Below are 59,427 nucleotides of genomic sequence, written 5' to 3'. Positions count from 1 at the left end.
CAAGAATCTATTTAATATATCAGTCACCTTGATGCAAAATTATTATGGTTGAGGATTATTTTAATCCATTAGAGAAGTTAACAATTGTATATGTTCTGAACAATTGACGCGAATCTGTCTTCTGTCACTGTATCTTGGTTATTCTGTCGTCCAGAGAAGGATCCGCATAACAATTAATTTACTTATTATTATTACTATTATTATTATTATTATTATTATTATCCCAGTAATAGGTTGACCACTTCGTCAGGAATACTATCCCAAGGCCACCGTACAATCAAACGGTTTTGGTTATCATTTAATCTTGAGAAAATGAATATAATAAACACGAAAAGAAAGAAAACACACACAGGCGAACACATGCATTTTGTCACGCAATCTCTTTAGATACACAATTTTCACACATAAATACACGTATACATCGACTAGGTGACACAGACTTTGTAATATTAGGGTATTTTTTTCCTGTTTACCATCAATTCAGGCCCAGATAAATATAACGAATTGCAAAACAAATAAACAAAACAAAAGATTGGAATCATTCATGAGTTACATATTCATAATGGGGTCCATTTTTGAAGAAATTGGTCCTCCTATTTTATTTACCTCAGCAGTATATTTTTCAACGTTCTTCTAAGTCAAAACTATTTGCTTTGCATGTTGAATATGTAAGTATAAATGTAATATTTAGCCAAAATAGAGAAAAGAGTTACATAAAATATCAAATTGTTCAATATTTGGGCGACAAAGTGCAAAATGTTTAATGAAACTTTATTATATGCTCATTTTTTCCCCGTTAACTTTACATTGTCAGAATCGTTCAGTATTACCCGATACTGAACTCGCGCGACAATACACATATAGCATTCACGTGCATAAAGGAACTACTTTCTATTGTAAACAAACAGTGGACTCAGATGAAACTGTACCATAACTTGAAAGTAATATTGCAGCCATAGATGAGATGTTCAATACTTTCCTTCTCACTCTGACAGAAAGTTCATTTTATCGTCATCTAATATCATCTGTTACTTCTTATCTAAAAATTATAAGTGACAATTATTCTTTTAAAAAATTTAAAATTAATAGAGATTAATTGTGTATTCTCAGTACAAAGTTTCGTCATGCAATACATCTCCATCCACTCCTCGCTATTAATATTTGCTTTCCTATTTGCATCCAGGTTTCTTGTCTAACAGTGGACCGCTCTGGTGGCCTATATGGTTAGAGCGTCCGCCTCGGATGCTGGAGGTCGAGGAATCACACCCCAGCCGAGTCATACCAAAGACTTACAAAAATGGTACTAGCATGTGCCTCGCTTGTCGCTCAGCATTAAGAGATCAGTGTTATTGCTGGTCAGCATGGTATGACTGAGTGGGACATGATGCGACATGATGCCTCAGTGCTAGACATCACTATAAACTGCTACACTGCAGACATCGTAGCGAAATGACGGAAATATTGTTAAAGCTACGTTAAAAATCAAATCACACACACACACACACACTTTCTTGCTTAGCACTGAGTTGCGTTTTGCCTCTTTGAAAGAGATCTTTCTACAAAAAAATTCATTCAATTATGTTTTTGGAGAATCTTATTATGTTATCCAACTGCATATTCCAATTATTGTGTACTAAATGTTTTTAATTGCATCTTTTGCGGTGGTAGAATTTTGGATATTAAGAAGTGTTTAACGAAAACATCGCATCTAGTTTTTTCTTTAATATTTTTAAAAGGTATTAAATTTCCGTAATCATCAACCGACGTTGACAGAACATTGCGGAAAGGACAAATTTAAAACACTCCTGAATATTCATTTGGACTTTGCGGTTTCCATTCCAATTATATACTACTAAAATTACTTGTCTCCGAAAACTGTTTAAATGAGCTTACCAGGTCTTTCTAATTTCCCTTTCCCTCATTTCAAAATGTCCCTTTTATTTCCTTTTATAGTTGTATTGACTAAATTCTGCCTGCTCCATCTACCTTCTCAAGCAATCTTTTAAACCATGTTATGTTAATGTACGTACTGAATAAATAAATATGTATCATACATAGACTCAATGGATACGGTGTATCACATTTAATTCTCTCTACGACCCGATACAAAAATGAATAAGGTACGATTTAGTTCTGCTTGCTGATGCAGTTGGAAGGGTTAAAAAAAGATCTTTGAATATCGGCAAAACAAGAGTGTTTACATCAATTACCTTATAAGCTACTGAAAGATGTTTTTAACTTCTGCTAGCCAGTTTTATTTTTTCATTCGTTAATTTCTTCCTGTACTTAATTTCCATCATTTGCTTTAAGTCTAGAGTATAAAGTTAGAAGAAGACCAGTTTAGACCTAAATCAGCACAGATGCTTTCATTGCATAAATTCTTGTTTCCAATCCAAACGGCTTTTGCTTTATGTTTCTTTTAAGTCCAGACACTAGAGAGAAAAACCACTGGAAGATTCTCATAGTTTCTTCAAGAGACTTTTGAAATTTATCAAGATTTAAAGCGTCATCGGCATACTGATACAATTTTTATTCACTGACATCAAAGATTAGTCGCCTTACATTCATGTTTTGCTTTAAAGGTATAGCTCTAATCTCGACAATACGGCGCAACGGGAAAATTGCATGTATGAATGTGAGTCTACATGGATGTAGCGAGCAATAATGTCGATGGAGGATCGAAAATTGATGTGTGTGTGTGTGTGTGTGTGTGTGTGTGATTTGGATTTTTAACGTTGCTTTAACCATTTTTCAGTCATATCACTATGATATCTGCAGTGTGACAGTTTATAGTGATGCCTAGCACTGGGGCATCATGCCGCAGACATGTAGCACGATGACCCACCCAGTCACATTAACGTGACACCAGACCGACCAGTCCTAACACTAACCTATTAATGCTGAGCGCCAAGCGTGGCAGCTGCTAGTACCATTTTTGTAAGTCTTTGGTATTACTCGGCCTGGGTTCAAACCCGCGACCTCCCGCATATGAGGCAGACGCTCTCACCACTAGGCCACCGGAGCGGTTGATTGTGGAAGAATAGCATTGCAAATAATGAGTAAATGAGAAAATTTATGTCTATATAAGTGAATGATGATCAAGAAGTTGGTGAATAAATTGATGAAAGAAACATATGACACCACGAAAGAGTGAATAATGAGTCCATGCACTAATTATACACCAAGAATGAGTGAATAATGAATCCATGCATGAAATATACACCATGAATGCGCGAATAATGAATATATGCATTAATTGTACACCATGAATGAGCGAATAATGAATATATGCATTAATTATGCACCATCAATGTTCGATTAATGAATATATGCATTAATTATACACCATGAATGAGTGATTAATGAATATATGCATTAATTATACACCTTCAATGAGTGAATAATGAATATATGCATTAATTATGCACCATCAATGAGCGAATAATGAATATATGCATTAATTACATACCATGAGTGCGTGATTAATGAATATATGCATTAATTATACACCTTCAATGAGTGAATAATGAATATATGCATTAATTATGCACCATCAATGAGTGAATAATGAATATATGCATTAATTATACACCATGAGTGAGTGATTAATGAATATATGCATTAATTATACACCATCAATAAGCGAATAATGAATATATGCATTCATTATACACCATGAGTGAGTGATTAATGAATATATGCATTAATTATACACCATAAATGAGCGATTAATGAATAAACGCATAAATTATACACCATGAATGAGCGAATAATGAAAATATGCATTAATTATACACCATGAATGAGTGAATAATGAATAAATGCACTAATTATACACCATCAATGAGCGAATAATGAATAAACGCGTTAATTATACACCATGAATGAGCGAATAATGAATTTTTGCTTTAATTATACACCATGAAAGAGTGAATAATGAATATATGCATTACTTTTATAGACCATGAATGTGTGAATATTGAATCCATGTATTAATTATAGAGCTGACGTGGAACAAAAGACTGGATTGACCTGAAGAATGAATGAATAAATAAATATACTCCACTAAAAACCCATTCCCAAGAAACAAATGACAAAATAATATTTAAAAAATCTAATCAGGAAAGGGAAGTGGCGAAATGTAAGTTCCACTTGCCTTGCTGGGGCCAATTTCAGGAGTTCCTAGAATTGCGAATTTCACTTACGTTCTAATTTTGTCATCAGTTTCATTATAAATGTCGAATTGCATCCTAATTCCCCGATTTAGTTTTACCATAAGCAAAACAATGTGCTATGCATGGTAAATCTTTTGATGTGAGGGTTAATCTATTGACAGCTTCAATATTCATCCTGGGGCCCCGAGTGGCCGAGTGGTCTAAAGCGCTCACCGTTACGGATCACTACCACCTCGACCTCTGTCTGCGTGGGTTCGATTCTCCGGTTCGGACAATGTGGGTATGTGAGAAAGCTTGCCAGTAGCCTATCGCGGTTCCGTGGTTCTTTCCTGGGTTATCCCGGGTTCTTCCTCCATCATTTATACTGGTCGTCATGTATAGCCTATCCTGTGCTGAAAATTGGCGTGAAACCCTACAACATCCTGGTCACATCCTTCACCCGTCTGATACTCCTTTGTCTTGTTTGAAATCCTTCTGCTCCAGAATGTTTTGTTTGAAATCCATCTACTCCATAATTGGACAATCACTGGCCATGGATGTCACTGTCAGTCAGAGTTCCTATGCAATGCCACTATGTCCACGTTATTTAAATTAATCCCTGGGAGTTCTTTCACCAATTTGAGAATTTTGTCAGATGTTCATTTCTTCCTCCTCCAGTCCTATAACTTTAACATTATACTTTCTCCAGTATTGTTTGATTTGGTTTAAAACTGCACTTTCTTACTTCGATCTCCGGTCAGAGTCTTTCGGGTCACACCTCAATTTGTCATTTTCTTTCTTAGGTTCTGGCCTCGCAATTCGTGGTGCAATTGGTGGGTCTCAAATTCCAGCAAATCAACCCTATCCATCAACTCTATTGTCCTCTCTTATAATGACTATCCTTTCATTCTCTCTCTCTCTCTCTCTGTATGTCTGTCTTTCTCTCTCTCTCTCTCTCTCTCTCTCTCTCTCTCTCCTCAGATTTTCCTCATTCTCTAACAATCCCCTCACTATTGTTGATACAGTTTATGTAAGGCCCTCTTTTCCCACAAAGTTAGCAACTGTTTTAGAAAAGATGCCTCTGAGGCTTTGTTTTATTTCCTCTAGGTCCAGCTGAATTACTGCTCTCAAGCCTCGATCACTCAAACTTGTGTCAGATGCCTTCGTTGGGAAACTACTTTGTGATTATAGTTTTCATTTGTTGCCTGGTTGGATATTTCTTTCCAGTAATGATTTTAGATAGCTTTGTTTGGACTAATTTATTTCACTACTTTATGCGAGTCTAACAGCTATTACTTCCTCTGTGGTAAACAATTCTTACTAATGAACGTAGCTGATGAACATTGTAAGAACCTGGTAATTACAATGATATGAATCAAATAAACAAGGAAGGGAACATCTTAAAACTGCGCCATTTAACTTCCATCTCTACTCCATTATCCAAGAATTTTGAATGGATAAAAAACACTTTTCTTTCCTCCAAATTGTATACGATGAAACTGTAATGTTATCTATCCTGCCTTCCTTGACTATTCATATATATCATTCCGACAATTATGAACCATTCCATTGCAAAATTAACCACTAATAACTGCCAAAATCAAAAGAACCACCTCATTGGCTTCCACTTATAGCCACTATTACTGTACTCAAGATGATAATTGATGTATGGTTAGGTGAAACATTTTAGCTCACAAACACAAGACTATGCAGTGGCTGAGATTATGAAAGTGTGGAAGAAAAAAACTATCTGCTTCCATCAAATAAGCGAATACAATTTATTTCTCAAGGTTTATGCCAACTTAACAGTTTCACCAAGAAACGTGACAGCCATCTTGAATCGAAGACTGAGTAACTGATGTCAGTTGACAGACAGAAAAGTTGTGCAAAGGTAAGAGCACTTTCTTCTAATCAGTTACTGAACAGAGCAATGGAAAACAAAAACAACCAATTTAAAATTAAATAATAGTTTAAACAGTTGGGAGAAATCGATATGTATGGACTTCTTTTAGGTGTGGGCATTACATAATTCTGGAGTTCAAGTGTTCATATTGTCTGTTGTGGACATTATTGGAGTAAGTAGTTCTGATGGTTGGTTGATTGATTGGGGTTTTTGTTTCCCAGTGAAGTGTGCGAGTTAATTTCGTTCAGTGTTTGGTTTTTCACATGATCAGTGCAAAATCTATGCATTCGTGTTAGTTCATACAGTTGACAGCTGTCTCAGCAACTTAATGGAAAGTGCATACACGCCATCTCAAACATATATACTTCTAATTGCAGTTGTTCACATTAGTTTTTTGTTAATAGCATACCAATTATTTTTCATTTTATTATTTGTGTGTGGAGAGAAGGGGAGTAGATAGGTTTTTGTGCAGGGACATGATACCTTTTTGCAAAAATTCCAGTGAATCAGCAGGTTACAATGCTAAACTTCAACCACGTTTATGTATCGACCGGTAAATGGTAATTCACATGATTAATGTTTTTATTTTAATTAAAATAAATTATTTTTACACATTTGAAACATATCCTAAAAACAAAATGATCAGATCAGATAACACATTCAGATGGTTCCAAGTCAATGACTTTCTAACATCTTTATATCTAATGCCAGCCCCCCAAAAAAGTGCCCAAAGAAAGAACCTTGAATTACATATCCCAAGTTATGCTAAATAAGCCAGTCAGAATGGATGGATTATTATTACTGTTGTGTTTTTACAGAAGTCTGGTTCTGCATTAACTACATCAAATGTTTGATGCCTTCTCAAGCATGTGTATTCTACAGTTGGTTGTTGGTTGGTCAGTTAAATTGTGCAAATAATTCTAAATATGATTATTTTCTGTCCCAAAAATGTGTCACCTTTTTGAAAGATAAACCATTCCAACGTTGTGCTTAGAAAAAAAGAATGGCTGACATTCATTGAGAGTGTACGTATGTATATGCTTTTATTTATGCAGATCCTGACACTGACGTGGGCAGTAGTACAATAGCCTTGGCAGTAGTACAATAGCCTACCGCTTCTTCATCGAGATATCACTAAAAACAAAAAACTAACAACTCTACACCTGGATGCCATCAGTCAAATTTGGTCAGCTTCTTTTTATCAATTTTCAGAAAGTGGTCTTTTCAAAGTCTTTATATTGTAAGTAAAATGTGTCCATGTTTGATGGTGAATCTTTCTATTTCTACAAAAAAAAAGAAAGAACAACTTTATCCAGGATACTTTCTGTAAAATTGAATAAAACACTGTTTTGCATCATCTGTGATGTCGTTTAAAGGTTTTGTGTTTTACAAACGTGAAAGCCAGCATATATGAATGTTCTCAGCTTAATTTGGTTGAAATTGTATGCCCTTGTGGTTTTTGAAAAGTTGGCCGATGAGGTACAGATCATGCATGATGATGTTATTTTGTAGGCTTAATGCCACTTTTTAGTGCAAGCTAGGCTATACATGACAGCCTGTAAAATGGTGGAGGAAAAATCTGGAAAAACTCCAGAACGAAACACCAATCCAAATGAAGCACTTGCAAGCTTTCTCACATACCCATATTGGCTGAAGCTGAAACTGAAACTCAAGCAGACAAAGGTGAGATGGCAGTGATCGGAAACAGCAAGAGCTTTAGACCACTTAGCCACCCGAGGCCCCAATTGGAGACGAAAAACAGACAGTTTGATTTCCTTTGATAAATAAATTTTGCACTGCCATAAAAATTAATGTGTATAAATAAAACTGTATGTATCCAAAACAGTTTCCGATCCTCCTTTTCAGTGTCGCTTTTAACCTGAACCTTTGATTCAGCAATATGAAAGTTTTATGTTTTAAAAAAAAACATTCCAACTTGCCACACTCTCCTGCTGTCAACAGATTATTTCTGAGTGTGCCACAATTTATACTGATTATATGTACAAGCACAATCTTGCTTTATAAACAAAATAGGATACATGTTCCTCCAAGAAATTAAAACAGAAAGAAAATATTTTAGACCTAATGATGCAACAAAGAAAGCAGACGACATTCTTTTCACAGTTTCAAGTTTGAAATGGACCAGATGATACTGTCAATCATGCCAAGACGAGCATTTTGCACCCACCGCAAATCACGTAGCTATACAATGAAGCCTTGAGTTTCAATAGAATACCTTGGGAATGAGACTACTACCACCAAGAAATGGACAGAAGAAATCGTACTATTATGCTGATTTTCATTATTTACAGATATTACAGGAAACTTTTACTATAACTATTCAGAAACTCATTTTGCATTAAACAATATTGTAACAATTAGTTTTCTTAATAAACTGAGTTAGAGTTTAGAATTCTAAAAAGCACTGATCTCATCCCGATACCCATTCGAGGACAAAACTGCCATTTTGGGTAGTGGATTTGACATTATTTATACAGAACTGAAAGCCTTAATGGCTGGATGCTAGCTATCAAATTCTGTTGCGCAGTTTTAAAAAACTTTTAAAGTTTTAATAGTTCCTGGAAGGACAATGCTTTTCACAAATTTTGTTCAGAACCAGTCCAGTGGTTTCTCGGGGGAAAGAGTCAGACAACAAAGAAGGGGCACAATTATGTCATGCCAGATTGCAGTGTATGCAGTTTACAGAATCTGACTTGTAAATATAGGTTACTGAATCTATATTGAAATATATTGATCCTGCGGGCATGTGGTCAAGGATGTCTGAGCCTGAGAAGAGATTCTATGCCACACGAATGACGGCCCAATATTTTTCACTACTCGGTCAATAACATTTTTATTATACACTTACAAGCAATCATATTTTTCATTGTTATGTTGTTGTTTTGAAGAATGTTTCACTATTTTTCGTGCAAGATAGGCTATACAAGGTGGCCGGTACGACTGGTGGATGAAGAACCCGGGGAAACTCCAGTAAAAACCACCAACCCATGGGTAGCTCCTGGCAGCTTTCTCACATACCACATTAACCAAGCCCGAGATTTGAACCCACAAAAACAGAGGTGAGATGGCAGTGATTGGTCAAGGCAAGCACTTAAGACCACTCAGCTACCTGGGGCCCCATGGTTATGTTATAGGAATAACATGATTATGCTATAGGAATAACATGGTTATGTTATAGGAATAACATGGTTATGCTATAGGAATAACATGATTATGCTATAGGAATAACATGATTATGCTATAGGAATAACATGGTTATGTTATAGGAATAACATGGTTATGTTATAGGAATAACATGATTATGCTATAGGAATAACATGGTTATGTTATAGGAATAGCAAGGTTATGCAATAGGAAAATCACAATTATAACAAAATATTTCAACATTTCACTGAACATTTTACATATCTGATGAATGAAAACTGAACACTGTACAGTAATATATGCTACTTTATTGCTTTAGAAGTGTGCGCGTACAAGGGGCAATACTTATTTTGCAGTTGACGAAACTAAGGTTGTTAAAACAGGATCGAATTTCATTAAGCCCAAGAAACAAGGAAATATTTATGTTTGGAAAGATACCATTATGGGAAGATGAACCAGAAAAATTCCTTGTAGATTTATTGAGGAGTTACTCAGTGACGCTGTCATGCCAAGGTATTTTGACCCATCGTTCTTGGACAATTCCTCATTATATATATATATATATTTGAAGGTGCTTGTTTTTTTAAAATCCTAGTACTGGATAACACAATGCTATTCAGTGTGGATAAAAGTGATTTGTTTATGTGAAAGAGAAGCTGTTCACTGACTGATACACTATCACAAGTCAGTCTGATCATAGTATCTCTCTTATACTAAACAGTAACAACTAGCAATCACTAGCAATCCATCTTCAGTACATTTATAAATGATTGATTTAGTTTTCCTTTCAATTTAAGTCTTTGGATATATCCACATCTTTATTTAATGTAGATAAGTTGTTCTTTGGACTAGAACTTGATCTACTTTTTCTTGTTGTCCGGCAGGAAAGGTTATTCACTGTCAGCCTCAGATTTATGACATGGTCAGTGTTTGATATTTCCGTAGCCATATTTATTTATCCAAAGCAAAAAGTTCAAGAAATGTGGGCACGTATTTACCAAAAAAGGAGGGGCCCCAAGAGACTGAGTGGTCTCAAGCGCTCACCGTTACAGATCACTGACATCTCACCTCTGCATGGGTTCAAGTCTCGGGTTCGGCCAATATGGGTTTGTGAAAAAGCTTTCCAGTAGCTTCTCGTGGTTCAGTGGTTCTTTCCAGGGTTTTCCTGGGTTCTTCCTCCACCATTTATACTGGCCGCCATGTGTAGCCTATCTTGTGCTGAAAAATGGAGTTAAAACCCTGCAACAACAACAACCAATAAAAAAAATTGTGAATTTTTTTATTTAACTATGGTCAATGCCAATGAGTAATGTCTTGTAGCAAGAATGTCAAACGAACTGTTTATAAAGTAAATAATAAGTGAGTATATTATATATAAACACCCACATTTGTATGTCTTGCCTGCCAAACAAGAGGCTGCAAGTTTAAGATCGTTGTGGCATCCCACATTTTTTAAATACTTTTTTTGGGGTATTATTATGTTCAAACTTTTGTAAACACACACATCCCAATTTTTAAAATATTACTTGCTTTCATTTATTTCGGTCCTACGATGGGGAATTAACCTTTATATATATATATATATATATATATATATATATATATATATATATATATATATATATATATATATATATATATATATATATATATGTATGTATGCTGTGAAATACTGTGTCTTGTCTGTTTCTCTTCAGATTTATCCCAAAAGCTGAAATATATAATGCTGTAAGAAGCTTATGGCCTACTTCTGGTGACAATCATCATGGCACCAATAAGTTCATGATTGTATATGCAACTATTTCAGAAAGAGGGAGCTAAATGCAACGCCAGGCAAAGGGAACTTGAGTCAATAAAAATCTAATCAAACATTGGTACCTTCGTAAACAATGGTGTGGCATCAACATTTCCAACAATGCTGAAAAACTGACACCTATATCTCTATGTTTTACAGGTGGGATAAAAATTGTTTCTTTTTTATTATAGGTTTCATTTACATAAAGATATAACAAATACATGTAATGCATAGATAGTGGAACAACCTTTCAACCATTCGAGTGTATGTAATTCTGGAAAAAAAGTCATTAACAGCAAGTGCAATGAAAAAGAATGGTTAATTTTGGTAGACAGAGCAACGTAATGTACAACATATATGCATGGTTGTGGCACATATGCTTGCACAGGTACAAATAAAAGCTGGTACATCTTTACTGCATGCAGTGTGCAAGATATCAAACGTAATAACGGGTAATATTAAAATAAAAGGTACAAAACAAGTGACAAAATTCTCTGAATCATACAAATAAAATGTACGAAGAATATTGGCTTTATCTTTAATTTTGTTTATTACATGTCACACATTACAAAATAATGCAGTCTGAACAAAACAGGTTTATAATATTTTGTAAAATTCTTAATTAAATATCATCTAGAATGCCAGTACTTGGATTACAGCTCAGCACCAAAATAGAGAAATATGGCAAATTAAAACCATAATGAACTTAAAGGTATATAAGAAAAACAATGAAAGATAAGAGTTAACCAGTGAGACAAAAACATGGCAAGGCAAACTGGCATATATCAATTATAAAAAAAATGTGATAGAATAAAATTAAATTCAGTTTAGACAGTCCAAGCCAAATCACTCCTTTATAAACCTACTGTAGAAAGGACATGATGTCATGTAATATACAATATTCTGGATTAGTCTTTAAATGTGTAATAATTCTGATACATCTTATGAATATAATATGCAATCAATGGATTTCATAGTAAAGACAAATTTGCAACAAATATCAAAGTTAATCTTTTATAACCTAACAAATGAATTGACCCTGTGTAACATTGTGGCCTTAACTTTATTTTACAATATGAAATTACCTGCTTCATACAGGTCATTTAGTAAGTTACATAGTATTATAGATATATATATATATATATATATATATATATATATATATATATATATATATATATATATATATATATATAGGATGACAACTAAGACATAATGTATGATAGGTTCTCAACAACAAACCAGTTTTGAGTGATCCATTGATTACAGCAGTATCTTGTCAAATACTAACTTTGTTTTGTGAAGAAAAAAAATATCATCACTACCTATACAAAATTTGCATGGACGAAATAACATTAGAAAAATATTAGTTCACATCTATGGACAATATTTATATCCAACAATTTCTTTTAGAATAAGAAATCTTTTCCTTACAGTGACATATAACAAACTAACATATCTGGAATCACAAATCTTGGATCAATTTATATGTGAGATGGTGGAAACTGGCCCAAATTCTATTTGTAAATTTTATGGTTTTATACCCTAAAATTCTGATTAAGTGTATATATAACAGCAACAATATATATATATATATATATACATACACACACACACACACACACAAATACACACAGAAAATGCTGTTTCAGCATGGAATGGCTGGCTGAAAAGTATGCCTGCCTTAATTCCAATTTGGTATAACAAAAAACATGGCAGCATGTAACAAACAAATGGAAGCCAACACAAATTGTGCATGAGTGTGCTTGAAAAGAAAATTACCCCCCACCAGCCCGTTGCATCCAAGATCTGTCATCTACTCACCCAAGTAAATACATAGCAAATATGATGCCCCACCACCACCACCACTTAACCAGAGCAGGCAGATATCAGGTTACAGGACGGGTCTACATCATGTATGAAAATGATACTTTAAGCTAATACACCCCTCTTCCTTCATAGGCTGCATCCAGAATCTAAAAATGTTTGTTATCTCTCACTATAGTTAAACACTGTATCAAATATGGTAACTCTTCCTCAATCACTGGCATTGGCATTCAATTTACAATGAACTCCAATTTTGAAAGTAAAATATGTTTGTTTGACAAAACTTACCTGATAATAATAAATTAGGTAACTACCTCACAAAATCCAGCTCTAACAAGCTGAAAAGGACACTTGCTCCAGCTTTTGGCTTGTTTAAGCAACAGAAGTCCTAAAATTGTATTTGCTTACCAAGATTAAAATCAAACTAGAGTGGTATCCCTTTGACAGAGGGACAGGTGCCAAATCGTAAAAAGTGTTAGTTACATCTGGAATAGTTGTGACCGTATTATGATTGGACAAATAAAAAGAACCATATTTTACTCTTAATATTTTATTTCTTGTTCAAAAACATTATCTGATCACCATACATTATGAGAAAGGTCACAAAAAGAGGGAGTTACATCCCCTTATCCTAAAGTACATGAAGCAGCTTTGAGCTGTGTGTGATAATGGCTAAGATAATGTTTATGCATGGATATGATTTGGAGAAAAATGTTTCATTCCTGCAAATCCAGCAGATGTAGGGTAACCTGCATTATTATGAAGCTGTTGAATGACATGGGAAGGCAGCCTGTTGCTGATATAGGTTCCACCAGGTCAAACCAAATACTCGGAATGAAAAGGTAAAAGCTAGACACTGTCTTCTCTGACCTCCAGCCCACTGCTTTTATGGTCAGTTCAAGAGCTGTGTACTCAAAAGCTATCTTAGTGGCATGTGTACTGGCTTAGTGAACTGATGTATAGGTTCACACACACACACACACACACACACATATATATATATATATATATATATATATATATATATATATATATATATATATATATATATATATATATATATAAATATATATATATATATATATATATATATATATATATATATATATATATATATATATATATATATATATATATATTTGTGTATGTGTGTGTGTGTGTTTTAACAGCACATCAACACAACCCTGGCTATACAGTACCTATTATTAGTTAAGTTCTAAAAATAACCAGGGGAGTAAAAAAACTCCAAAAGTTTGAAAGAATTTTTTTTCTAAACAAATGTACATATGCAGTCCTTCAAGATATTAGGCAAAGATTTTAGAAAGATTGTGAATATAAAGATGAATCCTTCCATATGAAAGTTAATAGTTTCTCTTAAAATATAAAAGATAAAAGGTGAAGAAACAAGAAATGATGTACAAAGTAACAACAAATGAAATTTTTTTGAAAATGTAAAAAGAAAATATAACAAAATAAAGAATCACAATTTGTTATATAAACTGCATTCTTTTATCTATTCAAAGATTTTTCTCTAGTGGAACATCGTCAAAAAACTGATTCAGCTGACAACATAAGATTTCTGTCTTGCAGTCTGGGAGTTAATACACTCGATGTCCATTGCTTTGTGCAAGAAATTCATCTGGTCCTAGGTTAGTTGCTTGGATGCTGCATGGATAACTCACTGTCTCCAGAACAACTGAACCTGTTTGTATATATCATCACCGATGTTCTCTGAGTGGTAAGAACAAACACCATCTTGCTCTTCTCATCAGCTCAACTTTCTTTGCATACCACTTCAGAACCCTGATGGAATCCTTCAGACACCCTGGGAAAAAGGGTCCAAAAAAGACATTGCTTTCAAGACAGAGGACTGATTACTTGTACTGGGAACCTGTTCTTGCCAATAAAAGCAGGGACCATCAAGAGAGAAACTGATCTGTCACAATGGAAATGCAGATAGTTGGGTCAACTGACAAAGTGTTTATCTCACTAATTTTGCCTGTTGCAGCAAGACTGACTGGGAAGCAGGTTTTGTACAAGTGGTGAGTCATGCAACTCTAGACAGTAGTTCAAAGGGTGTCTTTTTCAACCATGCATAGAAGAGTCCATTCAGAAGGAGTCACTACCTTTGGCTAAAAAGTCAAAATTCCTGGGAACATCAGAGGTCTTTGTTCTGGCCTATATTCTCCCTTCCATCACTCTGAAATATGTTTGAAACTGTACAGTGATAATCAACTAATTGTGATGCAAGGTAACTTCTCCTCGAACAGCCAAAGAAGGATGTTAGATATTAATCTGAGGTTCTAAGGCTGTCAAGTGAAAAATGTCATATTCTTCACACTACCTGCAGAAAACTAAATGCCCTCATAGGTTTTTAAAGTTCTATTGACCATTTGTTCTGAAAACTAATTCTTTCTGAGTGCTTGCTTTAATATGAGGCACCATGCAGGTTTTACATTTCTGGATTTGGAAGGCAAATCCAGATCTGTGGTTGTCTGAAGAGGGCAGGATCTTCCTATGAAACTGTTCAATTTTAACTGATCTAACAATTTTTGGACTTGCAGGGAGAAAGGTCGCTTTTTTGTGAGACTTTGGAAATCAGAAGAGTTGGGAGAAAGGCATGTGCATTGAAACATTTAAATTCAGGGAAAGAGCATTGACTGCCAAAACTTTTGGATCTGGGATTGGAGGGACCAAGGTTGGAAGTTTTGCATTCCACCATGTTGCAAATAGGTGCACCAGAGGTCAACCCCACCTGTCACATTTTCAACTTAAGACTATGGGGTGAATAAACCATTCAACATGGAATGGTTGATTGATGTGAATGTGTAAGTTGGCATACACAGATACTGATTAATCGATGATAACATCACCACTTCTGAAAATCCCAAATCAGAATGCAGAGGTCAGGTGACTTGGTTCCCTTTTACCTTCAAATCCAACTGACGATAGTCAAGTCATAAAACTGAATGAGAATGCTGTTTCCCAGATAGTGTCTCCTGCCTGAGTTGATAGGTATTTACTGTTGTCTTTATCTACAGGACCTAATTCCACCCACTTCTTAGAAGGAGGGCAGGAGTGGGGTACCCCAAACTGTCATGATGGCATCTGTGCCAATCATAATCTCCATGGCTAATCCTGTAGTGGAATACCCTTCATAAGCCCAGAGAGGTTCATCCCATTTTCTGAGATGGGACCTCATACAGTCTGAAACTTTGATTGGTTGGGAAAGGTTTCAGATACATTTGGGATGGAACAGCATCTGCAATGGTCCCAATGAGGCAGCCTAAAAAGCAAAGAAATTCTAAAGCTGAGACTTGATTTTCTGAGCAAATGGTAGACACCATGGAGACGATTTTTAAGGTACAATCCTGAGGAGGACATTTGAATTCTGAAGCTGCCTTTCAAATCAAGAATGTGGCAGTTGTTTGAGTGATGGATGTTCTTTTCTGACTAACAGATCAACAGATGTGAGAACTTTATAACAGGCCACTGATGGAGCAGGTGGTGGTGGTGGAAAAAATTCAGGTGACAGAAATAAAAAAAACCTCTTTGACTGATGCATGGAAGACTTGTTTGAACTGCTTTCGACCCTAGCACTTCATATTGCCCTTTGTATTGACACCTGTAAACAGAGACAGCAGAAGCAAAAGTGTATACATGTGAAATCAGTCAAGCATCAAGCATTACACTGAACTTAATATGATGGGAATGTTATGATTGAAGAAAAATTCAAGGAAAGATAACACAAATGACCTTGCAACATGTAGTAACTTCATTTACTTACCTGCCTGAATTCAGAAACAAGCATGCATCCAGAGTTAAATAGACAATACTGCAAACCATACTGCAGGTGATTAAGATGGTGCCCATAACCTTATTATATGCTGAATGTATTCATCTATGATGAAGACAGATCATGAAATAGAAAAATAGCTGAATGTATTCATCTATGACGAAGACAGATCATGAAATAGAAAAATAGCTGAAGTATACTTCCTGAAAGTGAGACCAATCTAAAGAATTTCTCAACTGATCAAGAGGAAAAAATAAATTTGGAGTTAGTGAGGCAGACAATTTATTTTATTTCTTTCAGTCACAGTGACCTTAATCTTTCAGCTTTTGAACCCGAAGTGGATATGATTCTTTCTTACCCCAAGTGCAAGCCACCCACCGAGTTTGGTATCTGAAAATGGCAGACAAGTAAACTTATTGAGCATGAACCAAATTAGTAACAGAAGGACATCATAACATAACATACTCCACCTTTTATCAGGCTTACAAAAATGAACAAAAAGGTTTTAAGAAGAACAATGTACTCTGTAAGAAATTCAAATTACCAAAAATAATTTGGACTTTTTACTAGTTGATGGTGTACAAATATTGAAAAACTATAAAGTTACAGTCAGTAAGTTATTACTGATCATATCTAAGAAGCATTTAGCTTTCTACTGAATACAGCCACATCAATCAAGACTCTAAGTGACTTGATGGGATTACTAGTAGCGCTAACTAAATTGTGGAAGAAAGAGTCTAACTGCTAAAACTCAAGGCTTTGATTGATTTAGGGTTTAGTTAATGCCCTTTTAGGATGTGGAAATTTCATAGTAAGCCATATCAGGCCATCATGATATATTCATCAAGAAATGGCATCAAGACGGAATTGATTAATATGAGTAGGTTAGCCTATAATGGAACACAAATGTACATGCAATTAACATATTACTCTTTTTTCCACTGGGAAACAGTCATTAGATCAAGGGTTGGCATCCTATTTTACATAGCATGCCACTTTTTCCCCAATTAATTACAAAATGAATGAGCATGTGCCACCAGTAAGAGAGAAACACAGTCACAATTTAAAATCAAGATTTATGGCTGTCCTTCGCATGACACACAAAACCTCTTGATGTGCCACCTTGTAGCATGCATGCCATAGGTTGTCAACCCTTCATTATATAATCTTTAATGAGAACACAAATATTTGAACGTTTCAAGAGATGCCGTATCATATATCAACATTTAGAACAATTAACAGGGGAATGTGTTTATAACAATGCTGCCCATCCCCCCTTTTGATTATTTCATGATATGTATCCTCTGACACCACAAGTGTTTTATATTTCATGGAACGTATAAGCTCAGGCAACTCAATCATCAGCTACTAAACTGGAGCATATATCTGAAAAAGAGTCTTCCAGAGATGACATACTGCCTCTGTTTTCTGCTTATTCAAAATACTTTACGGTCAATCTCAATTCCTGTACTATTCAAGAAACACTTTCTTTCGATAACAGCATTACAAGCATTGAATGCAGAAAATTAAGAGTATAAAAAGGCACCTTTATGCAACTTGCTTGACATGTGTACCAAGTTTGGTTGCAATATTTCGGACAGTTCATGAGTTATACCACACAAACAAAAATGTTTACCGACAAACATACACAGCAACAGCTACATCCCAGACATCATACTGGGGAGACAAAATACAAAAGACCCTGATATACTGAAAATCTAATGCCATATACATATTGAAATCATTTTTACAATACCCACAAAGAAAAATGTTACAAAATTATATGAAAAGATGCTTTTCCAGATGAGACTAGAATTCTGTATTGCTATTCACATACAGTGATCCCTCAATGTAACATGGTTCATGTTCAACATAATACTGCACTAATGTACATTATCTGATTATGGTGATGTATTTCTTAAAGCAAAGCAGTGTGAAAACAAAGTGTATTATAAACAAAATATTTAAAAAAAACATATCCTGAATGTAAAATCTTAATATAAATTGTTCCCTTTCAACATGCGAGTTATTCAAAAAGAGGCCAAAGTAGGTCTAAGATTGCTCAACTGGCTGACATGTGCCTAACAGCCACATGCAAGAGCTGTTGGCCAAAAGATCTGTGTCAGTAGGATGCTTTCTGTAGAAGTTTCTTCCAATTCTGTTGAGAGCATGTGTTGTGAAAACAATTGTTTCCAAGTTTCTCTAATGTTGAACATTATTACATGTCCAATAGTTCATTAGCATCATCTGTTCAACAGAGATGTAATGACCCATTGATACATAATGACAGTTCAATATTTACTAGAATGATATACTACAGTGATATTAGTACTACTGTTGGAATATCCCAATACATATTGCACTGCAAGTATTAAAATACATCAATGTAGTAGCACTTGATGGTGATGTACCTTGATATAAATAGAGAAAAGAAAAAAAAAACTGAAAAGCTTTTACCTCAATAAAAGAATTAAAAGATTTTGGTACTGTTCTAGACATTAATTATGAGAATGCTTCCCCTACTCTACAAAAGAAGCCATCCATCTCAATGACAAAACATCAGAATCATTTGTAGCCATTTATGGTTACATGTAATTAGAAATGAATCATATGTTGAACATTTATTTAATTTATAAATTCAGGCATGAAATACAGCTTGCAAATTTAATGTCAATAACCTTCTTATAACATAATGCTTTGCTAAAACCAAGATGGTAAAGACAGTCTGAAAGCCAAAACTCATCTGTATTTACCATCTGGAAATACTTCATGTTATAGGGGTCAATTAATTATTACAAAAGCATTGCATAGTAGTAAGAAAATCATATACATGTACAACATATATTCAGGTAGTACTAATAACAATGTTAACCTTGTCACATGCTTGCAATGCTGACATAGTGACACAAACATTATATGCAAAGATGAAAGGACAAGGTACTGTACGAATTCATGTCATCATATGTATTGTATCATCACTTCTATATCACAATATGTACTGTGTGATACATATCATGGTTTTGATTATAATGGCCTCCTCATGACTTGATGCATATCATGGTTTTGATTATAATGGCCTCCTCATGACTTGATGCATACCATGGTATTGATTATAATGGCCTCCTCATGACTTGATGCATACCATGGTATTGATTAAAATGGCCTCATGACTTGATGCATATCATGGTATTAATTTTAATTACCTCCTCTTGACTTGATGCATATCATGGTATTAATTTTAATTACCTCCTCTTGACTTGATGCATATCATGGTATTGATTATAATGGCCTCCTCATGACTTGATGCATATCATGGTATTGATTATAATGGCCTCTTCATGACTTGATGCAAATCATGGTATTGATTAAAATAGCCTCATGACTTGATGCATATCATGGTGTTAATTTTAATTACCTCCTCTTGACTTGATGCATATCATGGTATTGATTATAATGGCCTCCTCATGACTTGATGCATATCATGGTATTGATTATAATGGCCTCCTCATGACTTGATGCATATCATGGTATTGATTATAATGGCCTCCTCATGACTTGATGCATATCATGGTATTGATTATAATGGCCTCCTCATGACTTGATGCATATCATGGTTTTGATTATAATGGCCTCCTCATGACTTGATGCATATCATGGTATTGATTATAATGGCCTCCTCATGACTTGATGCATATCATACAACAACCAAACAGGTGCTGCATAACTTTACTGTCCAAAACTTAAAAGGCTTCTGTGCCTGGATTTTTTCTGGTCATAGTTGGCCAAATTCTGTAATGGGCTCCATTGAGACAAAGCTGTACAAATATTTTTTAATTTTAGCAATGATTGTTATGTTTGACAGCAAGATCAGCCTAATTTTATAAATGTAAAAGGTCAATCAAGGGTGCTTTCTATCAAATCTGGTCAAATTCTGTTAAGTGCCATTTTAGAAGAAGTTATTAAAAGTTTTTCTTTTTTAGTAACAGTGGCCATATCTGGGGCCATTATTTGTATCAATTTAAAAGCACCTCATGCCAGGATGCTTTGTGTGACGTTTTGGAAAAACTCTGATTTGAGCTTTCAAAGATTTTCTTTTTCAGTAATGGCAGTCATATTTTGATGGGAAATCAGCATCACTAGTATAAAACTGAAAGCCCTCTACACCAGAATGTTTTCTGGCAAAATGAGGGCCAGGTGAGCTTAAATAAATAGAAAGTTATTCATGGAACACGGATGCCACACAACAGCGCCTGAATATAGACCAGATGCAAAGTATGGTGGATGGATGAACGGACAGAATGATAAAAGTAACACTATATACTGCTACCGCTGTCAGAATATGCATTTTAAAAAATTAAATGACAAAAGTAATGCATAATTACATACAATTAATGGGATCTATGATTATATATAGGTTATACAAGGGCCAATGTACATTAAAGGATCACTGTATTAAATGCAATTCAAACTGAGAAATTATTACACTGAATTGTCCCATCCCCACCCTCACCCCCAATTTTCTGAACATCACTGTAAACAAATTACAGGTAATAATATACGTCACTCAAGAGGAATCTCTGGATTCATATACCATCCTGAATGCCTGAAAGAAATAAAAAAATAAAACCATATCAAGAACAGAAAATCAAGCAGATAGGCAAGCAAAGGGAGATAACCAAACAACTGATAAATTGATGAAAGTTTATAGTGAGTGAATGGCCCTCCTTACTTGTAAACATATACCTATGTACAACAACCACTCAGCATACTATGCTTAAGTGTTCTTTATGAGCAAGTGGTCTTCATATACAAGATTGTATGCTGGTTATATCTACAAGATAATCTAAGCCTTTATATACAAACATGATTACTTAAACTAAGTGGTCATTACTGCAAGTTTTACTGTATATTGGGAATACTGACTATATAACCTTTTGAATTTACTCAGCATACATGCCAACCCCTGATGAGGAAAAAGTGTAATCCGAGCAGAAAAAGAGTAATCCACATATGACATAATAAAATTCAATGAGCATCTGTACAAAATGATTTATTTACCCCTTTGGTCTCTTAACATGAATTACTGCTTCAAATTTTCATACATAGCACTTTGAGCTTTAAAAAGCAACAGTCTCTCATATTGCATTTCAAAACACTTTGTACCAGCTGAGACTATGAATGTTTAGCACACCTGCATCAGTAGAGCACTAAGTGCTGGGTTACAGCACCTGGATCTGAATTCCGTTTTATTTTTGTTAACAATACTGAACAATCTCTCACAGTCAGCATTAGAATGGTAAAGAACCAATATTCCTTTCATAACCTGACAAAAAGAGGAAATATATATCTTCCAGTTACTGGGTCTTTTAGCTGGGAAATAAGGTGCCATTGCACATCAACTCTGTCCGCATTAAGTACATTGTCAGGTAGAATGCCAACTTGATATATCGGCAGCCTTTCCTGTGGCTGGGTGCATCATATGACAGGGACAACCTGATATGTACAATGATGGAGACAATTTTCAAAATATAGAATGCAACTCCTTTATGAGTTCCAGTCATCACTGATGCATTATCAGCTGAAACCCCTATACAATTCTGTCAACTTATATTTATTCAAAGCATTATCAAGCAAATAAAAAAATGTTTTCTACAGCAGCTACTGTTAATTTTGGTTATGAAAGAAGAGCACTCTGACTTTGCCCTTTTCGTTGTCAAAGTCTCTTACACAGACTGGCTACAACTTTTTGTCATCATAATCACTACTCCTGTGTTGCAATAATAAAAAATGGCCCAATTTTCATGGCTTCTGCAGTTTTAAGTGAATTATCTTCGGCTAAATGCCTAACAATATTAAATGATTTTGTCCTTGCACATGCATATTTTCTGCAATTTTGGAATCAGGAAACATCCGTTTGAACAAAGGACCAACACAGTCTTCTACTGCTAGACTATTGTAGTCTGTGTTCTATTAAGAACTCAGTAAATAACACGTAAGCATTTATAAAATTCATGTAATTTAGTTCTGCTATAAAAAAAGAAACTACCTTAGTACTGGAGTTAGTAAAACATTAATTCAAGGTTTCTTTGTTTCACCACCATGACAATTATTTAAATCATTTCCACAAAGCATGCAGTGTCTGTGAAGCTGCCCTAGAATGGATTGCTGTAAATACTGTGTAATTCATGTATTCATCTTTGAAATTTTTGGTCTTTTTCTAATCCATCTGTGAAGTTATTTGAAAAACTTTTTGCTCTAACACATGCATCGACTAGAATAAATCTGACGACTTTTAGTGCCAAATACCTACAGACTGGTTCTGTACCAGATATGAATTTGAACAAAGAATCTGCGAGCATAGAAATTAGAAAACCAGTCTGTTCTTTCCTAACTAAGCCATAAAGCTACTATAAAAAGAAACTGAGGTCAAAGGTCAGAAAGTAGAAACCAGCAAGTTTCTTGGAAATAGGGCGGCTGTTATAAATAGATCATAATACTGTTAGGAAAGTGCATGCAAGTCTGCGAACAAGCATACTTTTATGTTGTAGTTACATAGCTGTCTTTTTTAGAATATGGTCTGAAAGATTAATGGGATGCTAATAAAATGAGGAAACAAATTATTAAATTTTGGGGGAGGGGGATATACTGAAAATGGGTAATCCGAATACATTTACGCATAAGGCGTAATTAAGTAGAAAAAGCGTAATGATTACACCAAAAGCATAATAGTTGGCATGTATGACTCAGATGTGCTATGAATTTCTGCACCTCATGGACAGCTTTTCACCAGCACCTGATGCCCTCATTTAGAGCATACTAATACAACAACAGAAAATCCCAAACAACATGATAAAGTTTTAACACATAATACACATGCTGCTGTGAGTAAAAACTTACATTATTTCAATGCATGTTACATACGTGTATCAGGAAATTCTAATATTATGGACAGATTTTTCGCAAGCTTTTCTTGTGAAGCTCATGTTAACAATTCTGATGAATCAATGGAAAAAAGAAAAACAGACATATATTTACTCTTTTAGTGACAGATTTTCACAGGGTCTCCTAAATACTACTTCCCAGAATATGTGGTTTTTGTAATATTTCTTGATATCAGTCTCGAGTGAGTGTGATATAAATATCAGTTACACATATTAAAAATTTGGCAAAGAACATGTATGTATTTAAAGAATAATGTCTCAACCAGTAATTTCATTGCTTAACATGTAAGTTCTCAATTCACAATGAAGGATGGAATCTTGCAATAGTGACAAGTCTCTCTCTCTCTCTCCCTCTCTCTCTCTCTCTCTCACACACACACACACACACATCTGGAATCTTGCAATAGTGACAACTCTCTCTCACCCACCCACACCCACAATTAAATAGCGGTAATACATAATATGTCAGTATTGCTTTATTGAATTTGTCAGTTCAGAGAAAAGCATAAACTGATGTACTTAACCACTACACTACTGTCTTAACTACTCTAATCTGCAGAAGGTTGGGCCCTTTTTGTGCCACTACTATTGGGCCTAGTGAGAAAATGTCTTTACTCTGTGGCAAAGACCAAAGGTAAAACGTGGAGAAAGTATTCATTTGTAAATAATTCTCATAAAGGAAAGATCCTTCTCAGTGAACTCTCTTGACAGTGATGACATTCTGCCTTGACACTGTGGATGCTGAAATATCAGTGGAACCCTTCATAGGTCGAATGAAATAACTGAAAACTTTTCTTCACCCTTTTGAAGTGGCTAAATAGAACTAATGACAGAGATACAATTGAGGATTGCAATAGGAAATGGAGCTAATGAGTGTGTGTGTGATATGGATTTTTAAGGTATCTTTAACAATTTTTTAGTCATATTGCTATGATGTCTGCAGTGTGACAGTTGATAGTGATGTCTAGCACTTGGGCATCATGCCACAGACATGCAACATGATGTCTCACCCAGTCACATTATCCTGACACCAGGCTGACCAGTCCTAACACTAAACTCTTAATGCTGAGTGCCAAGTGAGGCAGCTGTCAGTACCATTTTTGTAAGTCTTTGGTAGGACTTGGCCGGGGATTAAACCCACAACCTCCCGTATCTGAGGCGGATGCTCTAACCACTAGGCTGCATTCAGAAGGAGTAGAGATAACAAAATTTTCAAGATGGCTGCCCTGGCAGCTATTGGCATGTCAGACAAACATGATTCAGCTTTTTACGAAGTCTTGTAGTGAAATGCCCATGTTGATATGACCATAAATTTAGCAGAAGTAGCAATAACAAGGTTTTCAAAATAGCTGCAATACGGTTGTCCAATTGGTTGCACCATCATAATTTATAATAAACAAGACCTCGATATGAATTTACTTGTAAAGTTTGTAACAATCCTTTCAGTAATTAAGAAGGATTATCAATAACAAATTTGTGTTAATGGACGATGTATGACTGGTGATGTATCAAAACGTTTCGTAGCTCAGCATATTTGAGACTATTATTGCATAATTGCAAGTGTTAAAGCTACGTTAAAAATCCTTCACATAAGCTCTTCTTGTCTTTGCTTCAAAACATGTAGAGAAAAAAACAGCACAGACCCTGATCTGCTGGCATATAATGCACCTGGAGATCTGTGTCTTTGCTGTTTGCAGTTGGATTTGCTCTGCACATATACAGTACCTTCTGCAAGGCTAATATCCAGTTTTGTGCCTGCTTTTTCTCAGGTCCAGCAACAACGGACATCTTGAGCACTTGAATCTCTCCTGACTTGTCCCTATACTTCATGGCAAGACCGGATGCTGTATTTTTTCCTGGAATACAAAAAAATAAGGAAGTTTAAATATATAGAATTATGGAGAGAATAATGTGACCATCAAACCAAAGGCAAAGTTTTCTTCCTAAGAAGGAAACATGGGAAGTATTTAACACCTCTTCCAAAATCTTGTTCAAGAAAATTATTTACAGATCACTGCTGGTGAAACGATCAAGGAAATATCTTTTTGCAATGTGGATATTTTGATAAAAGCATTTTTAAAAAAATGTTTAGCTTAGTTTGTCTTTTCTTGCACTATTCCGTGCTAAATATTAATTCCCAAAAAAAATCATTACTTACAGAATTGTAAGACACATTAGCCTGTTGCAAACTATTAAAAAAATAATAGCTAAATGTGTTTAAACAAGAGGCGCAAGGCCTTCAAGCTTTGATGCATTCTGTCAAACAGTCAAATTATGTCAATTAGTAAAGCTGTACCAATGCCACTTTTTACCGATTATGCCACACTGCGTATAGCCGATTATTAAAATTGCCGATACCGATTATGAGACTGATTATTTCATTATTATTTGTTTTATAACAATGACTGGTTCAGAAACATAAACCTATTAGTGTCATGCAAGCAGGTATTTTGCCGTGTGAGCTATGACAAGGTTGTTTATGTGGCAAGTGAATTTGAACTTCTATACAAAAACAAACAAAAACTGGATTAGAAGTACATTGCTATTTATAGAAAACAATGATCACAAATCATAAAACTTTAAAAACTTTAAAACTAACACTGATACAACTTATGGCTCACCAATTCAAGATATAAATGACTAAAAATGTATTAAGCTAGTCTTTTAACTTACATTCAATGATGCAGGTTGCCATTACTAGATTTCAATAAATGACTAAAAAATGATAATAACGGCAGCCCAATAATAATTAAAATGAATAATATGCATGCTTTAAGACTAAAGTTAAACGTCATTGTATGCTGGTTGCAGCTAATACTGAAAGCCTAGTTGAGGTATGTTGTATTTAAGCAACAGTAACATTTCTCCCTTCCCGCCAAGTAACAATCCACGACAATCCGAAAAACTCTGGCCTGTGCCACTAAACAGCTGCTTGCTCAGAACGTTTGAGGCTGGTGCAGACAAAGAGGGTCTAGCTAATTTGGCCAAGTAGGGGAACTGAAACCTGTGAGCATTCTACCAGCCATATATGTCTTCTTCTCTTGGCAACGGAGGGATGGCCAGATACAATTCATGTATTGCATCAACAGCATCATCCACGTGGGTTGTTTCGTTGGTGGCACAGACAGGTTCATCACAGGCCACAGAAAACAAATCCCAGAGACACAGCATTGATGGTCCAGTGGCATTTGATTCAGTTTCAGTTTTTCTATTTTTGGTCAAGGGTTCTTCCTGCTTGTCAGCTGATGCAACTATGACGCATTCTGCTCTAAGACATTCTTTGGATCCAGTCACAAGTAATTCTTCACTGAATAGGTGATGTTTGAATTGTGGATCCAAGTTTTTCCTCTGCTCATCGAGCTGCTGTTGTGCCAGGATGGAGTGCCGGAACTTGCTGACTATGGATCGCAAGATCACCAAAACATCTTTGACAGCTTGTTGCAACAGAATGCCATCACTGGCATCGAGCTGCAGCCTGTGTGCAAAACAAACAGCTGATGCTGTCCATTTCTGTAAGAAGCATTGCTTTATCCATGTTTGCACCTCCATCACGCAGAAGTATTCCTCACATAATTTGTCCAGTTTGCTCATCAAATATTCTCGTGTGTGATTCATCAAGAGGCACTGCTGCCAAAATCACCTGTTTCCGCTAAAAGACTTCTGTCAGCCAGTGTGCCATAAGACTCAACAAGGTTACACCCATGGACGGGTCTAACTATGCATCAGAGGTCAAACTAAGGTCAGATTGGGCAGAAACTAAATCACGCACCATGCTTTGTATTGCCTTGTGCATATCAGGTATCAAAGATGTGGAAAAGTATTTCCGACTTGGAATTTTATAGCGCAGTTCTGACTTGGCCATTAGACGTCGAAATCCAACGTCTTCAACAACTGAAAATGGTTGCACATCTACTGTCATGAACTCTCCAATAGCTTTGTGCCAACTAATAGCTCTCGGGTCGTCGAATGCAAATGGCGGCTTCTGGTCCAGCATGGCGTCAATAGGCAGAGTATGGGGAGTTGCTGCAGCTGCTGAGGTTAACTGCGCAGCATCCTTTTCTTTTTTATCTGCCAGAAACAGGCCATGTTCGATGATGTGCTTGCAGTGCAAGTGCCAGACAAGATTTGATGTCATATAGTTTTTGCTTTGGAATCGTCAACTGCGTTTACTCTGAAGTAATTCCAGAATAAACTTGAGTGTTTCAAGTTCGACATTATGCATAGGCTTGGTAGTATATTTAATAGTGTACAATCACTAGTCAATATTAATAATCCAATCGATTCACACTCTTGAAACAATGTTTTAAATCAAGTTACTACTAAGTTGTCCACGTTGCTGGCTGGATGCATGCACCATGCTCAAGTCGCACGCTGAAGCAACTGGGGTATCCATGGGTAATGTCACTGGCACTGGCATGCCAATATCAATGCTGCATAATATTTGTATGTTAGCATTCAGATGCTTCAGTGTGTGACCACTATTCATTGATTAGCAGCATTGCAGGACTGGCTAAAGAATAGATTACCTATAGTGAGTCATAGTTTCGTAGTAGTTGGAAATTTCGCTAGCTATCTAAACTGCCTAGCTATCTGCTAATATGTATGCTGGAAGTTCAACAGCCACATGAGGCCTCATTGGCTGGTTGGCTGCTGTTATTGGGATGAGTGCATGAATGGTATTGATAATTTGTTGTGTGCAGATAATCAGCAGTAGTCTACAGCAAGTGTGTTAAAAAGTATTTACTTTTAAGAATATAATGTCTTTCAATTAACCCCCAAATCAAATGTTTATTCTTTAATTTCCACTACTTAATTCTGATTTAAAATTCAAGCCATGTCAAGATGAATGCTGACTGAATTTATATTTTGGAAATTTGTTTACATCAGCACCAATTATTTCTGCCGATCCAGATTACAGATTGTTCTAATAATTGGCCTGGTTATGAGTATGGCCGATTAATCGGTACAGCTTTATCAATTACTTTTTTAAACTTATTATAAGTGATTTTTCTAAGTTTTGTAACAACAGTCATATCTGGTAGCTCAGCATTATTTGCATAACTTAAACCTTTCCATGTTCGGATGATGTCAAATTTGGTCAAATTCTATGCTTTTTGAGAAGAATTTTTTAACATAATTTTCTATTTTTAGTAATTGTGGCATTATTTTATGCAGGGATCTAGACAGCTCAAGATGACATGCAAAAAACATGACAGAGAATGTTAGTTCTCATATTCTCAGTGACATGCTTCAATTTCCCCATGATGCACTGTTTTTGAAATTTCCCCACGATGCACTGTTTTTGAAATTTCCCCATGATGCACTGTTTTTGATTGTCTGTATTTGCCAATGATGTGTGTACATGGATATATGTTGGTGTGACTCAATCCCTATCTAATGAACTTGCTGATAGTTTGCTTCAATCGTCAGTTGACATCTCACACGGGCAGCACAATAGAATATCACAAGATATTTCAATTCTAACATTCTTTTAAGACATGTACCCAGTAAACATGACAGTAGACAAATGCTGCCACATTATGCATGTATCCACACAAGGCCCCACATAATAAATCTCTTTAATGGCAACAACTGTATGTCACTGCCCATCAATATTTTACTTGTAGGCGAGAGAGAGTACATTACAAGTTTTAATACACTCTTCTGTTCTCCAACATCAAGTATTCGGTGTGTTATGTTGGCCTTGATGCTCTGTTAAATTATATCAATTCTGTTCAATAATTATTGACAACAAGTCAATTAAAGGCTTTTATATTTTTAGTAATATGAATCATACTTGATGGTAGTTTGGCATAATTTGTTAAGCGATTATTTTTTTTTTAAATTTTAAATTTGGTCAACTTCTGTTGAGCCATTCATGAGAAGTTTGTTAGAATTTTTAACATTTTGTAACAGAACCCAAATTTGGTTGCACATTGACATCATTTGCATAATTTATGAAAGTCCTTCACACCATGATGATTTCTGTCAAACCAGGCTTGCTTCTGTTAAGTGGTTTGTGAAAAACGTCACTTACAAGGTTTTTTTTTAAACGTCTATTTCTGGCAATGAAAGCCACTTTTGAAGGCAGAGCTTAGTCTTTAAATAAAAACTTGAAAACTGAAATATGATGATATTTTCTGACAAATTTAGCCAAAGATGCTGATGAAGGTTCTTTGAAAAGTTTAAAATAGCAATTGTTGATGGATGCATGATGGTGATGCACAACAGATGTAGGATCATAACATAAACTTGTTTGGCTTTATATCCAGCCAAGCTTAAAAAATGAACAGTAAACATTTGAAAAGAATCATGATTTTCACTTTTTCTCCATTATTTGAACTCTTTCAACTTTTATATAAAGAACCCAATGCAGAAAAACAATTAGGAGAATGATAGGTGCATGGACAAACAGAAAACAAAAAGATACAATACATTTAATGATGTATATACAATATATTTAATGATGTATATACAATACATTTAATGATGTATATACAATACATTTAATGATGTATATACAATACATTTAATGATGTATATACAATACATTTAATGATGTATATACAATACATTTAATGATGTATATACAATACATTTAATGATGTATATACAATACATTTAATGATGTATATACAAGCTGACCTGAATGCTCTCACGTTTCTGAGACATCAGTTGATCTTAAGTACTTGTGCATGCACTTGTGAGGGTGCTAAAATATTTTAACTAGGACAGTGGGTGGTGTTTTAACCAATCAGAACATTGCAATTTCCATGTTGATTGTCTGGACTTTTTAAGATGCTTGATATCCCTTCATCTACAGTGTGTTTTCATCTGCTGAGTAACATTTCCAGACTATGCAAAAACATAAATGCCAAAACTTGATAATATGGCCATATTGCCTGAACAGAGGCAGTTAGGTGTCCTTTGTTGAGTTAGCCTGGTTCTCTGACCAATTTTACTGTGTCTAAAACCCAGACCTGGACCAAGCTCGGATAAGCCAATATCTGGATAGAACTCCCATGATCATATCTTCATACTTCTGCTATTGTTCAGTAAGTCCCTAATATAAAGGGTCATTTCAATAAGCATCATAGGTTGGCAGGTCTGCAAAGTTAACCTCCTTAGCCCTTCCCTGAGTGTAGATGGTATGAAATTGTTGCCAAGTCAAGAACACGTAAGATGCAGTAAGGATGTACATATGTACTTTGATATGTGCTGACATGGACACTGGGGATGGTACAACTGCTATCTTTTACTATATAGAGCTGAGCTAAAAGCAATCATTTTATTACATTCTCTGCCATTAATAGTATGATAATGCTATTGTAAGGTACACTGATCTATATCCAGTCTGGTTATAGTATGATAATGCTATTGTAAGGTACTCTGATCAATATCCAGCCTGGTTATAGTATGATAATGCTATTGTAAGGTACACTGATCTATATCCAGTCTGGTTATGGTATGATAATGCTATTGTAAGGTACACTGAGCAATATCTAATCTGGTTATGGTATGATAATGCTATTGTAAGGTACACTGATCAATATCCAGTCTGGTTATGGTATGATAATGCTATTGTAAGGTACACTGATCTATATCCAGTCTGGTTATGATATGATAATGCTACTGTAAGGTATACTGATCTATATCCAGTCTGGTTATAGTATGATAATGCTACTGTAAGGTACACTGATCTATATCCAGTCTGGTTATAGTATGCTAATGCTACTGTAAGGTACACTGATCTATATCCAGTCTGGTTATAGTATGTAAATGCTACTGTAAGGTACACTGATCTATATCCAGTCTGGTTATAGTATGTAAATGCTACTGTAAGGTACACTGATCTATATCCAGTCTGGTTATGGTATGATAATGCTAATGTAAGGTACACTGATCTATATCCAGTCTGGTTATAGTATGTAAATGTTATAGTATGTAAATGTTATAGTATGATAATGCTATTGTAAGGTGCACTGATCAATATCCAGTCTGGTTATAGTATGATAGTGCTATTGTAAGGTGCACTGATCTATATCCAGTCTGGTTATAGTATGATAGTGCTATTGTAAGGTGCACTGATCAATATCCAGTCTGGTTATAGTATGATAGTGCTATTGTAAGGTGCACTGATCAATATCCAGTCTGGTTATAGTATGCTAGTGCTATTGTAAGGTGCACTGATCAATATCCAGTCTGGTTATAGTATGCTAGTGCTACTGTAAGGTGCACTGATCTATATCCAGTCTGGTTATAGTATGCTAGTGCTATTGTAAGGGGCACTGATCTATATCCAGTCTGGTTATAGTATGCTAGTGCTACTGTAAGGGGCACTGATCTATATCCAGTCTGGTTATAGTATGCAAATGCTACTGTAAGGGGCACTGATCTATATCCAGTCTGGTTATAGTATGCAAATGCTACTGTAAGGGGCACTGATCTATATCCAGTCTGGTTATAGTATGCAAATGCTACTGCAAGGGGCACTGATCAATATCCAGTCCGGTTATAGTATGATAATGCTACTGCAAGGGGCACTGATCAATATCCAGTCCGGTTATAGTATGATAATGCTACTGCAAGGGGCACTGATCAATATCCAGTCCGGTTATAGTATGATAATGCTACTGCAAGGGGCACTGATCAATATCCAGTCCGGTTATAGTATGATAATGCTACTGCAAGGGGCACTGATCAATATCCAGTCCGGTTATAGTATGATAATGCTACTGCAAGGGGCACTGATCAATATCCAGTCCGGTTATAGTATGATAATGCTACTGCAAGGGGCACTGATCAATATCCAGTCCGGTTACAGTATGATAATGCTACTGCAAGGGGCACTGATCAATATCCAGTCCGGTTACGGTATGATAATGCTACTGCAAGGGGCACTGATCAATATCCAGTCCGGTTACGGTATGATAATGCTACTGCAAGGGGCACTGATCAATATCCAGTCCGGTTACAGTATGATAATGCTACTGCAAGGGGCACTGATCAATATCCAGTCCGGTTATAGTATGATAATGCTACTGCAAGGGGCACTGATCAATATCCTGTCCGGTTATAGTATGATAGTGCTATTGTAAGGTACACTGATCTATATCCAGTCTGGTTATAGTATGTAAATGCTACTGTAAGGTACACTGATCTATATCCAGTCTGGTTATAGTATGTAAATGCTACTGTAAGGTACATTGATCTATATCCAGTCTGGTTATAGTATGTAAATGCTACTGTAAGGTACACTGATCTATATCCAGTCTGGTTATGGGATGATAATGCTAATGTAAGGTACACTGATCTATATCCAGTCTGGTTATAGTATGTAAATGCTACTGTAAGGTACACTGATCAATATCCAGTCTGGTTATAGTATGTAAATGTTATAGTATGATAATGCTATTGTAAGGTGCACTGATCAATATCCAGTCTGGTTATAGTATGATAGTGCTATTGTAAGGTGCACTGATCTATATCCAGTCTGGTTATAGTATGATAGTGCTATTGTAAGGTGCACTGATCAATATCCAGTCTGGTTATAGTATGATAGTGCTATTGTAAGGTGCACTGATCAATATCCAGTCTGGTTATAGTATGATAGTGCTATTGTAAGGTGCACTGATCTATATCCAGTCTGGTTATAGTATGCTAGTGCTACTGTAAGGTGCACTGATCTATATCCAGTCTGGTTATAGTATGCTAGTGCTATTGTAAGGTGCACTGATCAATATCCAGTCTGGTTATAGTATGATAGTGCTACTGTAAGGGGCACTGATCTATATCCAGTCTGGTTATAGTATGCAAATGCTACTGTAAGGGGCACTGATCTATATCCAGTCTGGTTATAGTATGCAAATGCTACTGTAAGGGGCACTGATCAATATCCAGTCTGGTTATAGTATGATAATGCTACTGCAAGGGGCACTGATCAATATCCAGTCCGGTTATAGTATGATAATGCTACTGCAAGGGGCACTGATCAATATCCAGTCCGGTTATAGTATGATAATGCTACTGCAAGGGGCACTGATCAATATCCAGTCCGGTTATAGTATGATAATGCTACTGCAAGGGGCACTGATCAATATCCAGTCCGGTTATAGTATGATAATGCTACTGCAAGGGGCACTGATCAATATCCAGTCCGGTTATAGTATGATAATGCTACTGCAAGGGGCACTGATCAATATCCAGTCCGGTTATAGTATGATAATGCTACTGCAAGGGGCACTGATCAATATCCAGTCCGGTTATAGTATGATAATGCTACTGCAAGGGGCACTGATCAATATCCAGTCCGGTTATAGTATGATAATGCTACTGCAAGGGGCACTGATCAATATCCAGTCCGGTTATAGTATGATAATGCTACTGCAAGGGGCACTGATCAATATCCAGTCCGGTTATAGTATGATAATGCTACTGCAAGGGGCACTGATCAATATCCAGTCCGGTTACAGTATGATAATGCTACTGCAAGGGGCACTGATCAATATCCAGTCCGGTTACAGTATGATAATGCTACTGCAAGGGGCACTGATCAATATCCAGTCCGGTTACAGTATGATAATGCTACTGCAAGGAGCACTGATCAATATCCAGTCCGGTTACAGTATGATAATGCTACTGCAAGGGGCACTGATCAATATCCTGTCCGGTTACAGTATGATAATGCTACTGCAAGGGGCACTGATCAATATCCTGTCCGGTTATAGTATGATAATGCTACTGCAAGGTACACTGATCAATATCCAGTCCGGTTATAGTATGATAATGCTACTGCAAGGGGCACTGATCAATATCCTGTCCGGTTATAGTATGATACTTTTATTGCAAGGTACACTGATCAATATCCAGTCTGGTTATAGTATGATAGTGCTATTGTAAGGTACACTGATCTATATCCAGTCCGGTTATAGTATGATAGTGCTATTGCAAGGTACACTGATCTATATCCAGTCTGGTTATAGTATGCTAGTGCTACTGTAAGGTACACTGATCTATATCCAGTCTGGTTATAGTATGCTAATGCTACTGTAAGGTACACTGATCTATATCCAGTCTGGTTATAGTATGCTAGTGCTACTGTAAGGTGCACTGATCTATATCCAGTCTGGTTATAGTATGTAAATGCTATTGTAAGGTACACTGATTTATATCCAGTCTGGTTATAGTATGCTAATGCTATTGTAAGGTACACTGATCAATATCAAGTCTGGTTATAGTATGCTAATGCTACTGTAAGGTACACTGATCTATATCCAGTCTGGTTATCATCATCATTATTATTATAAATCATACGGTTAGATAAAAGAAAAGGACCACATATAATAGACTTTTGCTGCCAACACATTTAACTACATGACAAAAACACAAAAAAAACAAGTACAATGACAATGAAAACAGCAAGGAGACAACAAGAATATATAACATCTTCATGCATATCAATTTAGCAATATGACCTGAATCTGTAACTCGTGTAACCTCAAAGTATCTTGAAGCAGTAAAAAGAACCAATGGAAACAAATATCATGAAAGAGTGATTTCTGGTACAAATAAACATAGCATAATCTCAGATTCAGAAGCAAGCCTGAATTTCAATGCATGCAGTTAAACAAGCAGAGTCAAGCATTTTCAAAGTTATTAAACTTTCTTCTTTCGTTACAATTTGTAAGTTGTTCAAATATTTCAATAGACCAATTGTCATATATCCTGCAAATTTGAAACCTTCTTTAATTATCTGTCATATAAGATGTCCGATATCATTACAAACAATCTGATAGCATCTTTAATTATCTGTCATATACCAGTTGTCAGATGCACTCGGTAATTTTAAACAATCTTGTCCAGTCTGATGTATACCAGTTGCATAAAATCCTTGCTTATTTAATACCAACTTGTATACCTATCATAGACCAGTGACATACAGTGAAACCCAGATATATATGCCAAAATAAAGTCCGAGTTTGATTTGATAATAAAGAAAGATGTGCTGTATTCTTGAAGAAAATAGTGTCTCACAATTGCATCTTTATATGTGTCAGCTGCCTGTGTATGCCAAACAATTAATTTAAGTGAGCAAGTAAGTCAACCTCAAGCTAAAAGTTGTTCAAATTATGGGGCAATAATAAAAAAGATAAAAAAATAAAAGCCAAAACCATGTGCACATGGACAGGATCAAGTCTGGTGTGAAACACTTAGCTTAAGATTCAAGTGTATACAAATCGACTATTCATGGATAAAAGAGGAGCTGAAAATCAATCAGATTTTTAAAAACCAATAAAGCATTCTGATTCACAACAGAGAAAATTCTAGCAGTATTAAATTTATATGCTGTTTATTGATCTTGGGACGTACATGTGCATACATACTTATCCATAAACATGTTTCATCTTTCCTTATTTTTGATTCTGCTATTATTTTTTTAAAATTGAATTCAGACACATAATGATCTGTAACAAAATTACTAAATATTATACTACTGTATGTGCACATTTTAGATGGAATTATTATGGATTCATTCTCATGCATGATATGAAATCTGCTGGTAAGTACACAGTGTTATGCTCCAACTATTCATGTTTTATACTAGACATGTATACATATGAACCAATACATGTTTCACTGAATAATGTAAATATATATATATATATATATATATATATATATATATATATATATATATATATATATATATATATATATATATATAACATTAATGTTTTTACCACATGTACTATAGGAATCCACTTTCCATTCTGTCTGGTGTATATTGATACTCTCTCTCTCTCTCTCTGTCTCTCTCTCTCTCTCTCTCTCTCTCTATATATATATATATATATATATATATATATATATATATATATATATATATATATATATACAAAACCTCGATATATTGCTCTTTTTACCCTTAAAAACATTGGTCATAGTTTTGACATTTAAATCAACATTATGAAATGTTTAACTTTTAATAATAGCTCATATATTTTGATACATTTTCTTTCCAAAAAGAAACAATATTCAATGATATTTGTATCAATGAAAATATCATGAATGCCTGGGACCCTGGATGGCTGAGAAGTCTAAAGAGCATTGAATGCCCAACTGGGGAGACAAAGGTGGTAAGTTCTGCATTTCACAGTGTCCCAAATAGTCAAAGAAAAATGGCCAACCCCATCAGAAGCAGATTCATCTGAATAATGTTTGGTGAAGAGACAAGTGAGTCCACCAGGACAAAAAAGCCCTTTCCAGACAGCATATCCTGACAATACTGATATTAACCCACTATAGCTGTTGTCAGTTGGGGACTGATGTGTAATGACTGCTCCTGATGGAGTCACAGCCCAATAACTTCCCCAAATGAAGCCAGAGGGTTGGCACTCTTGACTGCCATGCTAACATCTGTACAGGTTGTAATTCCAGAAGGCTGAATCTAATAGGAATACCTGCTGAAAGCCAAGCAAGATTCTCCCATTTGCTGCATTCGGACCTCATGTATCCTGAAGCTGGAATTGGCTGACCCTGTGGGCAAAGATTCATGCACCAATGTGACTCAAGAATCATTTGCAACATTTAATCAGCAGGTGACTCAAGATGATGAGATCTGCTGTTGCATTAAGGAGACCCAATAAGATATTCCAAAGCTGAAATGTGATACTTTGACAGAATAACAGACACTAGCAAGATGACATTCAAGGCTTTCTTGAGCAAGACAGACCCTGTTCAAATGCATTCTGAATTCCATAAGTAAGTGTTTAAAATGTTGGGATGGGATGATAATAGATTTGTCCTTGTTCACATGGACTCCAAGGCAGAGTAGTGAAACAAGAGAATTCATACATTGTTCTGGAATGCCTCTGTTAATAATTCTTGTGAAGATGCAGAGACTGTTCTTCCACCCAAAAGAGCCCATTGAACAGGTATACCTGGTCCAATTCCCTGTATGCAAACCTCAGGAATTTCCTGAGGACTTGTATGATGAAATTAGGAATACATCTTGAAGATCTAAGCAGGTTGTGAAATCTCCCTCCTAAATACCAACAATAACAGCCTGGATTAGAATCCTGGTGAGTTACTTGCTGACCAGTCTCGACTGCTCTTTTTGTGAGAAGACTGTCTATCTCTTGCTGCAGAAAGTTGGCTCTGAATGGGTCTTGGGATGTATCAAAGGAAGCCCTTAACTTTGACAAGAGAGGTCCTGGATGTGATCTGAAGGCCGTCTGGGTTGATTTGTAATACCCATGGATTATAGGGGAAAAGTCTTTATCATTATGTTGCAAAGTGTCTGAATCTCTATCCACAGGAATGTGTAACAATGGTGGTGTGAATGTGGCATAATTTTCTCCATGGATGGTGGTTGATGGGAAAAGAAAAAAACTGGGATGGAATCAATCCTTGTCCCACCACTTTTTGTGACATGGGGCATTTGCAAACTGTTCTTGTCTGATAAAAAGGCTAGTTGGACTGTTTCTCCATAAAATTTGCCCTTTTTGGTGTCCTTTTGTTTTTCAGGTCTCTTCAAGGGCTGAGTGCAAAGATGCTGGGCCTGTGTGAAGTTTGCCTTTTTTAAAGTCTCTTTCTAAACTTACTCAACATGACCATGGAAGAGCTGGTTGTACAATAGTGACTCTGATCAAAGTGTGGCCCTATGGTGTTTCTTATGGAAAGAAAGCATGCATAGAAGGCATCTCTTTCCACAAGCTGGGATGCTGCTTTAGAATCAGCAAGTCTGTCTTGTGCTGCTCTGTTACAAACAAGAGCTTTTGATGAGATGAACTTCCAAGTGTGACCAGTATGGTTATGATCAGATGAGACCAGAATATGCTCAGATAGCCCGAAAAATAAGCCACAGTTATTAAGTCAGTTATGAATACTACTGCAATTATGAACCTGTAATGTGTTGAAAAAGAACATTATGTTCATATGAATTTATATGGGTTTTGACATTCTCAGGCATGCAATGCTTCTGTTGATGACTGGGGCCTCACTCTGAAAAACAGGCATATGTGTCTTTGACAAAGCCTTGGTAAAATATGGAAGCCATCACTGTGAAATGAAAGATTTGTTGACACACAAGTCCTGAAGCTGTCACTTTAAACAACGTAATAAATAAGTGAATTAGACAGACATTAAGAGCTGTTCGAATATCAATTCAACTTTCTTGACCAATAGATTCATAGAAGTGGGAATTTTGTAAATTCCCAATAATGGTATTGGAGGTGCTGGGCAAAACTCTGTCACTGTCTTAGATGGTGCTGGGTCATGACAGAACTAGGTCTGGTAATGGAGCTGTCCAGTGTTGGTCAACAATATCTCCAGGACACTCTTTGATGCAGATTCTGGGAATACAAGCAGTCCAAGTCACATATGGTGCTATAACTACAATTTTGGATGTCAAGAGCTATCTCTTTCACGAAGCCAAAACTGGGTATATTAGGAAAATAGATCACCATTCTCAGTCGCGAGAACTCCAGGTGTAACTCAAGGCTGTACCAGGTTCAAACAGTGAAAAGGCACAACTAGAAATCAGCTTTCAGACCTGACAACCCTAACAAGACCTTCTCAGTAAGGCAGTCATTTTTTTCCTGTAAGCTGGGCTAGTTTTCAGCAAAGTGTAGCAAAATGTCAACTACCGCTACTGTCAAGCTGGAAAACATGCATTTAAATATCCTGAAGTGTGATTCAAGACTGATGTACCAAAAGTTTGTAACATTTACTTTAACCTTAATTACCTCCAAACTGCAACTCCAACTCTATGGTGCTCAATGGCTTCTTGATATCTCTCAACTTGACATAATCCTTTTTTGTAAAAAGCCCTGGCGATGATGTCCACTAAATGTAATTGTTGCCTTTCCAGCTTTTTTCCCTAATAATCTGAATATTTCCATTTTATTCTTTTGTACAATTAAACATTTTAAGAGGTTTATTTCTCTTTCACCCTGACCGCTCACATGTTGGATGCCATTTAAAAAAACCAACAAGCAATAGCTTGATCATACAGATGATCTGAATCACAAAATATGTGCAGTTTAAAGCATCTGAGGTGTATTGGTAAAGTTAGTCTGGTTCCCTGACCAATTCCACTGAATCTAATATAATACCTGGATTCAAATCAAAGATGGATAAGCTGCTATGTTGGCCTTGTGCCTTTATTTTGTTAAGTCCATATTTTAAAGTAATTTCTGTAAGACTTTACAGCAAAAATCATAAAGGATGGCAGTTCTGCAGTTTTTATGTCCCAAAACAGCATACTTCCAAGCACGAGCAGAAGTAGTAACTGAAGTCTGGATGGAATTTGGCAGCAACTGATCTAAGGGGAGTTCACTCTGGTCTTACTGCCCATTCTTTTGCGAAATACAAGCTTGGGAGAGGAGGATTTGCAAGGTAGTATATGGATTATTTGAAGAAGAAACAAGTGGACAAGAAATAGAATGGTATGTTACCATTGTTATCTGATTCAAACTGGCAAGTAAAGATGCTATTTGTATTTATTTTAGCAATGTCATGCAAGTCCAAGAAAGAAATACAGAAAAAGAAATCCAATAAGATGATGGCAGAAAAACAAAGGGGATTTCTTCAGTCAAGTATCAAATAAAACTGGAATGTGATTATAATCACAATGGGGTAAATTTCATCTAATATAAATCAAATATGGTTCTTTGCTAAAAGTGGAACTCTCCATGAAGGGATGATAGAACACTTCCCAATCTGCACCAAGAGTAAAGACATGGAACCAGTCTACACATTCAATGACAAACTAGAATGATTTTTTTAACTATGAGGTTTGCTCATCCATATGGTAGTCATATGACTTTATCGTATCATACTCTGTATCTGCATCAGATGTGTAGCAAGGCAAGCAAGCAATTTAGCTAAAATAGTTATACACACAGATAACAGATACCAGTTTTTATACAATGCTTTGTACTCTAAATAAATAGAACCAGTTAATGTTCCCAAGTGCGTCCATATCAATGTAAAAGGTAATATCAGTGTAAATAAATGAGAATGGGGGTATGAAGGCAACCTTTACAGTGTCTGCTTTTTCAAGGCCAGGGTAAAAAAAAAAATCTTACCAGAAAAGTCCCAGCACCCACATTCCAATTAAGTAGGAAAATTGTGAACTTAAGAAAATTATTCACAGCATAAGAATAAATCCTTCCTTCCAAAAATTATAATTTCATTGAAAGGAATTTACTAGTTATTCTTGCATGATCAATCTTTTTTAAATTAAATATCAAACTTCTTCCTGTTTTAAGTGACCTAATGTCTAAACATCTTTGGATATTACGCCAACTTATTGGCTCTGAATTCATGCTGCTTATTTTGGTTCGCAGAAATTGTGGCAAGTTTTAAATACCAGCTAAATTATACGTACTATATCATGATCATTTTCTTTTAAAAAAACGCACTGCATCACACAAAAAATATCCTCCTCTTCCAACTCAACTGTTTTTTCACTGTAAAATCCTTTAATTATGGTTATGCAATCAAGAGTATATCCATTAAGTAATTTGATGTGCATCAGTCACTTGTATCATTTCTAGCAGCAGCACATTTTAATTTTTAAAAAAGAGTTGTCATCACATAATTACCCCCCTTTGCCAAAATGTGAGGAAACCCAGAGTAATCATGTGCAAAAACTTCCAAGAGTTAAGGCACCATACTTAATAAATTTCAAAGAATTTCTTCAAAAAACACTACTACAAAAAGTATTTTTTAATCTATTTTGATTTTCATTCACCATTATTCCTTCGGAAGGTCATCATTTACATGCTCAAAGAAATACTTATGGCAAAATCAATGCTAAATCATGTCGATAATTCTGGACAAGGTTAACCTGAAAGTGTGATCCAGTATAAACTGCATTGAATGTTGCATACTGTGATGTTACAATGAAAGCAGCGCACATTGAAAACAAATATGTAGTAACTTGTTATCTGTTATGAAAGACCTGACATTTTCTTTTCTTGACCCAGTTAAGTATCTGGCTACCATTGTAAAAGTCCAAAGGAGTCAATAATTTTTATCCAGATGTTTTTCTAATGGTATTTAAGGTACAGGAACCATTCAACATTCATGACTGAATGGATTTAGGTTAAACTATTTTAGCATTAAATTTTAGAACTATTAAAATTTATTTAATACGAGTAAATGCATGTACATGACCTGTATGACTTTCACAATAACAAATATCAAACAGGTATGTGTTTTAGCTGTTTTATCTGTGATTTATGCATTTAATTATTACATCATTAGATGGTCAAATTATCCCAAAACTAGTATCAAATATCAGATTAACTGGGAAAGTGTAGTTTGTAAAACATTTGTGATATTTATATCAAAGTTTATGTAGTTTCATAACTACAAGCAATGCAAGTTTGGTCTCAAGTCTGAAATAAACATGAAGTCAGACAGGTCCTGTGAGTATATCCAAGGAGAAATCCTACCATCTTTTTCCTTGTTATTTTCTTACCTAGCGCATCCAGGCCAGCCAAAATCTGTAGAGATTCCATGTGCTGCACCAGTATTGAATCTATAGTTGATACCTGTCCCTCAAATGTCAGTGTTCTGCAAAGTAATGATAGTGTTGTTAGATCCCTTTTTGGAAAATCAGAATAAACCCTCCAATACATTTTCACTAGTCAAGCACCATGGCTACACTATACAATTATTGCCCTTATTTTTTATGTCACTTAACTAACTGCCCATGCACGGCATATTTCAGGTAACCCAATGGCTTTACCCTTGGGTGGGACAATTCATCATTTAACATCATATTGAGGGCAATAAGTGAACTAAGGAAACAAATTCACCTGCACAAAAAATTACAACTGAGTCACCATGTTCTGAATAGTGAAGCACCATATGGACTCCTGCATACTAGGTCATAGTTCTGTGCATTCAGCAAATCACAAGGTAATCATGTGACGGCAATGTGAAGAAAATGAGGTCACATTGTGGACACACGGTTAATATTATATGACCTTTCAAGGTTAACATAAGGACATCTGAGGTCACAGTTTTCTCAAGAATATAACACGCTGAATGCCATGGGTCTCAATTTAAAGCGATGATAACTGGTATCCAGAAAGCTAGGTATGATGTAGATTAATTTTTATGATACATTGGCCATCCAAGACTTCATAATGATTATACGAAACTGCCCTTCCAAAAGTTGCTAGTGACCTGGTCTCTGCTTTTGATGATGGTCAGATTTCAGTTCTCATGCTCCTGGACTTATCCACAGCCTTTGACCCAGTTGACCATGATATCTTACTTTCACCATCTGCAGCATGATTTTGGCATCCACAGTACTGCTTTATCATGCTTCAAGTCATATCTAACTGAAAGACAACAAACTGTATCTGTAAATGGTAAACATTCCTGCCCAGATACTCTTTATTTTGATGTCCAACAGGGTCTTATTCCAGAAACAATTCTCTTTATTCTATATACAAAGCTCCTATCAAGTGTTATAAATTGCTGTCCTGTGTCCCACCAATTGTAGGCTGCCAACACAACCATAAAAAAATCTACCTGTCAAAATGAAGTTACTTCCTCCATCCAAAGCACAGAGAAGTGTGTTTCTGATGTTAAGTCATGGATGAGGTGTAACAAGCTACAAATGAATAATGATAAAACTGAAACCATGCTTGGTGCCTCACAAAGAATTTCTAAAGCTGAACATTTACCAGAACCAAACACTGACACTCCCATTAAATTAAGATACTCACTTAGAAAAATCTGGGTGTTACTTTTGATAGCTCTCTCTCACTGAACCAGCATGTCCTGAACACTTGTCGAGCAGCACAGCTGGAGTAGAAAACATCAACACTTATTGCAATCTTCTCATATTTGATGCCAAATAAAACACGTGTTCAGTAGTACTCTCTAGACTTGACTATTGTAACACTTTTCTTTCTAATCAGCCATTGTGTCTTCTGCAGAAACTTCAAAGGTCCAGAACACTGCAGCTAGGATAAATCTTAGAGCACCAAGAACTGATCATAAAACTCTGCTTCTTCATAAACTCCACTGGCTACCTGTTAGCAATAGAAACAAACACAAAGTCTCTTCTCATTGTTACATTTCCTTGTCCGCCTCTGGTCCAAAATACCTCTCTGACACATGTGCACATTCCTGCTAGAAGCTTGTGCTCATCATCTGATACCTGTATTCTTAGTACTCCTGAGGTAAAACTTATGGACAATGTTTCATTTGCATATCCAGGGCCCAGCTACTTGGAATGAACTGCCTCTTGATCTTTGAGGCCAGTCAAAAAAATGTGTTTCTGGTCAGCCCACCATCCCTGTTTCTCATTGCCAACTATCATTTCCCTCTCCATGGTAAAAAAAAAGCACATCAAAAATATATAACGTTTTTAAAAAAAAGAGAAAATAAACGACATGCCAACCTAATTTTAAAATCCATGCAACCAGAGAAACATTTTTTTTGTTTGACCTGACACAAAGTGACCGTGTTCACATTCAAGAGTGATCTCAAGAAAACATTTTTTCCACCAGCAAGAATAAATTTGACATTCATTCATTTGTCATTATTTTTAGATTGAAACTGTATTTTAAATTCATTTGTTTGTATAATAATTCATTTACTTTTATGGTGTTTGTGAGGTATTTTCATGTGTTTTATGTTGTCTGTATGCAAATTGTTCTTATGTATTAGCTTGATCTTGTAAAGCGTTTAGAGCTTTTGAAAAATTAAGCAATCTGTTAAGTCATCATTTTTATTACTATCTTTTGCAAACGTAATTTTGTTGTTTCAAGCTTGGGACAAAGTTTTGTAAACTTGAGAGAAAAAAATTGAACTGTACTGCAAAAATTGTCTTTTCTACTAATTGTTAAGACAAATGTGAATATTCCTGGCCATCCAAATTTGTTTAAAAGTTTACCTCACCATGAGGAAATAAATTTCATCTGTTTACTTGCCAATTTATATCGTCATTTCCTTGCATGAACACGTTACAGTTAATACAGGATTTCTTCCTTCCAGATTGTTTAGCTGAGCATATTCCCCAGTCTTAGGCAGCTACAAACAAAAGCCAAGCTACAAACACTAGTAGCTGATGTTAAAGCATCTGGCAATTCCTGATGTTAAAGCATCTGGCAGTTTCTGATTAAATAACTCCAAATATTTGTAAGTAAAAGAGAAAAGCCTTACCTTTGATCTGGCGAAAGCTTGCATAAGTAAACTGGTCCATTTGCCTCCTTTGATTCCTGAACGATGAAAACTCCTCCTGAATTATACAGAGATAAGCAAGTAATTACACATACAAATCTAGAAATGTGTCTATAAAACAAGGATACCCATGCCTCCCTCTGTTTCAATGAGTGGTACATGTAGAAAAGAACAATAATTCTGACAGAAAAATGAAAAGCCACTGGATTAAGGAATGTCTACATTATTCCGTGAAACATTTCAAACACACACCATATGGATAGGAATTATTCTTTAAGCTTGATGTTATCTCCATGTAACTAATAAACACATCGACTGTAATCTGAAACTGTACATTTGTAACACACCTCAGACCTATTATTTATTAGATCTCCATGGTGAGGAACTAACAGACGGTCATAAGCAGACAAAGTTTCAGTTAGCCAACAAAGATTTTAATGGCAGAAAAAATATCTGAAGTTAATAGAATAATTAAACAATCCAAAATATTTGAAAAGATTTCAAAATATAAGGGCAAGAAAAAATGAGATTCAAGTAGAGTGAAAATTGCAGACAAAAGGGGGGATAATCTTGTTTACTGCACTCTTTGATACTCCTAGACAATCCTTCAAGGTCCCGAGTATAGACTTTAATAGGTCTGTCAGTATTAATGTTTCTAGAAGCACTGACAAAAGAAACTTAAAAAGTTTATGATTCCGGAGAATCAATGAATGTAAGTAAACTATGATTTTCTTAGCAGAATTGTGTTTCGTGGTGTATGGAGAAGCATAAAATAAACTGCCAAAAATGAGTGGAAAAAAGTCATTTTTCACAATTTGTAATTAAAGTTGTTTTTGGAAACGATCAACATGTTATGGTTAGACACAACCCACTAAAGAATGCAAGCATAGTATTTTGGTCTGTACAGTGCACACTGCCATTAAAAAATACTGTTGACAATATGTTTTGGTTACATTACCAACAATATACAATGATGTTAGAAGTCAGACCCTAATTGATGACAAAACGGACTTTATTAAGTATAGCTAGATCTTTGTGGCCAGTTATTGCAACATAATTTATAAATGGAAAATTATTCATCCAGAAGGATAACTGCCCAGACAATGCCCAAGGAGGCCAAAGCAGTTGAAAATGTACAAAACACTGCATCCTCAACCCTGCAATCACATACCCTGAACTTGAATATCTTTGAGGACATATGGCAGACATTTCAATGCAAGATTGTAAAAGACTAAGTAAAATTAAAACTAGGGCTTATCTCATTCATGAAGTTCTTGACATTCTTACATAAGATGACTTCAGTAATCAATAACCAAGTTATTACAAGTTTCGATAAAAACCAAAAGTTTAATTACTACATATTTGATTTTTAAGTAACTTTTACTTTAATACTTTTGCTAGGAGATCAATTAATTAGTTTTCCTCTAATGACATCAATACAAGTGGATACTCGCATTATACCCTGTATATATGGATAAGTGAAAGAATATCCAGGAGCCCAGCATTTGCCTTTACTGATCACTGCTATCTCACCTATGTGGATTAGACCCCTGCTCAGCCAATGTGGAAAAGATGACCAGTAACTAACCATGGGTCAGTGGTTCTTCCCAGGGTTTTTACAGGTTTTTCCTCCACCCCTTATACTGGCTGCCATGTACTAAAAAATGGCATTAAGCCCAGAAGAAGAAATAAAAACAACAGAAGAACATTTGCATTGGATAAAAAAAAGAAAGGTATTTCATACAAGATGCTGATGTTTACCTCACAATGTCTTCCAGTTTTCAGGGCAATGCATCAAAAGCTGTGGGACTAATTGCTCACACAAAAAAGAAACATATATAAAACAAACATTTAACACAAAAAGGCACATAATTCTGGAAAATAGTGCTATGACTCTATGGTCTTCAACCAAGTAACACAAAGAAGAGAAGCCAACAAATTTTGTAAAATTCAACAAACAAAATAGTTCCCAAGAATAAAAAAATGAAAATTCAAAAGACACATACATTACTGTGATTTAAATTTCAAATAATCCTAAATATTCTATCACATGTCCAAAAGTATAGAACGTTCTGAATAAAATTCCAATAATCTTGAATATGCTGCGGTACCAATAGTCTTGAATGTGCTGATGTACTCATAATCTTGAATGTGCTTATGTACAAATATTCTTAATGTATCACAATGATTTATAGATTCCCAAAGATTGAAATGAAACAGGAATGAAGATTTTGTTTAAACAAGCTCTATTTATACACACATCCTCACCTGACCAAGGCATTAGTCATTCTAATGATTTTTTCCCCCACGAATTCCTAAACAAGGTCCGACTTTGAACTTAAATTTCAGCAAACATGTCGTTTAGAACTGATCATCATCTTAAAGTACAATTTACAATCACTGACAAAAATTAGGCACACAATAAAGATATACATAACAATAGAAATGTGTTGATGGAACATGGCTATCCCACCAGTGCCTGAAAGTGACATAAATGTAAAATCTAACCATGGTGTAACAGATGAATGGACAGATGGATTAACAAGTGTTATACTATACACCATAGCACCATTATGGTACACATACAAAACTTAAAAGTGTAGCCACAGATGGATCTGTACATGAGCACCTTACATCTATAATGTCTGCCAAGTTGCCGGACAATAAATCCAAAGCTGATTTGTTGTCCATGCAAAGAAATGATAACATAACAATTTTTTAGGACATATGTTGAAAATATGTTGAAAAAGAGAAATTTAAATAATTAAATTTATCATTGCCTCTCCTCCAGCATGGATCAAACAATTAATAATAGTTTGCTAGCCAAAGACTAGTAAATTTCCTGTGGGACTAGTAGTTTTCATAATTTCAATAGCTGTATGGTTAGTAAACCTTGTTATGTATCTGGGATTGTTGTGTGGAAAGGATTAGTGAATATTCAGCAGATGTTTTTACTGAAATTATGCTAAATCCTTGGCCTGTGCCTATACTACTTAAAGAATTGTATTACTCTGCATTTCTCCCACAATGCTACGAGGATTCAGGATTTTACTGAAATTGTAATAGGCTCAATCAGTGGTTTGTGTAAATGTGCAAAACGTTTTATTTTTCGTTGGTCCATTTTTATGATTTTTTAATAATTGTGTAAATGGGACATCAAATTATGTGGACTGTTTATTTAGTATTCATACAATTCCATGCAATAATATTGTTGAACATTTACTAATGTGTAGGTAACATTCTGACCTTTAACTAAACATCATGAGAGAGGAAATATATGCTGTTTACCATATTGGAAAAAAAAAACATGTTAAACAGAACATGTCTGAAGTGTTGTGATATGCATGCCTGTGACTGAATGTACTTCAAGTTCTAAATTTCTTCTTATTGTTAATCAAACAGCAATCTCAAAAGTTTCAATATTTACTCTTACCTATCAGATTTAACAGCATGCAATGTACATATAGTTGACTAAACAATGGACTGATAGAAAGAAGGCATAATAATGAGAGAGAATAGATTTTTTTGTTGTTGCTGTTGTTGTTGTTATAGGGTTTAACACCATTTTTCAGCACAGGCTAGGCTATACATGGCGGCCAGTATTAATGGTGGCAGAAGAACCCGGGAAAACCACCGGAAAGAACCACTGACCCACGAGAAGCTACTGACAAGCTTTCTCACATACCCACATTGGCTGAATCTGAGACTTGAAACGACGCAGACAGAGGTGAGATGGCAGTGATCCGTAACGGCGAGCGAGAGTGAATAGATAAATGACTATATCAATGACTTAATTTGGAAGAAAATAGCACCTGAAGTAAGTTGAAATCTTAAAATTTGATTTTCTTTATCACAGTTATATTCACTTATTGGTGTTATAATTTCCATAGTCCCAGCATTGTTTTCCTAATACATGTTAAAACATTTTCAATGACTTATAAGTGCAATTTTTCTTATCAAATCTAAATTTTCTCCACAAGTTATTTTATCAATGCATGAAAGGTACGAATGGGGAAAAACGAAACAATTAGCATTTCACTACAACGAAAAGATTCAATGCTATTTTCCTTGTCATCTGATCCACCAAATTTATTCCATTTTATTTATTTGTAAATTATTCTTAGAGACATTTCCAGAAAAGAATCAACTTCAACAAAATTCAAGAAATTTCAAGGCAACTGCAAAAATGTATGGAACTGTTGAGGTTGTATGCACCATGTAAAAACACCCAAGAGTTTTTTCTATGTCATAATTATATGAACTCAAATCAGAGTCCAACTTTCTTGCAAGCCACTCTTTGCTGGAAGAAGTGGTGGTTCCTCAAGACTGGTTTCACCACAAAGAAATTCTGTCTGGACCTCAAAGGCAGTTCAGCCCGTCATATGGCTATTCATGCCAACCCAGTATGAGCCAAGACAACAATCCCTAGTATTTTCAATACACAATTTTGGAAAATATTCAGTATCATTTCCAAAATTGCAGGTTCCCATGCCATTCAAAACACAAATGCTTTTATTCACAGGAAGAAAGAAAGATATCCTGAAATCAAGATTTAGTGAAAACAGTACACTGTATACCGTACCATCCAAGAGAACTTTTAGATGTGTGTCAAAAAAGTCATTTTCCTTCCTGGTGATATTTGCACACATACTGCATTGTCTTACAGGGTCAACGAAGCACATACGTGGCAGAGGCAACAAGCCATCACAACAATCATTACAAAAACACCGCCCACATCTCCGGCAATGATGCTGTTAGAAGAAGAAGAAAAACTGGTTATCAAATGTCTAGTAAATAATGAAACTTAAGCAAGAAAATATTAGAGTCCATAAATTTCTGACAGCCAATCTCTATTTAAAAGTACATATTCCTGTCATAAGGAAAAGGTCTAAACAAAAAGACCTAGACCTACTTGTTGAGTGCACAATCAAGAACTGCTCTGACCTTGACATCATGGTCATAAAGGCAATATGAGTGAATGAATTGCCTAAGATAAAAAACGATCCATCCAAAGGATAGAAAGATCCATCAAAGGGTTTAGGAATATCAACAAATTAAAAACCTTTAATCAAAACCCATAACAAATCTTCTATGACTGTGACCTTGACCCAAAGTCAAACCAGTGAGCAAGTATGCACAGTATGAATTGTCTTAACATCAAATTGATTCAATAAAACCTACTTTGCTTAACATCGGGCACCATTACTTTTAAAGTACAGAGTAAATACATTATCAAAATGAAATGAGGCTATCAGAAAAGTTTATATATTGAAGAAACTCCTTGCTTTTCTTAGAAATGTGTCATATACAGCTGCTAAAAATAGAAAATAAGGAAAGTACATGAAGGTCTATGGACAAATGTATTTGTATGCTATTTATAAATATCAGTCTACTCTTTTAGAATGTTCTTGTCACAATCATGCAGAAGTGTTCAAATTTAAATGACTTGATTTTGATTGGATGTGACAGCTTGCCAAGGCATCAAATGAAATTCACAGACCTGAAGCACAGAAGTATCTGATTAATCTGTCAAGGTGTAGATAGGATAACATATCAGAACCTTGGCTAGTGAAGATGATCTATCACCAGGTTTAGGAAATAAAAGCAAATTAAAAACTTTAACCAAACCTTAAAGTAAATTTTCTGTGATTGTGACTTTGACATCAAGGTAAGTGGGGCAAGCAAGCAGTCTAGAATAAATTATCTTGGGGTTTTGGATTACACGAGTCCCTCCAAGGGACTAATGCTCCACCTGGCAAAATGAATTTCCAGGAATTCAAGATAAGACTATTTTTTCCTTTTAAATGTTCAGTGTTGAAATGATCTCTGATATTCTTCAGCAATACAATTTTCAAATTAGCTCCTGTGGTACAAATACTGGATGTCAGCTTGGACCCATTTTCATTTAGGGCAAAGAAGACATCATCAGAAGTCTTTAGTTGAAATCTCCATCTCATAATCATCATCCATTCATAGAGAGTAGTGACAACAATATTTTTAAGACATTCCTACTGTGGCAGCCACACTGGATGTCGAAGCCTCACCAATTTCATTTAGAACAAAGATGACCATGGGATGAATGCATGTGTAAAGTTTTAAGATAATCCTCTAAGTGGTTTAGGAGAAGTAACAATAACAAATTTGTGCTAATAGACAGATGAAAAATGGACAACAGACCATCATATAAGCTCTTCTAGCCTATGTTGTTGTTGTTGTGGGGTTTAACGCCATTTTTCAGCACATGATAGGCTATGTATGGCGGCCAGTATTAGTGGTGGAGGAAGAACCCGGCAAAACCCCGGGAAGAACCACCGACCCATGAAAAGCTACTGGCAAGCTTTCTCATATACCCACACTGGCCGAATCCTAGACTTGAACCCACGCAGGCAGAGGTGAGATGGCAGTGATCCGTAACAGTGAGTGCTTTAGACCACTTAGAGCCCCTTCTAGTCTATGACCAAATGACCAATACAGTTAAAACACTTTAACAAACACCTGTGGATGATAATAGTGCTGCCATTGCCAGAAAAGTGATGGCTATGTCTCATTATCCACTTATGCAAATTCTGACAAAAACCTTTTAGTTTTCTTAGCGTTGGCATGACCTAAATTACACATTAGGACACTGGTTAACATTTTCTTCTCATTTATTTACTCCTTTAATGGGATCTTGGTTCTTAAAAACAAAAATGCCTAAAATTTACTAAAATCTCCAAATCCTTTCTCTTTAAATTTCTTAAATGAACTGTTAATTTTGATTACAAACTAATACCAGACTGTAACATATGTATAATTTAGTTGACTATAGTATGAGACACATTGCAAAACTACTGGATGTGGTGGGAAAATGAGCACATGCCACCTTCATATCTGCTATTATGAACAAAATTACAAGCGACTACTTATACCCATTACGTTTGATAAAACGGAAAAATATAGTTACAGTTATCATTCTTATTTAAGCCTTGACAATAGTTTTGGACAGCTCATAATGCCACTTTATTGGCCGGGATAAAGTATAGCATGCATGCTCTCAATGCACACTAAAAGAGTTTAAAACTCCAAAACTTTGAAAATTTTGAAAAACTCGTAAAATGACAATATAACTTAACGAGATAATCAACATATGGATACAAGCACACAAGCTAAACATCATTTATGTACCTCAAGTGCTTTTTACATCATTATGCTGAAAAGGTTTTCATTTAAAGAGTCGACAAAAAGTTAAAAAACTGTGTCAAAAATGTAAAAGTTCCTAAGATGGCCTGAAAATTAAACCAGGTCTTCTACTGTATGTATATATAAAAATATAACTGTCAAATTTAATTTGTGCATCTAATGTTTCTTCATCATACCCATGTGTTTAGTGAAGAAAGTCCAGAAGTTTAAAAATGTGACAAACTGCTGCATCAGCCCGAAAATCTAATAAGTTATCTATGTATTTACATAACACCTGCTTGTCATGCTTTGTGTGTGTGTGTGTGTGTGTGTGTGTGTGTGTGTGATTAGGATTTTTAATGTAGCTTTGATGTTTGCAGTGTGGCAGTTTTATAGTGATTCCACCGCACACTAAAAGGAATCAAAACTGACATGCAACATGATGCCCCACCCAGTCACATTCTCCTGAAACCAGGCCGACTAGTCCTAACACTAACCTTTTAATGCTGAGCGCCTAGCAAGGCAGCTGTTAGTACCATTTTTATAAGTCTTTGGTATGACTCAGTTGGGGTTCAAACCCATGACCTCATGCATCCGAGGCAGACATTCTAACCAATAGGCCCCCGGAGCAGTCATCATGCCTGGTACAACAAGAAAGGAATTAATCAGCTCTAGGCACAAAACAGTGTGACCAAAACTAGATTTACCCTTCTTTTCAATAGTAGAAACTTCTGCCCACACTGCATACACTGTTCACACTGAAAAAGAAAAACAAAAGAATAATCATATAATCTCAAGAAATTAATTTAAGACTGGAATAATGAAAAAGAAATTCAAAACATATCTATTTTATACATATAAAGTTCAGCAGTTTTTACAAACAAAACTTTCTGAAAACCTCTACACTACAACACCTACCCCCAAATCATCACTGCAGAGAAATATGCAGACAGTCCCCACTCCAAGAAACTGTTGTATTATGCATCAGTTATATAGCACCAACATGAGTTCTTCAAAACACATTGTCTCACCTTTTCCACTTATGGGTTCAAAGAAAAGCTTTAATAATATCTTGTACAAAAATGCCATTTAGATACCTTTATTGATAAAGGATGATAACATATTATGTCTCTCATATTTCTCCAAAATGAGGCAAGACAAAATTAGGGACTGCTATGATTCATTATATCTGTATGTATTTATCTGTAGCAATGAACCCCTCCACTGGGCATTTAATGCCACTATTTCAACAGTCCTGCTTCCTTTTCCTTATAAATTCCATTTGTGAATTTCATTTCCAAATTATACTTTATAAATATGTTTCTCTGGATATATCAAGCAACTTTTGCATTTGACAGGTATAGCTGAAGTATTTTTACATTTTCTATCAATTACAGCTGCTTCTAATGGCTGTCAACCCAACACATTGCTTACAACAATGGCTTAACCTGCTGAAGGCATCTTAATTCCCATAAAGTTGCAAATCAAGGTCAGAATTGTTCTCCAACTTTATTTTTTTAAAGTGTTAAGTGAAAAAATACCCTTTCCTATTTTGTATTAGAAGAACTATATAGAACTCCAGACATGGGGATTTACAGTACATGCATCATGTGATGCACTGTGATCCAGCTAGAAAGAAAGTAAGACGTGTCCTCCACCACCCAACTCTTCCCTCCCATCTGGCATGCTCCATATCACAAAAACACCTTCTCAAAACTTTTGTTTGCTGTTTATTCCACTAACCTTGTATACTTCCTTATAGGTCAAGTCCAACTACAAATTGAACAGACCCAGATCTGCCCTATTATGCACTGGTAGATCAAGGTCTAAGCAATTCGTTGGGTTTATGCAACAGCAGCTCAGGGTCTATGCGAGTACACATCTACTTCTAATGCTGAGTTATGCAAGCATCATTACAGACTTTAATGTTGGGCACAACAAAATGTGACAGTACTACATGAAGATAAAACAGGATGTAAGATACTGGGGATATTACAAAAGCTACATAAATTAAGGAACTAAAAGCTGTTTCTCAAAAATTCAATATACATCAGCTGGAAAATGTCTAAGATGAAAAACTTGAAGGAGATATCTGTACATACCATATATACTTGCTTAATGATTATTCCTAGCAAACATATTCCTATTCTTATTGAGACATTATGCTATGACAGATTTGATATATGCAGTTTGGTGATAAGCAATAAAAAAGCTGAACACGACTGCAAACAGCACAGACCCAGATCTGTCATTGCATAATGTACTGGCAGATCTGCATCTATCCATTAATATCAGTTCCACTTTCATAAAGAGTTTGAAATTGGTCGGACAACTTGATTCCTCCAGATATAGTGGCAGGTCACAGATCAAAACTAAACTGTGGTCTAATATGAACCCTTTAATCTACACAAGATTCTACTGATGGTAGGACAAATGTGCCATTTCAAAGGCTATCTGCTGCAAGTATTGTTTTATAGCTGATATCTACTAGTTTTGAAAATTCTTCTTTTTTTTACTTTTTTTGAATTTTAAGAAGAAAAAAAGATTCAGTGCAATGAGTGATTACTAACTCAATTAAGAATCGTCACACAGTGGCTGACATGTGTACACAACAATCAGCTGTAAAATGATTACTTTATTGTTGTAATTGTGAAGTTCGAGACCAAGGAAAGAATATTTATCGTGGTATTGTAAGTACTAAATGAATCAAAGGCGGTCCATCATGGCTTATGACTCTGTGAACCTGAACAAAAATTGGTCGATCTTCACCAGAGGTGAAATAAAAAGGACAGACCAAAATTGATTTATTTTAAGCAGAAACACTTGCTCAATTACTTTGATGTAATGTTTTCTTGAATTATTATTTTTTTCAAGATGTTTTTAAGATGTATGTTCAAGTTAAACTCATATTTTTTTTAAGTCGATTCATGTCATAATACAGAAATTCGTGCCTTCACCCAATGCTAAGAAATTATCAGCTTACAAATATTACATATCCAGCAAAGCTTGGAAATCTGAGCATAATCAGTGTATGTAAATGGCAAAGGTCCAAAGTTAACATTGTTTCATGAAAAGTGGATTTAAAGATAGTAGATGGAGGAAGAATGGTGTCCGACATATACAGATACCATCACAAAGGGGAAATCAGGACCAGTACTGATAAGTGTGAAACTAATAATCATAATATGTCATCAGTGTACATCAGGCAGTAAACTTGTGATGGAAATTAAAATTTACATGTAAATTACAGTCACCAGCAAGATCTGTAACTCCTTACTTCTGATTTAATTGGCAATATCCACACTAATATTAATAATTATTTGAGCCAGTAACATTGCCATCAAAGTCCAATTCATGTTCAAAACTACTGGCAATCCATTATATAAAGAAAACACATACTGTTAAAAAAAAAAAGTTACTTTTCTTTTCAATTGCCTTAAAAAACAAAAACATTATATGAATAAGAAATCCTTCTAATTTAGAAGCCAATCTACTAATCAAAATTTTGATATCTATTTAGCTGATGTACTGGTTCTGGCATACATATGCTTGACAGACCCATATATAATGTCCAGTACAAAATGGTCATTAACACATTGACCCCTGGCAATGAGTTAACGTGGCAGAAGGTAGTAGCCTACTGCTGAGTTCTGTTGCATCAAGGTCATGCACAACACACTAAAGTGGGTGGTATTATAGAAAGGTAGACAGATGTAGCTCTACAATGATACCAAATAATCTGGAATTTCGCTACAAAATACAGAGGGAAAAAACTCATTTTTTGGACCGATTTTTTTTCTACCCAAAATTCGCCCATGGTCACAATCCAATTTTGTGTCCAGATTTTAGACTTTTTGGTTTCAGATCTAAGGCAAACTGGTATGAACTGCAAACAGACAGATGAACCTTTGCAAAAAGTAGGATAAGATGGGCATTTGGAATAAAGAGTGGTCTCGATGCAAAAATAATGGGTCCATTTAGACACACACACAAGAAAAAGAACTCCAACTTTTACCCTTCTGCTCATGCGCGAGCCAAATAGCCAATGAAAAAAGATGTTTCTAACACAACTAGGCAGTATGTTATTGGAAGATCACCTGGAAGTTGGTGTTTTTGGAAATAGCTTTCAAAATGTGTTTCCTACTCGAATTTCATGCAAAAACGACAAAAACGTCCAGGGAAATGTGTTAAACAATAAACGTTGGCTCCATTGGTATTAAGGATAGGTTTTATGAACAAGAGTTATTCCAGCATAATGCAAGATGACATATACAAAGGTGACACATATTTTGAAAGTAAAATAGATGAATAGTAAAGAGTATGTATTAGTGAAATGGAAAGGACATGATCAATCATAAATTGAATTTATTAAATGATTTTATTTAGTCTACTGTAGGATTCAGACTTGGGTTCAATTACAATGTAATTGGTGAAATTGAGTAATTAATTACAGTAACAGTGTACATGTATTTGTAATTGTAACTGAATTTGAACATTACCAATATGGTGTCATTGTAATTGATCAGTAATAACTTTGAGTAACTGAAATTGTAATTGCAATTGGCGTCTGCAAGCACACCATAATTGTAATTGTGACTGATGAAAGTAATTCAACCCAAGTCTGTTTACATTTTATGATAATGGACAATCCATGTTTTAAAGTTGGTCACTCCTTGTTAATTATTAGCTTATGTTTTACCACAAAACTAAGCAAACTTTATCTGTTGACAATAATACATTATCACAAGTATGGCTTATGCATTCTATTACAATCTTTAATGCCATTTCATTTTGCATATAATGAGCAGATGCTTCATTTGGTAATCCATTTGCATAATATGAGTTCATCTCGTTCCTTCACTGCTGTATTGATTCAGCCAAGCAGAGCTATGCACACCCTTAATTGTGACAGCTTATGGGGATCACCCTTTATCAAAGAGTATACAAGCAGAAAGTCACTAATACAGAGGAGTCCTTTAACTGCAAACAGCTGATTCTTGTAAATAAATGGAAAATGGTGGACTTACAATAATTTGATGAAATTTTAGTATTGGAGAATGTGTTTCCAGGTATCAACATTACCTCTTCCAAGAATAAATGGATATAAATTTTGTAGACTCATAAAGAATGTAAATAAGTATTTACTTTTGAAGTTGATAATTTTAAGTTTTCTGCTTTCAATAATTATCTGGTGTGTTATTAGTGACATAATGTTCATTACATAACCTGTCTGAGCTGCTTTTAAGTGATTACATTATTTGCTGCTAGAACAAGAGAATATAGTTTTATATGGCAGTGAACACAGTATGTTTTGTCAGACGTTGTTTGTTGCAAAACTGGCATCATTAACTTTATTTGCTGATTACATGAATGAAGATAAATGCTAAATAAATGGTAAAGGCAACTTTCGTTAGCTGGAAAATTTTCTTTTATTTGCGATTCGTTACTTGTTTCGTACAGTGAAAATATGACATGCCATCCTACAGCACAAAAAAACCCACTTCAGTATACTTGGATAAACTGCCCCTCCGTTTCAAGGGTTTCATGTCACTTATTCATTTTGTAAAGCATCGTTTTTGCGTTTCGCTTTGTAAATTAAATCTGGAGTTGGTCCTAGAACATGTACCGCCATGTCGGCCTATTCTGCACGTCAGGTAATTCTACGCAACGATATGTCATTTCTGTAAACATTTGATCACGTGCTATTTTGGGTCAAAAATCCATTTTGTATCCAGAAAGAACAATCGTACATTAATTAAGAAAAGTGATAGTCATAAAGCGTATAAAAATATCCCACATTTAGATTCAAAATGTACATAAAAATGTGATTTCTAAATGGCAACATGAAGACCCACTCCATGACCTTCTTGAACCAGTAACCCAGAAAATCCGACTTACTATGCATCTTTTAGAATCATACAAATAAATACATTATATAAAAGATGGAAATGTGTACCTTAAAACAAAACTGCATTTTAATCCAAGTTTCCTATTTGGCAAGAAGTTGTCCCACACGTACAAAATCGTCTGCTATCCTTCGTGTCTACTTGCCGCTAGAATATAAATTCTCAACAAATTCCCTGGCATATAGTCTGTTTCTAAATTCTGTAGTAAATTTGTCCCATCAACAAGACGTTGTAAACACATTACATCCATTCATTGTTGTTTCTCTTCCATGTAATAGCTTATTTTTCATAAAATGTTGAACTTTACTAACTTTTTTACAAGATCGGTTTAGTTTGCTTAATATCCCTTGCCATTTATTGGCATTTTTACGTTGAATTTTGTAAAACTAGCATAAACCTGACCTAATTACTTGACCGAACTGCTGACAGAAACAGTCCAAACTAATATATTTAATTTCTATAGCAAGATGGATAGACATTACATATTTTCAAAGCTATGCGCAGAATAAGCCGACATATCGAGAGTCAGGAAAACAGGGGGGTGGTATCCCCTGTGTCCAAAATTAATTTTATTTTGAACAGAATATTCTGGTGACAACAGCATCTTTTCAAATGGTAAGCATTGCTGTATTTTATTTTTGTCAATCGCTCGAATTCGGTACGCGTTTAGCTTCAGTATTGGAAACGAAAACCTTAGGTGCGCAGAAATGCCCGACAGCAGTGTAGTTCTCCACCTTCGTTTTTCTGACATTACTCTTGGCGACAGCAGCAAAGTTAGTCCTACATGTAAGACCTTGAGGCTGATTATTTATGTTGTGGGCATAACACTAAAACAAAAACAACATGTGCTATGTCTTACGTTGTAGGACTACAGTAAAGTCGGAAAGACAAAAAAGAAGGCGGAGAACTATAGTCGTGGGTCCCAAAGAGAAATGTTGTTAACCCAAGATGCAAAAATCATAGGAAATGTACAAATATTACACCTGTTCATCTGGAACCCATGGTGGTTCATCTAAGAAGAATGGGCTCGACTCGAAGTCATTTTTTGCAACCATCCGGAGGCCACTTTTTGATTTCACAAGCTTTTTCTCAACTGTATTGGAAGACATCTTAAACAGTGCGCATCCGTAAACAAGAATCGGAAGTAGATTTAGAGAAACCCTTCTAACGCATCAATCGGATCAACTACGGACTTTTCTGTTAAGTAGAGAAGGAAGCCTCGGAAGTAATTCGTCGTTAGGTCGAACTGTATAGATTTGTATTTTGACATTCCCCCTAATTTGTAAGGTAGAAGGTATGAACCTAATTATCACAAGCCTAGCATTTATAAATTCCCACATAAGCTAAATCTGTAATGTGGTTTAGATTTACTTTGAGTTAGGTTTGGAAATAGGTTGGCTTGCTGGTGACTGCCTGTCACAGTTAGATGAGCATTGGAGATCAAATGCGTAACTTTGGCTGCAAATGAGCAGTCAACTTGGCTTGCGTATTTACGTGTCTGCTTCAGCGGTAGATAACTAAAAATCTAGATGGTTGAGGGGTGATTGTTATTGCTGTTGTTGTTGTGAG

At 35.4% G+C, this 59,427-nt stretch overlaps 1 protein-coding gene across 1 annotated transcript; it reads right to left on the bottom strand.

Moving 5' to 3' along the window:
* Positions 1–11,543: 11,543 nt before the first annotated feature.
* On the bottom strand, positions 11,544–58,986 carry LOC149804855 (zinc finger FYVE domain-containing protein 21-like). The gene is made up of 7 exons (XM_089945318.1): positions 58,842–58,986; positions 52,660–52,710; positions 49,377–49,545; positions 44,777–44,852; positions 42,072–42,166; positions 25,307–25,437; positions 11,544–21,243 (listed from the first exon to the last, which is right to left on the bottom strand). Exons 1-7 carry the CDS (start codon positions 58,965–58,967, stop codon positions 21,205–21,207), a joined length of 687 nt encoding a protein of 228 aa, XP_089801444.1. The 5' UTR covers positions 58,968–58,986; the 3' UTR covers positions 11,544–21,204.
* Positions 58,987–59,427: the final 441 nt, after the last annotated feature.

This window comes from Sinohyriopsis cumingii, chromosome 2 (assembly GCF_028554795.1).
Source record: "Sinohyriopsis cumingii isolate HCF-2022 chromosome 2, ASM2855479v2, whole genome shotgun sequence".
NCBI classification, from domain to species: domain Eukaryota; kingdom Metazoa; phylum Mollusca; class Bivalvia; order Unionida; family Unionidae; genus Sinohyriopsis; species Sinohyriopsis cumingii.
Note: the sequence above shows the minus strand (reverse complement) of the source record. Positions and strands in the feature narration are given on the sequence as shown.

Coding starts and splice junctions, on each gene's coding strand:
- LOC149804855 (XM_089945318.1), bottom strand. CDS start 58,967: ATGTCTTCCAATACAGTTGAGAAAAAGCTTGTGAAATCAAAAAGTGGC. Junction 44,853..49,376: donor TCTAAAAGTTCTCTTGGATG/GTACGGTATACA, acceptor TGTATAATTCAG/GAGGAGTTTTCATCGTTCAG. Junction 21,244..25,306: donor GGATATTAGCCTTGCAGAAG/GTACTGTATATG, acceptor TATTTCTTTCAG/GCATTCAGGATGGTATATGA.